General features: G+C 43.3%; 1 protein-coding gene across 1 annotated transcript; it reads right to left on the minus strand.

Annotated features, from left to right (window-relative positions):
• Nucleotides 1-581: 581 nt before the first annotated feature.
• On the minus strand, nt 582-54,259 carry LOC119646500 (nose resistant to fluoxetine protein 6-like). Its single transcript, XM_038046955.1, has 8 exons — nt 53,895-54,259; nt 34,608-34,846; nt 10,906-11,099; nt 10,471-10,842; nt 10,280-10,399; nt 10,110-10,220; nt 784-1,015; nt 582-719 (listed from the first exon to the last, which is right to left on the minus strand). The coding sequence occupies exons 1-8, from the start codon at nt 54,166-54,168 to the stop codon at nt 714-716; spliced, it is 1,548 nt and encodes a 515-aa protein (XP_037902883.1). The 5' UTR covers nt 54,169-54,259; the 3' UTR covers nt 582-713.
• Nucleotides 54,260-72,089: the final 17,830 nt, after the last annotated feature.

The raw sequence follows: 72,089 nt of genomic DNA on the forward strand, positions 1-72,089 counted from the left end.
TAAACAAATATTGAACAAATTTTAATAAGGTATTGTTTGACACAAACCTGTGACTATAAAATTTAGTTGTTCTCCTGAAACCTAACAATTGGTCTGCGTTAATACTAGGACTTAAATAATCTTAAATTCATCAGTTAAGCTCAATTATTATCACATCTTCTTCAAGATATACTGGCTGGACAACCTTTGGAATGGAATCTCAACAAAAAGAGTTGTTAACATCGCGAAGATATGAGATATAAACATAACTGGAAATATGTCTGATATTGCAGACAATACACCTGAAAGTTGATGGCTCATTTCGCAAGCCAGATAATAGTGTTATTACAATTGGAGCGACCATGTACGTACTATATACAAACTTGTCTAGATATAAAAACAATCTAGCACCCATAATTTTGGCAAATGCACCACCGTAGCCTAATTGGCAGATGCTTATCAAACTACCAATGAAGATTCCGAATAAACCTCTTCCAAAAGACATAATTGTTGCGACTATCCACACGGGCGTTTCCCTCCAGTAAGTCATGAAAATAACCACTAAGTGAATCATTGTGGCTACTACCCAAAAAGCTGTTCTTGTGAACTCGCTTAGTTTTATAGTTGAGGTTCTGGTCCGATATAAAAACCAACCCGTTAAGACTCCGGCAAAGTATGGTGGTATCCTGGTCCAAGGTTTTATATAAACGTTTTCTGCTGTTACACTCATTACATCAAATCTGTAGAGTAGAAGAAAATTATTTGACTTATTGTAATCCTAAGAAACCGAATACCTATACTTACTGGAAAGTTATTCCAGTTCGAATAGTAGCAAAGGAAGCTGACCGTCATCAATACTAGCGTGCTTGTTATGAAGATCGCTTTTCCGACAGTTTCGTTTTTGATATAAATAAAAATAATGGCAAGGAAGAATATATAAAACTGCATTTCACAAGCAAGGTACCAGGACCAGGTTAAACACATTTTCCTTATAGACAAGCCATTGTTGATATATAATAAAGTGTACCACCAATTCCTGCAAAATGCATGATCACATGAATTTAAGTAATAATAACATATGTACCTTGAACAAATAAAATAATATTGAATGGCGTCATAATGCAATTGAAATCTAGGCCTAGTATTAGAGTACTTCATTTCAAGACTATAGCGACCCACTAGGAGGTCATCGTCAGCTGAGTCAACTGATATTCGACATACCCCCCCCCCAACATTCCAAGTCCCTCGGCCCTCTATGTTTGAATTTTTTAATCAAATAAGCAAATAAGATGGATAAGTTTGAATTAGTATATTATTACATATTATGGAGTAAATAAGATTACCCCTTTTAAATACTATATTAATAAATTTTATTAATCCCTCTCCTCCGGCTCGTTTTGTCGCAAACTCCGCTCCAACATAATATTCCTATTCTGAACGTATTCTTGCTTTATATTGAAAGCGTTGCTCACTTTGGAACACTCAATAGTTCTACCAAACATTACTTAAATTAAAGGTCAGATGAGGATTCATCCGCCACAACATTTCACAGCCAGCTGAAAAGGAAAGGGGGGTCTCAACGGGGAACTAGACACATGGCTCCCTCAATTCGGCTGCCGCAAGTCAAAACGGACGCAACGCGCACCTCTCACCCTTGGGGCGTTTCTTTGCTGAACGAAGGGTTTTAGTCAAGCTAAGAAAACCCGTGTAACCGTTCCCCCGGCTTTAATGATGTTGGCCTCGCTCGAAGACTTGGAAGGGGATCCTCATAAACGCCCTCCGAAGAGCTCTCGTCCCTAATTAGGAACATGCATACAGGATTAGAAATCCCTGGACAAGTCAGCCAGAGTGTTCGCGTGGTTGGGTTGCAACGGCGGATTCCACTTTGGCTTTGCGTCTTTGAGCAGGCGCAACAAACCGGTAGGGTTGAGTCCTGATCTGATGTCGAGCACCATGTCGCTGGGGAGTCTCACGGTTGTCCCAGTATACCATGCGTCCCCCGGACTTGTAGCTAATTCTTCGCTGACTGGCTATTTGGAGGCTAAAAAGAATGAGTGCCAGGACGTGCCAGAGGAATCCAAGATGACTTAGGCCATAAAAATAAACAAAATACTATTGATTGGTTGATTTGAGTTGATTATAAGGGCCTGGCGTTTTCACAGTGTAATTGAAAGAAGCCAAGTACGAAGGTCTTTATAGAAAAAACTTGTGTGTTTACATTTGAACGAATGTAATTCAATTATAAGAAATATTTCCAGTTTTTACCCAAAATTGATCTCCACCTCCAAGAAAACATGCTCTCACCAATTTTCTTGACAATCGGTCTAGCCGTTTCCGAATAAAGCGGGGGGTAACAGATAGACAGGTGCTCAAAAGGTAGTATAGGTCCCAGGGCGAAACGTGGATTGGTACCCACGATGGAGCATAAAACTTGGCAAATGCCTGCTGAACAGCTCTACTACCAAACCCTATCTCCACCTCCACGTGGTGACCACTGGGAGCTGTTTCTTAACGAAAAACTGCAGATAGAGAAGGATGAAGGCGAGTCTCCCGCGCCGAAAAACGGGACAAATTGTACCAACTGGTCCTCCAGGTTGGGGGTTGGGTAAGGTTGACAACCCTACATGGAAAACAACTTGTTGCGAAGCCACGACAGGAGCCTCGGACTGGACGGATTACACCACGACGAACCCGGCAACAACGGAATAACGATTTGCGCATTTTCTCATGGAACGTGCGCTCCCTGTACAGAGATGAAGCTGATGAGTAGCTAGCCGATACCCTGTCCCAATATAGGGCTGATGTAACAGCGTTACAGCAGATGCGTTGGACCGGTTTCCTGGAGAAGCGCCGCTACATCATATATTATCGTGGCCATCCAGTAAACCACGTGCTCGCAGTAAGTTTCTTAGTCAGCCAACAAATGAAACCTGCTGTTATCGGCTTTGAAAACATAAGCGAACGGCTATGTACTCTGCGCTTGCGCGGCAAGTTTAGAAATATAAGCCTCATTAACGTTCACGCCCCTACAGAGGAGACTGCAGAGTCGGAGAAGGATACATTCTACGAGGCAGTAGAACGAACCCTTGAAAGCCTGTCCCAGATATGATATTAAAATCATACTTGGGGATTTTAACAGTCAAGTAGGGAAGGAGCCCGTATTCAGGCGATACGCTGGCTCCCATAGCTTACACCAAAATACAGATGATAACGGACTGCGGATTATTCAATTAGCAGCGTCACATGAAATGGTTGTTGGAAGTACCTGGTTTGCGCGGAAAGCGGTGCCACAAACATACTTGGGTCCTCTCCGGACGGGACCACTTTCAACCAAATTGACCACGTGTTGATTGAACGCCGCCACCTCTCAGCCTTGATGAATGTCAGAACATATAGGGAGGCCAATATAGACTCGGATCACTATCTCGTTAGCATGGTGTTCCGAGCTCGAATAACAACACCATCAGAATCCCTCTGACGATCAGGTGAGTTAACAATGAAGCCATCCACAACGCAACCCTCCGCGACACCTATAAGAGAGAAATAGATGCTGCAATAACCACAGTCAACAGAGGACCTGGAGAGAAAGCATTAACAAATGATCTTCACAATCACCTGAAGAACGTTATCATTGATATGGCCACAAACATACTTGGCCCCAGCTGCAAAAGGAGTCGGAACGGCTGGTTTGACGATGAATGTAAGCTAGGAACGGAACGGAACAATGCCGCATACCGAGTAATGTTGCTTTCTCAAAGAACGCGGGCACGCGCAGGGACTTATCACGAACTCCATCGAGCGGAGAAGCGACTCCATAGACGGAAAAAGGAAGCCTGGGAGAACAAACAAGTCTGTGAACTAGAAAAGTACAGGGAGCAACCGCACCAGGCGCGGAAGTTTTACCAACAAGTCAGCAGGATGAAGCCTTATACAACTCGATGCTCATCCTGCCGAGACAAAGAGGGAAATCTGATTTCGGACAGAAAGGGCATATTGGAGCGATGCGTTGAGTACTTTGATGAGCTACTGAACAACCAGAACATCGACGAGTTGGTGGTCCCACCAACTGAAGACGACGGACAAATGCTGCCACCATCAAGTTTAAGAGAAACAGTCCGTGCAATTCATCGGTTAAAAAATAATAAGTCGGCTGGGGCCGATGGAATTACAGGCGAATTGGTTAAATATGGAGGCGACCAGTTACACCAAGTGGTTCATCAACTTGTGCTCAAGGTATGGGACAGCGAATCAATGCCTGACGATTGGCAACGAGAGATTATCTGTCTCACACATAAAAAGGGAGATATCACACAGTACAGCAATTATAGAGGTATCACGTTGCTGAGTACCATCTATAAGATATTCTTCGCTATCTTGCTAGGCCCGATAGCCCTATACGCCCAGAATATCATTGATCCATACTAAAGAGGCTTCACTCCAGGCAAATCAGCAACAGATCAGATTTTCTCTGTGCGGCAAGCGATGGAAAAACTGTTGGAATATGGATAACAGTTGCACATCTCTTCATCAACTTTAGAGCCGCCTATGATAGCATGGCCAGGGTAAAACTGTACACGGCCATGAGAGTGTCGCGCGGCAGGATTCACGGCATTCGAAATTTATTTCGAATGTTGCGAATGCGAGCGGACAGATGACGCCACTGGCGCTCCCCACTCAGTTTAGACCTCGCCACAGGAGTGGAGAACAGAGTGCCATGACTTGACGGCAGGACGTAGAAAAAAAAGAAAAACATAGAGAGTCTTCCGTCAGCCGTCAGATGAAATAAATATAATCAGATTTATTAATTATGTAATATAACTGTAATTTGACCAAAAAGAAACGACTAACAACAATAATTAATTTGTAATTATATCAAGGAATTATTAAATATATATATAACTATAATATATGTAATACATTATAAGAGAATTCGGTATCCCGACGAAACTTATAAGACTAGGCTGACCCTGACCAATGTGCGAGGCCAGATAAAAGCAGCAGGATCACTCTCAAGACCATTCGACATCAACAACAGTCTACGACAAAGGGATGCTCTATCATGGGTCCTCTTTAACCTGGTCCTCGAGAAAGTGATCCGTGATGCTGATGTAAATGCAAGAGGTACGATCCTCTTTAACTCCACCCAACTACTGGCCTATGCTGACTATATCGACATCATGGGAAGAACAACTCGAGACGTACAAATTGCCTTCATACAGATCGAGCAGGCGGCGCGAGATCTTGGGCTGCACATCAATGAAGGCAAGACAAAATATATGGTGGCAACGTCAGCACCGAAGACAAACCAACCAGCAACATCAAACTGCACTGGTCAAACGGGAAGAATAAAGATGGGAGAATACAACTATGAGACCGTTGATAATTCCTCCTATCTAGGGTCGAAAATCACAACCGATAACAGCTACTATGATGAAATCCGCGCACGGTTGTTGTCAGCCAACAGAGCCTATTTCAGCTTACAAAAACTGTTCCGCTCGAAACGTCTCACCATAGGGTCAAAGCTCTTACTGTACAAGACAATGATCTTGCCAGTCCTCATGTATTCCTCGGAAACTTGGGTTCTTAGCAAGAAAAATTGCGAACACTTGGCCGCGTTCGAGAGAAGAATCCACCGAAGAATTTTTGGGCCCCTACATGAGGATGGGCGATGCCGTAGCCTACACAATGACGAAATCTATGAGCGATACCATGACCGTCCGGTTGTGGATAAAATCCGGCTCAATAGGTTACGGTGGGCCGGTCACTTAATCCGTATAGATGAGGATGATCCCACTCGGAAAGTCTATAAGGGCGATATCTATGGTAGAAAAAGAAAACGAGGCAGACCCTGCCTAAGATAGAGCGATGGCGTAGGCCAGGAAGCCAGACAGCTTTTAGGGATATCGAATTGGTGGACCTCGGCGCAAAACCGGTATGCCTGGAGTTCCTTATTAAAGCAGACCTAGACCGGATACCGGTTATTGCGCCATTGATGATGATGATGATGATGAACGGACGGGTCCCGGTCCTGCCCAACAATGGGCAAGAGTTCTTGATGCATGGACAGCTTCAGGACATAAGCAAGTTAGTCTGAACAAAACAAATAGGTGCCTGCACGCTAAACGTTGACATCCTAACTAGGAAGACCGAGCAACTCGCAAGAGTCCTTCAGAAAAGGCGCATTGCTATCTACGCTCTGCAAGAAACTCGATAGTCTGGTGCCAAAAGTTGCGACATTGAACGCGAACGCGGTAAAAATGGCGCATCAAATGGTGGTGATTTCACGAGAAGAAAGAAGAAATGATCTAACTTACACGATTACCAACCACTACGAATGTGGTAGAATCCACGATCCACAAAGCGGCCTCTGCAAACCTCGGGGTCACCAAGCCAGGTAAGCGGCATATCAAGCGGGATACTTGCCTTTGGAATGACCATGGTGAAATGAAGTCCGTGCCAGAAGAACTTGTGCACTGGGTTCAATTGCTCTACCATGACCCAAAAAGTAAAGTTCCAAGTATGGCGGATGTATCAAAACCGCTTCGTGTCTCTGTTCGTGTTCATGAAAGAAGCGCCCTCTCTCTCACCACCACTTTGTTCTTGTTATGGACACCGTCACACGGGACATCCAACGTCCAGCGCTTTATACACTACGTTGTGCAAGTGATGTTTTCCTATCATCTAATAGAAAAAATGATCTCGAGCAACTTGTCCAAACATGGAATGATCGCCTCATGCAACACGGTCTCAGATTGAATCTAAACAAAACTGAATTTTTGACGACCGACCCACATGAAACAGTCACAATCACTGTCAGCGACAGTGATCTGCCCAGAACTGAGCGATTTAAATATCTCTGGTGAACGCTATCGGCCAATGGAGAACTGGGTTATGAAATTGCTTCACGCATTAACGCAACCTGGATCAAGTGGCGTTCCACAGCTGGTGTTCTTTGTGATCGACGTATCAACCCACGTCGCAAATCTAAAATTTACCGCAATGTCGTCCGTCCTGTCGCCCTGTACGATTCTGAGTGTTGGCCGACTGTAAATGCGAGCTCCAGTAATTGAAGCAAAATGCAAGGGAAATGAAAATGGTGACTGCGCTAAGCTCGTAAACAGCAAAAAAAAACGAAGAGGTAAGCAAAGGTGAGAATTCACCTAGGGGCGGTTATTATTTCTAACAAAGATAATCTGTCATACGCGGAGATTTTGAAAGAGACCAAAGCTGACCGGCCTAAAAAGGTCCAGGCGGAAATGTCAGTAAAATCTGAAGGACCCAGAAACGCAAAGTCATGTTTGAACTGGCGGCTCCCGAATCCAAACTAAGAACATATTTGGGGAGAATGTCACAGTATGGATACATACATACAGTGCAAGAATCTCGACGAAATGACATCTAAAGTAGAAATGTGCATTACTTTAAAGAGACAGTTCAAGTTTGAAGAACTTGTCGAGAAGTCTATTGTTGGTTTGAGCAAAATTTATTGTAGTAGCGACCATTTTGCGACTGCAAGTAGGGGCTGTATTAATTATTATCAGCCGGAAAGTTAGAATCTAGGGAAGAGCAGTCCTCACTAAGGAAGTGCTTCAACTGCTTCATATTTGGACACTTCCCGAGGGCATGTACTAGCGGGGTTAGTCATTCCGATCAATTTAGAAGATACGGTAAGAAAGGTCATATTGGTAAAGAGTGCAATATGGGCCCCAAATGCCTATTGAGCGAAGAAAAGGAGGAACGGGATAGCTGGCATATTGTCGAAAGCTGTAAGTGCCCTGAATTGAAAATGACTGTTGACTGCAATGAAAAAATAAAAGTCGCTCAGGATTTGCTTGAGCAGACCACTTATGAAATTGAGATGGAAATTGCCACCATAAGTGAACCATACAGAAAACTTGACGGTGGCGTATTGGTCTCAGAGTCGATTAGTTGCGCAGCGCTGTGGGCTTGCGGTAGACAAACTATGCAATGCACCATAAACCAGTCGCTCAGTAACTTTGTATGGGCGCAAGCGCGAATCGCGGTGACCATGACATCGAAGACCAAATTTTGACAATGAAAATTATTTTTCGGTGTCAGTACAGGATAGCGTAAAGAATGAGTTGGAGAGAAGTTGTAAACGTAAAAGTAAGATCGTTATTTTCAACTTAAACAATAGTTTAATCTTCTTTCCAAAATTACATAATTTACTTCTAACAGACTCCATCATGATTGTTGGATCTTATGTTCCTGGTGCCGTAATCTTAAGCAAAATTTGTGTCATCTTAATTTACGAAATAATTACGTTAGTCATAATAAGAGAATAGTTTATGCTAATAAGTTAAATTATAATTCTAATAAAGTGTTTTAACTGAACTACTATGCCCCATCCAGTCTCACATTGTCCAAATTTAAAAACTAGACAACGACGCGAGGGAACAAAGAAGTGATATGTGGACCTCCAGTGGGGAAGCAGAGAGAATAACACAAACGACCAAAATTTTTTAGAGGCATATGCCCAGTTAGATAGAGTTCTATTCAACGAACATAACGTCAATTCTTTCCAGAAAGTAGGGTCGAGCTCAGTTGTAAACTCGGCCTTTGAGAGCCCTACGCTAGCGTTAGCGAGGACAAAACATACAGTGATCACAAGACAATTTCCTTTATGCCATGGAGAGAGCTATACGGCAAGCGGAAAAAGACATCAGACTGGTCTATAAACGCATGGGATGAGCAAACCCTGTGGCAAGGTCAACCTACTTAGAATGGCGACCCCACGAAAAGAGCTCTCCATCTCTAAGGCATGTGCCCAGTCCAAGCCTAAAAGATGCATATTCCTTTAGAAAAACCAACTTCTGGTGGAATAGTAAACTGCCCAAACTTCGATCGCCGCCTAGCCAGTTGAACGACTCAGAGGACAGTAGGTAGGATCGATTAGGTGCAAAAAGAGCACACTACAAGAAAACCCGGAAAACCCTCAAGCTCGTTATCCACTGCACCAAGAAGGAATGATTTAAAGGAGCTCTGCTCGGAGGCGAATGTAAACCCGTGGGGAACCGCACATAGAATTATCATGGAGCGATTCAGAGGTTAGTAATTTTTACAGACCAGGTGCCCTACTCTCTTCTTGACAATAAACCAAGGGTTATTTCTTCAGCAAAAAGGGATGCTGAGACCTTTCAAAGATCTCTTAATGTGGCGGCCAGATCATCAGAATCATCATCAGAATGGGCTCTATAAAGCCAAATTAACTGTTGATGCCATCAATCAAAGCCATGATGCTTGGCCGAGAGAGCTATTCACGGAAAGGATAGTAAATATTGAATGGTGGTGACCCGGGACCTGAAGACCAACTCAGTCAATTAAACCCATATACCGAAATCCCTGGCGACGATTGGTGTCCCCGCATATCTCCTTACTATGGTCAATACCAACTTGCAAGAACGGAGGCTCAAGTTTGACCCCGATGACGGACCCCAGGTGTACGTAGCCTCCCCGGTTGTTCCACGGGCTCGGTAATGGGACCACTACTGTGGAACATCATGTACAATGGTGTATTTAATCTTCCGGTTCCAGAGGAGGCCACGGTGGTGAATTACGAAGATGCTGAGTTGTACTCATTAGAAGTAATCAGCGCTGTTAAGACCTGACTGGAGAGTGCCGGACTGGCAATTGCAGCGAATAGGCAACAGTATTGCTCGTCGTCAAGCTCGTAAGGGCATGATAGTAAACTGGTCAAATCAAGGGGAAAATTGGTTTTTAGTCTCCAGCGCAGTTGTGAAGATACAAAATGAGTTGCTAAGAAACGCTGAAAAATGTTCGGAAAATTCCAAGAGTTCAGAATTGTTAAATTTATAGCTAATGCAGAAGTTTCAGCTCCCAGTTGATATTTAGTATTATTTCGACGTTTCCCTGTTTATCGCAGTGTCACTCTTGATTTTTCAAAGCGCATTCCATTGCAAATTTCATAAGGAATACAGAAACACGTGACGTTTTCGTTCGCAACGTCACTAACAAAAGCCAAATCGGACTGTTCCACGAACTCAGGTCCATTACATGTTCTTTCCTTCCATAACATTCGTGTTAAACACAATTTTTAAATGTAAATCCATTATTCACTTACCACCTCCACATAAAGAAAAGGTACTTACTTTTTACAATATAAGTCGTGGTCTTCATTCAAATAGAAAGGGGAGCTCATGTCGACAATGTCATAAACGAAATCGCTGGCAACTAAAGTCAATACCAACACAGGTGTCAACCTGAAACGCCGCTAACGCTGTTAAATTAATTTGATATTTAAAAGCCAAGAAAAAATTACCTGAAGATTCGATGAATGACAAATTTCATATACAATTTCAAGTTCTGAAACCATTTGTTCGACTTTATCTCACAAACACGCTGCTTATTCGATAAAAGATTGTATGTCATCAGAAACGCACTAAAAGACGTTAAAATTACAGATAAATTAACGAACACAACACTCCAGAATATAAATTATGAGCAGCGCACCTAACGGTAAAAAATACATCTACATAGTAGCAGGCTTGAAAAACTGGCTGCTGGATGAAAGTTTCCCCTGTCGCATATAGGAATAGGATGTTATCCATGGTAAACATTGAAAAGTAAAAGATGTGCAGTAAAGTAACCCAGAGGCAAACAATTGTCCTTAATCCGGCCAAAATAGATACGAATTCCTTGGGTGCTGTCGCCTGTAGTACACGTGGGACATTTTCTCGCAAAGAAAAGCACCTCAGAAACTTTTCACCTCGAAAAGTTTCCGTTGCGACTGTATCCTTATCGTGCGTTTCCGAGCGCCTCTGCTTCAAGATGCACATAATCTCAGCCAAGCCTGCTAGTGATGATACTGTGACAACAATTAACCTAGAAATATAAATAAATTTGTTAAATGGCAGGCCAGGACCTGAGTAGGAAAGGTTAACTTACGTAAATAGAATAAATCCAGTGCTAGAGAAAATTTCTGACTTAAATTCTGGCACTTTGCTATCGACAGTGGTCATATTGATATCATATATGCGTTGAGGAATAAACCGATTATCCTCAAAATACTTTTGTGCCCAATTTGTGATGGCCTCTTTGGGACATTGTACTGGAACACATAGTCCAATCTCTATGTGCGGCTGAAAAAAAATTAAACAAAATCAGGCAGCAAATTCTATCGGAAATTTTCATCGGTAACAAATTCAGTACCTTCCGTAGCTCATCATTACCCCAGTATTATTTCTCATTTGTCAGTACTTGTCAAAAAAAAACGTGGAACGAAAGTAACATTTACTAATATTGCATTTACTAAGAGGCAAAATATTGACCTGGTCTGGGGTCACCTCGATCAAAATTTCCGTAGAATTGCCAAAAAGGTAACAGTCTCGGTACAGTCCACTGTATCACAAAAGGTATAAATCATAATACTAATAGGCCCTAACGTCTAGCAGAATCTACCTGTGGTTAAGTTCCTATGATGTGTGCGGATAAGTTTCCCCCAATACATTCGCAAATCCTGTACTGTGGTATAAACTAAGCCACAAAGGTGGCTTTAAAGTCCCAAGTAGCCACCCCTAAGAAACCGAGAATTCCCCCGATAACTGGGTACAGACTAAATGTACCGCAGTTCCTACGACTAATTAAAGAGAAAGGGTTGAAAGCAACCCTGAAGAACACGAGGACTGACAAGACCCTCATCTTCGCCGAGACGGTTGAAGACCATGCCGCGATTTTCGCTCTCATAAGAGAGAAAGGGCTTCACGCCACCACCAACACCCCACCGACCCTAAGAACCAAGTCGCTGGTTATTCGCGGTCTCCACAGGGAGACAGACCCAGCGGACATATTGCGGGAGCTAAACGAAGATTACCCGCAATTAAAATTGAAAACCGTGGCCAACTTAGTCACGCGTGCAGATAAGCTTCTGCACAGCCAGAACCCGGCACTCCCGATGAGGTCACAATCGGGACTTTTCATAGCCACCTTCGAGCCCTCCCAAGAGCTCAGTGAAGTTCTAAAAATTAAATATATACTTCACCAGAAGATTTCGCTTGAGAAAGTCAAGCCAATTGAAGAAGTGCAGTGCTACAACTGCCAGAATTTCGGCCACATTGCCCCTAACTGTTCAATTGTGCACGGGTGCGTGAAGTGCGCAAAAAAACACGTCCGCGGGGAATGCCCCACACCATCGACGGAGGCGCCGCATTGCTGCAATTGCGATCAGACCGAACATCCTGCCAACTACCGCGGATGCCCGGCATATAAAAATATGGTTGCCAGAAGGGAAGCTGGCATGGCGAGAAAAAATGCAGAAACGGCGAGAACCAAGCAAACGGTGACACAGATGTCACAAAGCTTGTCCCGGCCAGGTGTATCGTACCCCCAAGCAGGTAGGAATACTCTTCCTAGAGCTGCACCACAAGCTCCACAAGGCAACAAACTGGCCTTCGAGAACTTGGTCGAAAGCCTCGCTTCCGCCCAAACAAATGAGCAGCGGCAGATTACCGCAATCCAACTACTGATTAACTTATGGAGTTAAATAGAGTCACATTTAACTCCACGTCCCTGGTCTCACACGCCCAACGTCCCACCGCCCAAGCGTTGGTTGATACTCTGAAAGCAGACATATTTTGCTTTCGGAGGCCCACCTAAACCACAGACATAATGTCAATTTCACCGGATATACCACTATTCGGCATAACAGCAACACGGGCGCTGCCCTTCTAGTCAAAAAAGACTACCATTTTGAGGAAGTCGTCATCGAAGGTTTACTAGTCCGTTCCGCTGCAGCGGCAGTAGTTAAAACTATCGATAATAAACGGAGTTTGGTAGTTTCCGTTTATTTCAAATACAATTCCCCAAGTGAGCAACTGGGCCATGACTTAAAAGTCTTGGGCGATCTCCAGTTAAAATCAAAATATCTTATCTTCGGTGGCGACTTTAACTCACGGCACAAATCCTGGGGCGATAAGGCAGAAAATTTAAATGGGAAAACCCTGTATAATTGGATCCACGACCCTTTCACGCCAGCCAACCTTGAGGTGGTCTCGCCCGATTCGCCGACAAGACCCGCTAGTCAATCCATCATTGACTTTTTCCTGCTGTCTGATGAAACCAAGCAAAGTTTTCAGGTAACTTCCTGTAAAACCTTGCCAGGCATGTCCGACCATTCTGCAGTTGAACTCAAAATGGCCTCAACTTCACAACTGCAGAAACGAGTTAAGCTAACCATCAGGTCATTTGCCCACACTGATTGATACAAATTCAAGTCAGATTTAGCACCAAGGCTGAACTTGAAGAAACTCGCTACAGATCACAATCTGTCGGACAAAGAAATCGACGAAGCAATCATTTTGGCCACGGACGCCATCAATACTGCTACACGCAGAAATACCAGGCTGATCAAAGTCGATTAGTTTGTATACAACAAACTCCCGCATGACATCATGCTATATATGAGGGTCAGACAGATTTGGCGCAGGAACCTCAAGCGCAATTATCCGGGAAATGGTGGCGCAATTCCGCAATAAAGAATTAACCCGTAATTTCGCAGATATTAAGCCCGGGCCAGATATGTTTCAACATATAAATAGGCTAGCGAAGAAAAATAGGTCCCGTAATTTCGTTCTTACCAGGAACAAGGAACCAATCTGCGGAGACGCCAGAAAGGCGCAAGTCCTTGCGGAATCATTTGAGTCTCAGCTCAATACCCCTCCGCCTACTGTGTCTCTAGGCATTCAAACTGATTAGTCACATTCTCCCAAACGAACTCCTCGGTAAAACCAACGGATTCGCAACAATTCCTGAGTTTATCACAACTCACCGCCTTGACCTCAAACCTAAACGGTAAAAAATCAGCCGGACCTGACGAAATTCCTAATTACGTAATTAGGCAACTTCCCCGAGTCTCCATCAAATTTTTGCTGGCAGTATTTAATAACTGCATAAATAATGGCTACTTTCCCACCACCTGGAAAGTAGCTAAAATAATTGCGATCCGAAAAAAAGGCGGCTCTACTGAGCCTAAAAACTTTAGACCCGTTTCATTATTATCCAATTTAACCAAACTCTTTGAGAGAGCGTGGACAATCGGGCTAGTCCAATATTACAACCTCAAAGAGATTATACCGAACCATCAGTTCGGGTTCCGCAGCAAGCACGGAACTCAACATGCACTTAGCTACCTTCACGACACCGTCGTAGCAAGACTTAACGTCAATAATAAACCGACCGTAGCATGTGCATTAGACTTAGAAAAGGCCTTTGACTCCGTATGGGTAAACGGACTAATCTACAAACTGATAGATCTTGAGTTCCCAATTCCGATCATTAGAATTGCTCTAAGCTTCTTCGAAGATAGGTATTTCTATGCGAGTGTGGGGAATGAATTCTCCGATCTCTTGTCCCGCAAGGATCCATTTCTGGACCCACCTTTTATAATATCTTCACGGCTGACGTCCCAACTCCCGAGACCGGCACCGAACTCATTCAATATGCCGATGATACTCTCATCTTCGCTTCAAGCCTCCACTCCAACAGGGCAGCCAAAGCGGTCGAGAGATATTTGAAAGACCTTGGCAAATATTACCTGGCATGGGGCATTAAGATTAATGAGGCCAAAACGCAATTCTGAACCTTCCGGAGGAAAGCTAGATACCTAGGTTCTAGAGGAATCCATAGAAAAGCTAAACGCTTGAAAATGAAGATCGGAAACACTATAGTGAGCAATTCCCAGAGCATTAAGTACTTAGGAGTTAAACTTCACGAACTCCTTAAGTTCAAGCTACATCTTGAGCTCGCGACCGGTAAGGCACGCGGTGCATTCAGTAGGATCTACTTCCTTCTTCGAAAGAAGGTAGGACTCAGCACCAAGGCCAAACTGACTCTCTACAAGACCCTGATCAGACACATTATCTGCTATGGAGCGCCCACGTGGATCACTTGCTCCACCCGAACCATGTCCAAATGTGAGGCATTCGAACGCCGGATATTAAGGTACTGCACTGGTCCTTTCCTATAATTGGAAAACCAAGAAGGTTGGAAAAAACGCCGAGGTATATCGGCGCGCCAAGGTACAACCTCTTCGAGAATTCGTTCTCAACTTGGTGGAACGGTTCTTCGCAAGAACGGAGAATCATCCAAATCCACTAATCCGGCAACTCTACCAACAGGGCAGCACCTTCCCATTGGCCAACTTCCTAAGGCCCTGCCAAATAGTGAGCGAAGCTCTTAAACCCGCCATCCTTTCTCTACATGATTCTCCCTGCCTGGTAGGGGTACATCGAGGCTAAGCACAAGACATGTAATGTGCTATTGTATATAGTAGGTTAAGTAGGTTAAGTATTTATTGTTAGAATAAGTTAGATTAAGTTAGACTTAGTTAGTTTTAAGTATTTTAAGTAAGTAAGTGATGCCTTCTGGCGCTTTTAGTGCAAGCGCAGTTGCATACAAAATAATTGTGAAGATTTATGTATTAAAATTAATACAATTAAAGTAAAAATTTACACAGAAGGTCGGGTAGGCCAAACAATTGTAATAGCCACCCATTGAAATAAAGTTAAGTTAGTTAAGCTTAATATTTAAGCTAGAATGTAATTAATCATGTATTAGAAAGTAAGCCACTATGGAAAATAAAAAACTTAAAACTTAAACTGGCTTTAAAGTGGAACAACGATAACTTCTTCCTTTTCTTTAGCTTTTGCCGCGTTCAAAAGCAGGGTCGGCTCATCGTGATCGGTTACGCCCTTTTATTTTATCAAAGACCTGATCTTGATGTAGTCACGAGGGCTTCAAATCACCATCTAGCGTATCAAGCCACCGTTGTTTCCGACTGTTCTTGACAAATCCGGCTTGATTCACGGTTATTTCAAGATTTCGATCATTCGCCAATAATTCGTTCAAAGGGATTTATGGTACGGATCGAACGGTAATTTGAAGATTCTGCTGGACTACCTTTCTTTTTCCATATTGGAATTGTGGTACTTTCTTGCTAATCAGATGGTGTTCTACCTTCCTCAATAACCCGAATGAAGAATTCACTCAGCCACAGTGTTTGCGCCCAGCTTTTCAATTTCCAGGGCTCACATTTGATGTGTCAGGTCCTATTGCTTTCCCCAATTTGTTTTATTGTTTCTTCAACTTCAAGGGCGCGGACAATTGGAATTGGTTCAAATGTCGGCAACGCTTGTGGTAGTGTTAAAATCAGCCCGAAATATTCTGGCATTTCGAAAACAATAGAGCCTCATGGTCATTTCTCAGAAAAATCCATTCAAAACATCGTGGTATTGGAGGAAGATGTCACAACATACATGCGTAAAGAAGTTCACTCTTAAACCGTACGCAGAGCATAATTTGTTGTGCCTTAAATTATTGCAGAAGGCCATCTTATGCATAGAAAGAACGTTTGTTTTGGTCTTTTGATCGTATCGTCCCATACGTGTATAGATGTACATTCTTCAACCTCCTCTCTCCTAGAACATTTCTTACAGTGCGTACCAACAATATTGGCATGCACGAACAATTTTAACTGAAAGTGGTTAGGTTGAAGCAACATGAGGAGACTAATGCCTGGACGAGCCAAATTTTGCTCAGAAACAAATAACGCTTGCACGGCTGAATTTTTGCATATATATGTATACAGTGAAGACCCACAAACACAGGACAAATGTTGCCAGAAGGCTAACACTAGACAAACACTAGACAGTTGCATATTAAAAAGTACTTTGACCATTCGCATTTATGTCTTTCCCGTTAACAGGGTGTTCCAAAATTACCAGACAAACTGTATGTCAGCCGATTCCTATTAATTATTAAATATTAAATAATTTTTTTCGATTTATTATCCCTCTTGCCGCCACTGGCATTTTGATTTCTAAATCACCGCCTTTACACCACTAAAATCATAACAACTTGGAAATTACCATAGCTAGAACATTTAAATAGTCTACTCTACTCTAGAATAGGAAAGTTTGTATGTGAAAATAGAGTAAGCTGTGCAGAAATTATAGCTTCCCAAATGCAAAAATTGTATTTTTCTCCCCCCAAATTTTGCTGTTTGCCTCTATCTTCCTCGAGTTTTAACTCACATAATGTACCAATTTCCTACCAAAAAGTCAATCTCCATTTTACCATAATAAAATCTTGTTAACATTATTTCATTCTAATTATACAATTAGCGCCAACTGGAAATGTGTACCATAAAAACGCAAAAAAAAAAATTGCAATATCGGCGCTTCGGGTATAACGGTTTTGTGTTCATCTTGCACGTTTATTTAAAGGGATATCGGTATGGAAGGTATTTCGGTATTCGGTATTTAGCCACCATATAGTAGCAGCCTCCTGTTTTTTTTTTAAATTTTTCGGTTAAGCAGTTTCTGAGAACGGCCCCGTTAAATAAATGATCACTTTCGACTCCCCGCCTTTCCAACAAATGTCAAAAATAAGGCCCAAATTTCGAAAGTACTAACCGAGACTTTTCATTTGATATCCGAGATGACTATATTTGGCGAAAAAAAAAATTTACACCCCCCTTTTGCTCGTATGGGAATCCCCCATTAAATTCGATGCAAAAGGATGTAGCTCACTGTATGCGTGAGCGTTCACAGTTCCCACGTTTCCACCGAATTTGGTGTCAATCCCTCTAGCGGTCTCCGAGGAAAAAAGCGTGTGACAGACAGATAGACAGACGGAAAGACGGAGAGATGGAGAGACGGTGAGACGGAAAGGCGGAGAGACGGACAGACGGGCAGACGGACGGACAGAGAGAGAACCTGTGAGGAGTGGCCAGATCTCCCATCAGGCGCGACCCTAGCTGGCGGATTGGGGCATACCTTTTGATGTATGTGCATGAACATATGTGTTCATGCACTTTTCTTTTCTGACTGTGCATAGGCTAATGTTTGCTCATCTCTGATGCGTGGACCAAAATGGCTATGGGAAGGATACCCAGAACATAAAACCATCATAGAAGACGAGAGAAGGAGGAAACTTACGGTGCAGGGGCTCGGAACCCCAGTACCGGCGGCTTTTAGGAGTGAGCAAGCGGGCTCCCGGTCGTCGATATCCCACGATCGCAGTGCCTCGGTGGTGGACAACTTGGCCACCTTGGCATATAATATTACATGTGATTTGGATCTGGAGAAGGAAGTATTCAAGCGAAGTACGACCTCACCGAGAACACCAATAACAAGACCAAACAAAGATGAACTGAAGGCAGATTCTTGGACGATAAAAACCGTGACAACACCCACCGCATATGTTCAAGATGCTCGACAGCAGGAGGTGCTCCAGGAACAAGGAAGAGACCCATTCAAAAGAAGCTCATCAACTTTGAGATCTCCACCAATGCCAAAGACGATGAAAGACAAAGTACAGGCAAGGTCAATAAACGCTGAAAGTGAAGGACCGTGTAAAAGGGGTAACCCTGCCGGGACTTATAGGGAACAGAGTCCCGATCTGGAGGAGTTACCCTTCACCCAGCTTGGGACAAAAATAGTTGAACTGTCCGAGTTTACCAAGGACAAGCACAACGTGCACCAAGCCATAAAAAATATGGTGAGGGTTATTAGAGTGCTCTACAATAGATCACAGACGGAGGAAAAGAATAATAAGGACACGCCGAACCCCGCCGTGCCAACAGTATCACAAGCGACCCAAGTGACGCCTAACCGTACTACCATCGAATTCCAGCGAAATGAGCGAGTACGTGAAAAAGAGGGGATCCTGTAAATAATCAGCAGGCGTCTAAGAGAAAAAAAGGCGGACAGGACATCCTTAAAACCAACACCAACAGGCCAGAAGGAGGAAACCGTACAGCGAATCTAGGAAACTCGACCAGCGTTGCGAAGCCCAAGACCAGCGAAAACGATGGATGGATTAAAGTTACCAACAAAAAAGCGGAACGAAAAGCAAAAGTGCGAACTCGTCCAGATGTAATTGTTATCTCCAGTAAGGGCAATCTGTTTCTACGCGGAGATACTCAAAAAGGTCAAAGCGGATCCCGACCTAAAAGATCTGAGCGGAAATGTAAACCGAATCCGAAGAACCCAGAAAGGGGATCTCATGTTCGAGCTGAAAAATTCCAGCGTGGGCAAAACTGATGACTTTCGCACTCAAGTAAAAACTCACTTGGGGAGAATGCCGCAGTGCGTGCCCAAAAACATGAGATCTATATACAATGTAAGGATCTCGATGAAGTAACATCGAAAGAAGAAATTTGTACTGCTCTGAAGGAGCAATTCAAGTTGAAAGAACTCACCGAGGAGTCAGTTGTGGGCTTGCGAAAAGCCTATGGTGGTACTCAAACGGCCACAATTCGAGTACCAGCGGAGACAGCTCAGATGTTGTTGGCTGCCGGAAGGGTTCGGATTGGATGGGTTGTCTGCCGTTTAAGGGAACAAATTCCACTGAAGAGGTGCTTCAAATGCCTTATGTTTGGGCACTTCGCAAAGGCATGCACCAGCAGCATTGATCAATCCGATCGATGCAGAAGGTGTGGGAAGAAGGGCCATATTGCCAGAGAGTGCAATAGGGACCCCAAATGCCTATTCTGCGAAGTAAAAGAGGGACAGGATAACCGGCATTTTGCCTGAAGTGGTAAATGTCCGGAATTTAGGAAGGCGCTCACTGCAATGAGAAAATGAGGTTTATCCAAATAAACCTCAATCATTGCAGGGTCGGTCAGGATTTACTTGAGCAGACCATGTTGGAATCTGAGATGGAAATCGCCATCATAAGCGAACCGTATAGACACCGTCACGGTGGCATATGGGTCAAAGATTCGACTGGTGGAGCGGCGATATGGGCTTGCGGTCGACAGGTCATACAATGTACTGCAAGTCAAGCAGGCAGTGGCTTCGTGTAGGCGAAAATAAGTGGCGTATATGTATAAAGCTGCTACGCCTCGCCAAGTTTGACACTATCTGAATTCGAGCAAATGCTTGGTAATCTTGTTCTCGACGCGAGGGAACGTAGTCCAAAAGTGATTGCTGGTGATTTCAATGCTTGGGCCCTAGAGTGGGGTAATAGGGAATCAAATGCTAGGGGGCGCAGTTTATTAGAAGCTTTTGCGCAGATGGGCATAGTTTTGGCCAACGAAGGTGCTGTAAACACCTTCCAGAAAGGGGGGTCAGGCTCGGTTGTAGACATGACCTTTGTCAGCCCTTCGCTGGCGAGTGGCATGTCCTGGTGCGTCAGCGAACGCTACACCCACAGCGATCACCAGGCAATCTTCTTTGAGACATGTGTCGAGCCTCAGGCCAAAGAGCTATCATGCCCGAAACTGAGAAAGATTTCAGGCTGGTCTGCAAAATCTTTGGATGAGCAGACCTTCATAGAGGTGTCGTTAGATCAGCCTGATAAAGCAGACACCTCTACGGGAAGAGCCGCCCATCTGGCTCAATGCATTGCCAAAACGTGTGACGCGTCCATGCCTAGAAGGTGTTCATTCCCCAGTAGAAGACCAAACTACTGGTGGAATGATGAACTGACCGGTCTTCGATCAGCCTACCACCGAGCCAGAAGAGTGGCTCAGAGGGCGGTAGGTAGAGTCGAACAGGGACAAAAAGAGCGCGCCTATAAGGCAGCCCGCAAAAACCTCAAGCTCGCCATCCAGCGCAGCAAGAGGGAGTGCTTTAAGGAGCTCTGCTCAGAAGCGAGCATAAACCCGTGGGGGAATGCCTACAGAATCGTGATGGGACGATTCAGAGGCCGTTCATCTCCGCAGACCATGCGTCCTACCCTCTTGCTGAAAATCATCCAGGGGTTATTCCCCCCGCAACAGGAAAGCACCGACACATTCCGACCACCTCTGAATGTGACGACAATTCCGCCAATCACAAGAAACGAGCTGCTGAAGATCTGCTGTAGAATAGGAAACAATAAAGCGCCGGGCCTGGACGGAGTACCGAATAAGGCCCTTAAGCTTGCCGCGAAATCCAGGCCGGACATGTTCGCTGAGTTGTTCGAAGCGTGCATGTCCGAGGGAATATTTCCAGCGGCATGGAAGCAACAGAAGTTGGTACTTCTGCCTAAGCCTGGTAAGCTTCCAGGTGAACCATCCTCAAACCGAGCCATATGTCTTTTGGACACGGTGGGGAAAATGTTAGAGCGGGTAATCTATAATAGATTACTCCCGGTTGTTGAGAGCCAAGGCGGCCTTTCAGATCGGCAGTATAGGTTCCGAAAAGCCAGATCAACCATCGATGTCATTAAATTGGTTACGGGCTTGGCCGAAGATGCAATCCACGGAAAGTACCAGCAAATATTGCGTGGTAGTAACCCTGGACATGGAAAATGCATTCAATTCGGCCAGTTGGTTGAAATCTAATACGCAAATCCGTAGCGAAGATTGGTATTCCCGCCTATCTCGCTGCTATCGTCGATAGTTACTTAACTGAAAGGAGGCTCTGGTATGACACCGATGACGGCCCAGTTTGGAGCGAGGCATTGCGGATGTCAGTTAACACTAGCAAACTGTATGCAGTCTACAGGAGGACAGCTTTGAAGGTATGCTCCGCCTTCAGGACTGTCTCAGATGACGCAGCATTCGTCATCTCTGGAATGATGCCGATTGACATCTTGGCAGATGAGATGGCGAATATATACCATGCGAAATCAATCTCTCCCTTATCGCAGACGAAGAACGCTGAGGGGGGGAGATCCATAAATGGATGGCAAGAGCGGTGGGAACGCTCGGGAAAGGGTCGGTGGACTCACAGGCTCATTCCTGCCATCAAGGAGTGGTTGGAGTGACGAAAGAGGGTATGGGGAGACCTCACCCGACTGTTCAAATTGTGAGGGAGTCGCAGAGGAGCCAGAGCATGTATTCTTCCACTGTCTGAGATTTGTGGAAGAAAGGAGGAATCTAAAGGAGACTCTAGGAGAGGTGCTGGTACCAGAAAATCTGGTGCCGAAAATGCTAGCACATCAAGAGAATTGGGATGCGGTCAACTCCATGATCGCATCTATTCAAGATAAATTGCGAAAGGCAGAGGAAAGGAGAAAAGCGCGGTCACGTGCGCCGCGTATAGAAGAATGTAATACCTTATGGTGGTTCCGCGGGGCAGGGAGGGAGACGGGGGTGGTTTTAGTGGGTTAAAATCGCCCACGCTGGTGTGTCCAGACCAGTGTCTTTTGAAGGTTTCCACCTCCTCAAAAAAAAAAGACAGTAAATTGATGTTAATGGGGTTTTGTTTTACACAAAACCTTGCAAATGTACACCTCCTTTCGCATCAGCCCCCCTCAAACTCAACACAAAATGATACCACTCGCTCCGTGACAATCGGCTTAGTTGATTCCGAGTAAATTTAGTGTGACAGACAGACAGAAGGACAAAGAGACATTGAATCGATTTAAATAAGATTTTGTTTCTCACAAAACCTTAAAAACACTGAATTTCGTAAAATAAAAAAGGATTTTTTTTTTCAACGGAAAAAATGACATAACGGACACTTTGATGAATGAACATTAAAAGATTGTATTCTAAGTGTTTCCATTTAATTTTTTTATGAAAATGCTGGAGTAATTACCCTGCATTGTTAAACAGTGGGAGAGTTGTTTACTGAAGTGACATATTGCTTTCAAGGCCATTCTGATTGATACTTTTGCAGCAGCATATTAGTTACAAAACACAACAAGGGTGTGAATTATCATCATCATCATCAACGGCGCAACAACCAGTACCGGTCTAGGCCTGCCTTAATAAGGAACTCCAGACATCCCGGTTTTGCGCCGAGGTCCACCAACTTGATATCCCTAAAAGCTGCCTGGCGTTCTGACCTACACCATCGCTCCATCTTAGGCAGGGTCTGCCTCGTGTTTTTTTTCTACCATAGATATTGCCCTTATAATCTTTCCGGGTGGGATCATTCTCATCCATACGGATTAAGTGACCCGCCCACCGTAATCTGTTGAGCCGGATTTTATCCACAACCTGACGGTCATGGTATCGCTCATAGATTGCGTCATTGTGTAGGCTACGGAATTGTCCATCCTCATGTAGGGGGTCAAAAATTCTTCGGAGGATTCTTCCCTCGAACGTGGCCAAGAGTTCGCAATTATATCCAGCGTAAATCCGCCCATAGTTTGAACCAAAGCTTGGCCGGAGCTAGTTTCGTTTTGTTTAAGAATCGTGTTTTGCGAATTACAAAAGGGAGCGTATATCACCTGCGTTTTGCTTGGGTCACGCTATTCCCAGGGTAAAGGTGACACAGCGTCTGATGAACGGAACCATAGCCGTCTTCGCGCCTCTTTTCATTTTTGAACGTTGGGTGTTAAACCCAAAAATTGAGTCCGTGGACCATAAAAAGTGGGAGCGAGTTGCTCTCCATTAGGTCCCGCCCGACCATCAACGCATCGAATTTGTTTTGAAAAATATAGCACAGCAATCTGATAGGTTTTTACTGGCAGCTACTTCAACATGAAAGAAGTGATTAGATGATACCCTAAAGCCTGCAGGTGAGAATTTTAATTCTTTTTTTCAGATAAGCTTCAAGTAGATTGCCTTCTTCCTCGTTGCTTTTAACCTAATTTTCGGCGATAGTTTTTATCGCGATATGAACATGTCGATCAGCATCATTCCAGCTACCGGGTAGGCCACTTAATCTGAGATGGTTCTAAAACCGCACTGTTAAGGCATTACATGTGGTGCAGTTCCCCAAACTGGTGCTGCATAGAGTAGTATAGGAATAATGGTTGGTTCCCTTATTCCGCTTCATGATAAGTACCGCCACTTCCTTATTGCAGCGATTGCTTCGGATGGATACAATACCACATCCACATTAGCATAACCAACTATGGTGGCCTTGCAAATAACCGGAGCATTAAGGACATCATCATATATGATATTGCACAATTGTGATGTCAGCCCAGCCTTGTGTAACAACCGCGCACACTAAACCGTCTTTGATAATAATAATAGCAATAATCGTTGTGCTCTAACCACATCCGGACACTTAAACCGTCTTTACAGTGAGTAAAGCAACTGGGTATACCAATCGTTGTGTAGGCCTCCCTATGGGCCTTTAATTGATCGAGTTGAGGGCATTTTGCATATAATGCCTTTCCACGTATTGCATTTCCAGCTAAGCTAGTTACCAGTTTGGGGCTATCGACGGTATTGTAAGTCACCCCGACTGTCTACAGCCGAAAGCAGGCATTTTCCCGATAGTGTCCAAAAGACAGAACTCCTACAGAACTCCAGACACCCCGATTTTACGCCGAGGTCCACCAATTCGATATCTCTAAAAGCTGTCTGGCGTCTGACCTACGCATTCGCTCCAGCTCGGGCACGGTCTGCCTTGTCTTCTTTTTCTACCATAGATATTTCCCTTATAGACTTCCCGGGCTGGATCATCCTCATCCATACCGATGAAGTGACCTGCCCACCGTAACCTATTGAGCCAGATTTTACCCACAACCAGACAGTCGTGGTGTCGCTCACAGATTGCGTTGTTATGTAGACGATGGAATCGTCCATCCTCATGTAGGGGCCAAAAATTCTTCGGAGGATTCTTCTCTCGAACGTGGCCAAGAGTTCGGGATTCTTCTTGCTAAGAACCCAAGTCTCCGAGGAATACATGAGGACTGGCAAGATCATTGTCTTGTACAGTAAGAGCTTTGACCCTATGGTGAGACGTTTCGACCGGAACAGTTTTTGTAAGCTGAAATAGGCTCTATTGGCAGCCAACAACCGTGCGCGAATTTCATCGTCATAGCCGTTATCGGTTGTGATTTTCGACCCTAGATAGGAGAAATTTTCAACAGTTACAAATTTCCCATTTTCATTGTTTTCGTTTGACCAGTGCGATTCGATGTTGTTCCTTCTTTCGTTGTTGGTTTTGGCGCTGACGTTGCTACCATATACTTCGTTTCGCCTTCATTAATGTGCAGTCCGATATCTAGCGCCTCCTGCTCTATCTGGATGAAGGTGGGCTGTAGATCTCGGGCTGTTGTTCCCATGATATCAATATCGTCAATGTAGGCCAATAGTTAGGTAGACTTGAAGCGAATGGTGCCTCTCGCAGTTACACCCGCATCACGAATCACTTCCACCAGGGCCAGGTTAAAGAGGACCCATGATAGGGCATCCCCTTGTCGAAGACCGTTGTTGATGTTGGATGGTCTCTAAAGTGATCCTGCTGCTTTTATCTGGTCTCGCACATTGGTCAGGGCCAACCTAGTCAGTTTTATCAATTTCGTTGGGATAGAGAATTCTCTCATGGCCGTGTACAGTTTTACCCTGGCTATGCTGTGGTGAAACCGATGTCCATATTCCAAAAGTTTTTCCATCGCTTGCCGCACAGAGAAAATCTGATCTGTTGCTGATTAGTGTCCAGTGAAGCCTCTTTGGTATGGGGCACTGATGTTCTGGGCGTATGGGGCTATCCGGGCTAGCAAGATAGAGGAGAATATCTTATAGATGGTATTCAGTAACGTGATACCTCTATAATTGCTGCATTGCGTGGTATCCCCCTTTTTTTGTATGAAACAGATAATGTCTCGTTGCCAGTCGTCAAGCACTGATTCGCTGTCCTACACCTTCAGCATCAGTTGATGTAGTTGGTCGCCTTTATATTTAACCAATTCGGCTGTAATACCGTTGGTTCCTAGCGACTTACGGCTTTTAAGCCGGTGGATTATACGGACTGCTTCTTCCATACTTGATGGTGGCAACATTTGTCCGTCGTTTTCAGTTGGCGGGACCACCAACTCAGCAATATTTGGGTTGATGAGCAGTTCATCAAAACACTCAACCCATCGCTCCAATGTGTCCATTCTGTCCGAAATCAGATTTCCCTCTTTGTCTCGGCAGGATGAGCATCGAGGTATATACGGCTTCATCCTGCTGACTTGTTGCTAAAACTTCCGCGCCTAGTGCGGTAGTTCCCTGTACTTTTCTAGTTCACAGACTTGTTGGTTCTCCCCGGCTTCCTTTTCCGTCTGAGAAGTCGCTTCTCCGCTCAACGGAGTTCGTGATAAGTCTCTTCGCGTGCCCGCGTTCTTTGAGAATGCAACATTACTCGATATGGAGAATTCTTCCGTTCCGTTGCTAGCTTACATTCATCGTCAAACCAGCCGTTCTGACTTTTTTTGCAACTAGGGCCAAGTATCTATGTGGCCGCATCAATGATAACGTTCTTCAGGTGATTGTGAAGATCATTTCTTGATGCTTCATCTCCAGGACCTCTGCTGGCTGCGGTTATTGCGGCATCCATTTCGCCCTTATAGGTGTTGCGGAGGGTTGTGCTGTGAATGGCTTCAGTATTCACTCTCACGTAATTGGTAGGGGGGGATTGGAGTTGGTGTCGTAATTCGAGCTAGGAGCACTATGCCAACGAGATAGTAATCCGAGTCTATATTGGCCCCCTATATGTTCTTACATTCATCAAGGCTGAGAAGTGGCGGTTCAATCAGCACGTGGTCAAATTTGGTTGAAAGTGGTCCCGCCTGGAGAGACCCATGTATGTTTGTGGACCGCTTTCCGTGCAAACCAGGTACTCCCAACAACCTTTTCGTGTGATACTGCTACCTGAATAATCCGCAGCCCGTTATTATTAGCATCCCCATGTAAGCTATGGAAGCCAATCTATCGCCTGAAAACGAGCTCCGTCTCTACTTGACATGTTGAAATCTCCAAGTATGATTTTGATATCATACTTGAGGCAGGCTTCGAGGGTCCGTTCTACTGCCTCGTAGAAGGTATCTTTCTTCGAATCTGCAGTCTCCTCTGTAGGGGCGTAAACGTTTATGAGGCTTATATTTCTAAACTTGCCTCGCAAACGCAGAGTGCCTAGCCATTCGCTTATATTTTCAAAGCCGATAACAGCAGGTTTCATTTTTTGGCTGACTAAGAAACCTACTCCAAGCACATGGTTACTTGATGGCCACTATAATGAAGCGTTACTGCACTTATATTTTTATTAACATTATTTGTATTTTATCACAATCGCCTGTAAGTTATTAACAAAAGTAACTAAAAATTCTCTAACTTGTAACGAATTAAATGAATCAGTCCTTCTTAGTGACGTTACGTGTGTATCGCGCCGCGGTTTGGAACAGAAGAGACCGACTTATTTCCATGCGGTCCTTACTGTCCCAACCAACGGCATTTTTTTACTGCTGGTTCTCCACTCCCCTGGTGCGTTCAGAAAACGAGTGAGTGGAGAGTTTCGGAGTTCAGCGCCATCTACCCGTCCGCATCCGCAACATCCGAAATAAATTTCGAATGCTGCAGATCCTGCCGCGCCACATCACTCCGCCCCCAGACGAAACCTAGGGGGTTTCGGCGACGGATCCCCGAACTTCGTTCGCCGTTAATCCACAAAGCGGACACGACGTTGCCTCGGGGCGCACACGGGTTTCAGCCTGGACAAAGAGACCGCCTTTTTGTGACCACCGATCTCGAGCTGGAAGAAATGTTCTCCCCGCTCGAGAACGCGGTACGGGCCCTCATATGGAGGCTGCAGCGGCTTCCGGACGGCATCCGTCCTGATCAGCACGTGCGTGCATGTGTCCAGTTCCTTGGGCGAACTAGCAGGTATGGACGAGTGTCGAGTGGGTGGTGGCGCTTTGATGCGTCGGAGATTGTCCCTCAGCAGACGCACCAACCCCGACTCCGTGAGACCCGATCTCTTGTCGAAGACCGGATCGCTTGGGAGTCTTGGGTTCTCCCCGTAAACCAGCTCCGCGGGGCTGGCAGCAAATTCCTCTCGGCGGGTTGTACGAAGGCCGAGTAGGACGAGAGGCAAGACTTGAGTCCAGGACGGGTCGTCGCGTGCCATAATGGCGGCTTTCAGCGTCCGATGCCAACGTTCTAGCATCCCATTGGATTGCGGGTGGTATGCAGTAGTCCGCTGGCGTTTAAAACCTAGGAGTTTGCTAACTCGGAGAAAAGGGTGGACTCAAATTGCATTCCCTGGTCAGTGATGATCACTGCAGGGACGCCAAAGCGAGGTATCCACTCTCGGCAGAGGGCTTCGGCACAAGATTGCGCCGTAATGTCCTTCAGAGGTATTGCCTCAGGCCACCGCGTGAACCTGTCGATGATTGTGAGGCAATACTTGTAACCGTGCGAGTCTCGCAAAGGCCCTATTATGTCGAGGTGTATGGTGTGGAAACGCTTGGTAGTGCGGGGGAATGAGCCCACTTCTTTCCTTACATGCCTGGAGACTTTACACTTCTGGCATGCGATGCACTCTCTGGCCCAGGAATTGATATCCTTGTTCATGGAGGGCCAGAAGTATGATATTTTCCGGTGACTAACCGGTTTGTTGTCCTGATGCCGGGGTGCGCCAAGTCGTGAACTGCGTGGAACACTTCCTTGCGAAATGTGGCCGGAATGTACGGCCGAGGTCCCTTTTCCGAGTCTTCGCAGCAGAGCGAGAGGTTTGAGCCGAAGATGGGCAACTCCCGAAATTTGTATTTGGGGTTGGACTTGAGGCTCTGAAGTGCTGCGTCATCCACTTGCGCCTTGGCAATAGCCGAGAAATCGAGTGAGGCGGGGATGTTAACTTCGGAGACACGAGACAAAGCGTCAGCAACAATGTTGTCCTTCCCGGACACGTGCTGGATGTCTGACGTGAACTGGCTTATGAAGCTCAGGTGTCGAAGCTGACGAGGGGACGCTTTGTCGGGCTTCTGTTTCAAAGCGAACGTGAGAGGCTTATGGTCCGTGAACACTGTGAACGGCCTGCCTTCTAGGGAGAAACGGAAGTATTTGATGGACAGGTATGCGGCGAGCAGTTCGCGATCGTAGGTGCTGTAGTTCCGTTGAGCGGGATTCAACTGCTTCGAGAAGAAGCTCAACGGCTGCCAAACTTGGTCCACCTTTTGGTGAAGGGCAGCACCTACTGCGATGTCAGAGGCATCAACAAAAACGGCTAGGGGTGCATCTTGTAGAGGAAATGCCAAGAGTGTAGCGTCAGCCAGTTGCTGTCTGGATTTATTGAACGCGCAGACAGCCTCTTCAGACCACACAATCTTTCGTGTGTCTTTTGTTTTGGGGCCAGACAAGTACGCGTTCAAAATGGACTGGTGATGGGCGGCCTTGGGCAGGAAACGACGATAAAAGTTTAGCATGCCCAAGAACCTCCTCAACTCCCTCACTGTTTTTGGACGCGGGAAGCTTGTGATTGCTTGCACCTTGTCTGGGTCGGGCTGTATTCCTTCAGAGGAAATGGAGTGGCCGAGGAATCTCACCTGTTTTTGAAGGAATTTGCACTTCTCAACGTTTAAGACTAAACCGGCCTCAAGGAGACTTTGAAAAATGCACTCGAGATGGGCTAAGTGCTCTGACTCAGTAGAAGAAGCGACCAAAACATCATCCAAATAGACGAAACAGAAATCGAGGTTTCGCAGGACTGAGTGAATGAACCTTTGAAAGGTTTGCGCCGCATTGCACAATCCGAAAGTCATTCGGGTGAACTCGAAGAGTCCAAAGGGTGTGCATATTGCCGTCTTTGGAATGTCTTCAGGAGCTACTGGGATTTGGTGGTATGCCTTGGCTAAGTCCAAGGTCGAAAAGATGCGGCAATTCGCGAGGTGATGCGCAAAGTCGTGGATGAGTGGAATCGGATATCGGTCAGGAACAGTCTGTGCGTTTAGCCTTCTGTAATCCCCACAAGGACGCCATTCGCCATTTGGCTTAGGGACCATATGTAAAGGGGAAGACCAACAGCTGTTTGAGGGCCTGCAGATACCCTGTTGAACAAGTTGTTCAAATTCTTTCCGCGCGATAGCCAGTTTCTGGGGTGGTAGAGGACGCACCTTTGAGAAAATCGGGGAACCAGTAGTATTTATGTGGTGCTGCACATTGTGCTTTACTGGTTTCGAGAGACTACACTCGGTAGTTATCTGGCTGAACTTTTGGAGGAGTGTCCGAACACGAGAGTCGGAGATGTCTTCCAAAAGAACGGAAAGGTTATTGTCAGCGTGAGATACAATTTGGCCCGACGAATTTAGTTTGGTTGTGGGGTCTATAAGGGACTTATTTTGCAAGTCCACCAGCAACCCATAGTGACACAAGAAGTCTGCGCCTAATATGGGGAAGCTGACATCCGCCAGGATGAAACGCCACGGAAACGTCCTACGCAAGCCAAGACTCACGTCCACTTGCCTGTACCCGTATGTATTGATGCGGGAGGAATTTGCTGCCGCCAGTTTGAGGGGTTGTGGAAATAGTCGATGATGCTGGGGTACGGGAAGAACCGAAACCTCCGCACCCGTGTCGACGAGGTAGTTGCGCCTGCTGAGGGGGTCGAAAATAGTTAGGCGACGTGGCGCTGCGCTCTGGGTGGCCGTCGCCAAGACCCCCCGCGGACCTAGTTTTTTGCGGTAGGCGCGAATTTGCAAGGTAGCGTACATCTTGTCGCTTTATCTCCGAACTTACGATGATACCAGCAAATACCTTGGTCCGCCGGCTGTCTTGACGACCTGCTACCCGAACGCCCTTTTCGTGTGGCAGACCGTGAGCGAGCTCGCGACCTGGCACTCGAACGCTGAGCGCCCAACGTCGCCCGCATCTCGGCCACGCTGGCAGTTAAGGCCGCGATCTCGCGCCGTAAGTCGCTGACCTCATCCGACGGTGGTTGCACGGCCGCTATGGTTGGGCGAACGTACACCTCCTGTACCTGGTCGGCCGTCGCTGCTAGTTCCTCCAAGGAACCGGAGACGCAGGCTAGGATCGCCTGGGTGCCCTCCGGGAGCCGACGCAGCCAGAGCGACTTGATCAGATCGTCGCCGATCTTGCTCCCACCCAATTGCCTCATTTCACGAAGAAATTGGCTGGGAGTTCGATCACCCAACGTTAAACCCGCCAGCAAGTGGTCTAATTTTGCCGACTCGCTTGCCGACAGGCGCCTGATCAACTCGCTCTTGAGCTGCGAGTACGATGCCGACTTCACTACGTCGGACACCAGAAGTATGGACTCTTCGTCCAGGCCGACCACCGCGTAGTTGAAACGGGTCGCGTCCGATGTGATGCCGGACATTTGGAACTGTGCTTCCAAATGCACGAACCACAGCTCGGGGTTCCGCCGCCAAAACGGAGGAACGCGTACGGCGAAGGCGGTCACTTGTGGGTCCGATGGGCCTGCCGCGTCTTTATTGTCAAACGACATTTTTCTTACCGAGAAGTACGAGATTGAGATGCAAACGCGGTGAGTTTATACTGAAACGCGGTGAACTTTACACCGACACGGCAGGCCGCACCCACAAATGCACGCACGAAACGAGAAAAACAACAACCGAAGCGGACGCTCTCCAGCGCAGACCAAAAACACCAAGGAAATGTAGAACCCGCGATGCGAAACACTTCAACGCCGTCTCTTGCAGCGATTTTACTTTTGTTATCACTTTTTTTTTAAATAATATTTCAGCAAACAATTATTTTGACAGAGATGGATGAATTGAAAATGAACATTGTTGGAATATAAATTTAATTTGAGTTCCTAAAACACGTAGCTGCTGTTTGGCTTTGCTCTATCACCAGAATTTTTAAATCGGCAAGCAACTGTTCATCGGGCGGGGTGGGCCACTGGCCGGGGCTCGGCGCAGCGTATCCGTAGGCGCTTCGTCGGCTGCTAGGAAGCAAGAGTTCCGGAATGCGTTGGCTCAGCTGCTGCTGCTGCTTTTCGGCCGGCCCGTTGCGACGGGTACAAAAAGACGATCCCTGCCGCTGCCTAAGTTGGGCGGATGTCGGCCGGACAGCTCCTCCGATCTGTTGATTCCCGGCTCGGGCTGGCGTGAATGCGATCAGCAGTCGCGGGTGATTCCTTTCACCGGGGCGGAGGTTTGAACTTGAGATTCTTGGGCTGTTGCTGATCGATGCCGCGACTACAACCCGCGGCTGTTTACAGCAATCAACAAACGATTTTGTGTGCTCAAACGGCACATCTAACGATCATCAATTGAATAATCACGAAACGGCCGCTCCATTAAGTGAGTTCTGGTCGGAAAATCCACCGAGTAGTGCGTCGTCGGGTTTTAGTGATGACGACAGTCTGGCTGGGGCCGAAGGTGATCCAAAAACAATCGAACAAATCGTCCAAATGGCGAAGGAACGTGGCCGTCAAGGTTTAATTAATGAATATGCAGATATCAGAAGTCGAGCACCGGATGGTACATTTGTTAATGCTAAGCTGAGGAATAATTTAATTAAAAACCGTTATACAGATGTTTTATGTTACGATCATAATCACGTCGGGGTCACCACTGAAGCGTTACTGCACTTATATTTTTATTAACATTATTTGTATTTTATCACAATCGCCTTAAAAAAAAGTTATTAACAAAAGTAACTATCATAAAAATTCTCTAACTTGTAACGAATTAAATGAATCAGTCCTTCTTAGTGACGTTACGTGTGTATCGCGCCGCGGTTTGGAACAGAAGAGACCGACTTATTTCCATGCGGTCCTTACAGTCCCAACCAACGGCATTTTTTTACTGCTGGTTCTCCACTCCCCTGGTGCGTTCAGAAAACGAGTGAGTGGAGAGTTTCGGAGTTCAGCGCCATCTACCCGTCCGCATCCGCAACATCCGAAATAAATTTCGAATGCTGCAGATCCTGCCGCGCCACAATAATATATGGTGTAGCGGCTCTTCTCCAGGAAACCGGTCCCTGTCCATCACATCTCTTGCAACGCTGTTAAATTAGCCCTATATTCGGACAGAGTATCGGCTAGCTGCTCGGCTGCATTCGGTCTGCATAAGGAGCGCACGTTCTATGAGAAAATGCGCAAATCGTTAATCCGTTGTCGTTACCGGGTTTATCGCTTTCAAGTCCATCCTATCCGAGGCTGCTTCCGTGCCTTCGTAACATTGGTTCTCCATGTAGGGTTGTCAGCCCTACCCAACCCCCAACCTGGAGGACCCGGTGGTACATTTTGTCTCGTTTTTAGGTGGGGAAGACTCGCCTTCATCTTTCTCCGCCTGCAGTTTTTCATAAAGAAAGAACTCCTAGCGATCACCAGGTGGAGGTGGAGATAGGGTTTGGTAGTAGAGCTGTTGGTGTTAGTTCAGCGGGCGTTTCCCAGGTTTTATGCTCCACCGTGGGTAGCACTCCACGTTTCGCCTTGAGTCCTATACTACCCTTTAACCGCCGGGTCAACATACTGTTCTCTTTATTCATGGACGTGCCATACCTACAGCGCCTGGCTTGTCCTTCAGGCAATTGTCTGGTGTTCGCAGTGACGATAATGTTAACTATTGTTCAAGAACATATCGGGAGTTAGGGAAGGACTAAAAAGTCAGGTCCACAACCGAACCCTACCCCTTTTTCCAGTAAGTATTAACATGACTATCGTTAGCCAATATGATAGCATAGATAGATCTGAGCAAGAGCCTCCAAGAGGCAATATCTTGTTACATTCTTTAGTGAACTTGCCCACTCTTTGGGCCATGTATTAAAGTCATCGACAATAACTTTTGGCCTCCATCCTCACGCGTCGAAGAGCAATCTCTACAACATGTCCTCGTATTCAGTCAACAATAAGCTTGGATGAGTCTAGCAACAATAGACGTATCTGCCATCTATTTTTGCCAATTGTAGGCTGCCTCATGCAGGCCTGTACGGCTTGATCACCGCAAGCCCACAAAGCGTTCCCCACTCCCCCCGCCCATGTATGTTTGATTACCCATACAGTATTGTTAAGGTGTTTATTGGATTCGCTTCTTATAGCCACTTGAAGCTCCGATTCGTAGTTGGTCTGCGAGAACAGGTCTTGAACGACGCTACAATTATTGGAATTGATTCAGATCAACCTTATCTTCTCAAATCAGATCGTACTGTTTGAATTCAGGACACTTAGATCCTCTTTTTCATCGCAGTGCATTCGGGATCCTTGTCATCTTCCTCAACGCGGCGCTTTTCTCCACACCCATGAACGCCACTTGCACATGCCCTCAACAGACGTCCTATCACCTCTACAAAGTTAATGCACTGTGTTGCAATTTCATGTTTTTGAACACGCGCGGGAGCAAATAAATTTTTGAATTAGCTGACTTTTCAAACCTTTTCAAACCAATTTCCTCCAGATTCTGCTGACATTTTCCCCTAAGCCTTTAGAATAAGAGTCAATGTTCACATTTCTTAGCATGACTGCGTAGGACATACTACCAATGGCGGAACCTCATTTTCTCCCTTTTCTTTTTACACTTTTTTCTGCTCAACTCTAGTCCAGCCGTCACCTGCTTTTTGAATGGATATCAGCTCCCTTGGCAACGCTTCCGTATCATTTTATGGATCTAACTGCTAACTCTTTGTAATAAATTGTAAAATTCTTGATTGTTTTAAATAAGAATTAACGACACTAGTTTGAACACTGATTTGACAACCCGATTTCAACGCCCTTCGACCAAGAACCATTTTGTTTTTAAGAGTAAAAATGAAACAAATGAAATAAGACCGTATACCTTAAATGTAAAGTCACTTTAAAAAACGCTATGATAAAGAATTGGTTTGAGTTTAACTAACTACCCTTATACTCGAAAAAAATTATTGAAAAGAATTGAGAATACTGCATGCATTAACTTTCCTCTATATCCTGCGAAAGGAAGCAGTGATTAGAAGACAATATACCTATTAACCAAAGAACATCTAAAGATTAAATGGTAAGTTATACAGTACGTAAATAAATATGTAGGTTTACCTCATGTTGTTGTTTCAAGTCTGCCTGCATCGGAGTGGTATAGTTAAAGTAGACCATTTGAAAATGAACTTTGAAAGGGCTCGTCATATTCATCAAATTCTTATTAGTTATGCGCGGAATACTCGGTGATAATGAGATGTATAATGGTTCATTAATATCTGAGCAGAGTTCAGGCGAGGAGAACCAAAAATTATTCCCCCAAATAAATGACCGGGGCATATTACCAAACGCATCGATCACTGAAAATTTGAAAATAAATGAAATTATATTTTGGCCCATATATCCTGAAAACACCTAATCTTAAAATTACAGTCGGTGCCCAAATTATTAGAGCCGACTTTGAAAAAATAATTTCAGTTTCTATGCAATAAACATGTCCAATTTTGAAAATTATTTACGTTGTCAAACAGTACTGAGTAGGCATTTGAAATATACTTAAAATGACCCCATAATATTAAAAATAAAATAAAAATTTTATATATAGTCAAGCCGTTTTTGCTGGGATTATACCTCTCAGTTTTCGTGGCATACTTTCAACATATTTAATGCAGTTTATTTTTATTTCATCGCTTGAACCATAAGAGATTTCTTATTCATAAAATTTTTCTTGAAAATTCTGTGCTTTTTATTGATTTCCAAAGGCTTTCAGTTGGCCGAACAAAATCTTTTGTTTGGCTTTTTTCTAAAAAATCGTTCTAAAAAGTCGTTCACAAATATAAAGTTGCTGTTTGGGCGATTTCCTTCATAATTAAATTAGTAGATACATCAATATTATCTGTTCCGATGAAGTATTAGCATTCCAATTGCATTGACAAACAAGCTAGACGCTTCAGGTATGAAAGGTTTTGTGTATTTCTTTTATAAAGAGATTTAAGTGCGCATTTGTCCCATTAGTATGTAGCACTTAATATATGCAAATATATATTTTGTGAGAATATCCATTTTCAAGTGATATTGACCTTCAAAGTCTTGAATTTGCACAGAAGCGACAGCTTTCAACTATTATAATTTTGTTAGTAATGGTGCGATTTTCACCAAATTTGGTAGGATTATGTCCTATACTGTAGCCTACATTGCTGCATTTCGCGATTCTAGGACGAACTTAAGGGGGATATTCCTGCCAATTACTAAAAATTATAGTAATGTACTATTATTAACTTTATTTGAACAAGTATCGGTATAAAGAGTATTTTGGGGCCTAGACACCATATAGTGGCAACCCCTTAACTTTTTTCACATTTTGCGGTTAAGCAGTTTCTGAGAATGGGGCCGTTAAAGAAATGATCACTTTCAACCCCCTGCACTTCCCACCTTTCCAACAAATGTGAAAACCAAGACCTGCTTCGAAAAGTACTAACCGAGACCTTTAATTTGATACCTCTGACTGACATGACTATATTTGATGAAAAAAAATGTACACCCCCCTTTTGCTTGTATGAGGACACCCCCTTAAATTCGACGTAAAAGAATGTAACTCACTATATGCGTGAGCGTTCACACCCACCTTTCTATCAAATTTGGTTGGTTTCGTGTTTACACAAACTCAGTTATCAGCCTTTTTATATCAAAAATCAACGTTGTTGTCTCCGAAATTTTACGCGGGAAAGAACTTATTTTTCTCTACATTATAAAACTATAAAGTAAAATATGTATATATAATCGCGTTATGTATAAATTATCTAAAAAAAATGACTAACATATCACGACGTAAAAATCACTAAACTTGATTAAAATCAACCTAAATAATCTCAAAATCAATGTTGATACGTGTACCTCAAAACAATTATTATATCACAAAATAGCAGTGATCATTACAAACTACTTTCAAAAATGCATTGTCACCAGAACATTGGACAAAATATAACAAAGTACAGTAGAAGCACATATCTTTCGAAAACAATAATAATAACAACTAAATAATACATACATTAAGTATGTGAATGAAAAACTTTCTTAAAATTAGATGAAAAATGTTAATGGCTCTAATAATTTGGCCATTTCTAAAACATATTTTTAGTATTTAACACTTATTATTAAGTCAAAATGGGGTCTGATACCCGTGATTAGCGGTAAATGTGTCAAAGAATGTGTAACTAGTTTTGCATGTATATGAACCATAAATTTGAGAATAGGCAAACCGGCCATTTTCGGACGTTATAATTCACACCCATGTCGGATTTTTGAATTTATATATTCGGAGCCAACATCTGTTGGATAGAGATGAGGCAGCGTCTGGTTAGTTCGTCTCTGCCTTGACGAAAGAAAGCGTCACCAAACATACTACATATTACCGAAAAAAGGAGCATCATTTTCTTGTGAAACTTGATGTGAACTTGTGGAAGAAGCTTACAACACACGTAAGAAGCGGAAGCGATCCCTCCGAAGTCAATGTCAATGCCCCTTCATGCTACTCATTCAAAAGAATACAGCGTTCCTTAGAAAGTTATTGGAATAATTCTCTCTTGAGAAAACGTTACATCAAATCTATAATGATTAGCGATTAGTAATTCAATGGAGAAAAATCAGAAAACTAGCTCAGACATTAAATCTTAGGATGAGGCAGCAAGATGTTATGAAGGGGGCGGGGGGGGTTGAGGTCGTCGACCGCAATATAGTGCCTCACTCTTTAAATAATCGCTGGTCACCAAAGTCAGGCTTTGCTAGTCCAGATAAGCTTTCAAATAGCTTTATTAGAATGAAAGTTTACACCATATTTTAGGCTTAGACCTTTTGTGATCTTTCGAATTGAGGTTGATTTGTAATTTCGTGACTTCGATGAGTCTCTTCCATGTCAGACATTGATAAAAATGCATCCTGAAGTATTTAGCATGATTGACGTCATGGGGTAGCTTCATTCAATGTTACGGGTGGATACTTTCCTCTTTTAAGGAGCTAGGCCACGAGAAAATTAAGCATATTTTTTTAATTTCTTTTTTACAGCGCAACAATGAAGTGAATCGAAATTCTTAACAAATACGTTTTATGTTCATCTTATGTGAGGAAGTTTCTATGCACGGTTTTCATTTCATCGATAGTTAAAAATTCTAAATATCCCTTCATATATTTCCAAACTTCCAGATACATATATTGAAGGCGTAAATACTCTGCTCATCCTGAACAAACAAACATTGTTTATTACTCCACACTGATGCGTTCATAAATATGCACATATGCAAATTGATCGCAAATATCTGAATACTTTCACTTTACTCCACGCGCCCAATCATATATTCATATATATGTATGTAAATTGAATACAATTGATAGTAATGCAGATATAAATATATCTATATGGATTGGATACTACACGCATTAACATATGCATATACATATGCTTATTTCGAGTAATTGATATTGACATGTGTATATGTAAATAACTAAGGGAGGTCAAAAAATGAAAACTAAAATACGCCCAACGTTTATTATATTCAATTTAATTATTATTATTATATCATATACGCCTTAAGGTGCGATAAATGTGAAATACAAAACTTTAGCTTTCCATAATTTTTCAATAACAGACAGATTAACTTAAAAATTCCCACTTCTAAGATGAACTTAAGGCGGTCCTCCACTGAATGCTGTGTGCTTCCCCGAATGAAACCATTATTTTTCAGGTCTACTTCTATGGATAAGATTGTCTGGTGAAATTTTGAAGTTGCACCTCCTCAAATGTTTCCCCAATTGCTACGTTGTTGGTGAAAATGTTACCAAGTGTAGGTAGCTCAAGGACAAGCCGTCGGCTCCTTATCTCGAGAGTTTCTACTTCCATCTTGCTCCATACAGCTGATTTCTGCACTCCGCTATTGAAGTAAAAAGCAAATAGGAGAACAATTGCAGCCCAATAGCAACTGAGTACCTCGTAAACATCGTGCAATTACTGTACAACGTCATACGAAGCAGCATCTTGCCAAATAAATGCCGGCGTCTCTATGACCTAACATATTAACATATGCAATCGGCGAACCCTGCTCTTATCGTGGGCAGCTAGCACAAAATGAACTATTTTAGAGGTGCAAAAACGATGGGACAATTGCAGATGTCACTGGATCAAACAAAGGCACAGTGAAGTTAGCTTCCGCCTCACCCAATTGCTAAGCGGACACGAAGTTTATCGTTTATAATTCTATCATTTCAGCGTGACTATTCCCCAGTAATACCCGACATTCAAAATTATTCCAGGATGATATGGAACATATTGTTTTTAGTTGCTCGATATTCGCCACACCCAGAACGTAGGTAGAAATTTTCGCCGAAGCGCGATTGTCACCCGAGAATATCGTGGACCACATGCTAGCCTCTGAAATTACTTAGAAGGCGATGGAAAAATTAATGAAGGCAATTTACAATATGCTGAGGAAGGACAGCCTTCGGAGGAAAATAGGAGCTGCAGTCCCTGATACAACTCCGCCACGCGTATTAACGAAGTTGCATTCGCAGCGGAGTAAGCGAAGGAAGAAGAGGTTGTATTTGTGAGTAAAAGTCCAACATAACTGAACGGTAGGTTTTGCATTTTGCCACCTTCAATGACAAAAGAAAAACTCAAACAGACAGACGGTGGTGGCATGATGCTTCAGAATAAAGCCTGTATTGCTGCAAAATTTTATGGATCTGGAATGAACCTATGGGGGTACAATAAATTTTAAAAACAATGTAAATTTAATTATGTTGTTCGCTTTATTTTGACAAATATTGCAATGGAGAGGATTTTGAAGCCTAGAAAACATGTGCATGTACACCATAATTTTTTCAGATGTTGGGATTGGGTGGTTTCTGATAACGGGTGCTTGATGTAATTAAGCCTTTTCGGTCCCCCGAATTCCTCCCCTTTGCAACCAATGCCAAAACTATCATTTCGTTTAAAAAATACTAATTCAAACCCTTTATATGGCTATCAAACAAATCATTTACCCATCTTTAACGTGGATAAGAACCCTCCTGAAGTTTAAACCAACCTCTCTAGTAAGAAGGACTTCCTTCAATATTGTATTATTATTCAAGTGATGAATATATAAATATCAAACAGCAATTTAATGATAAAAAGAGATAAATGATTTGACAGAAACCCTAATAAAGAAATGATCAGAGTCCACGTGGCTGGGTCAAACAGATTGATAGGATATATAATAGGAGAAGTAGCAAATCTGATTCTTTTCGACGAATAAATTACCACCCCGTCGATTATATGGTCATGGATAACAGAGGATTTTTTTTCAAGTTGGTTAATCGGTGAAAACAGGAATATGATGGGTCAAATTCAATTAAAAAGTCATGGGAATCAATAGAACATCTAAATGCATTGCCAGCAATGTAGGTTAAAGAAAGCTCTGTAACCGGGGGGCTACCCTAATTGCAAATTGTTTTAAAGATTTCGAGAAACTTGAGTGTGATGACGACGACTATTTGCACTACGTTTCTTCCAACTGATGGCAGGAAAACAAAGAAAATAAAGCAGGAGAAATTTGGTAGTCTACGACAACCTGAATATAATATCGATTGTTCTCAGTTACTGGACTATGTCCAGGTTGATACCCTGGTAACTGATATTCTTGATGAACAAGAAGAGGTTGCCAAATTGCGAAAACCCTGAGCGGAAGTAAGTATGATGAAGACAGTGTTTCTAAAGTACAATAAAAATGCCTGATAGAGAAGAAACTAAGGAGAGAAACCACATTAGGATGTTTTCAGAATCGATTTTTTTTTATTGCATAAATCAACAGCTTAACTATCCCAGAATACGCTGCAAAAACTGGAATCGCCGCACGCTCCGCAGTTTGAGAACTCTAGTTACGGCTTTCATTAGATTAATGCCTCGTAACTTTTTTACTTTTTTCTTAAATTATTCAAAAAAATATGAATAATATGCTGTCCTAATTCATTTCATTTCTCCTTAACCAATCAATCGTTAATTTGCAATTAATTTTATCAATATCTAATGTACCGGGTAGAGTACAATATTCTTTATACAGCAAAGAAAATTTGTTCGACAAAAAATAAGACGGATACCGGAAGTCGGCCCGTTGGGGTGTAAAAGTTTTGTGTTCACCTTATGCAAGAAACTCACTATAAACGATTTTTCATTCGTACATTGCTAAGAATACAAACAAGTCGGAATACCGGAAGCTCGTGCTTCGGGTATAAAGGTTTTGTGTTCATCTTATCTAAGAAATTTCAACGCACATTTTTCTACCCCTATACAGCTACAAAACTACGAGACTTACGTACATATTACAGCCGTAGATGTTACGCTCACCCTAAACAAACAAACTGCCTATTTCCGAATACTGTACACATATAGGCACATATATAAATTGATCCTACTCATATTTCCGATTTACTTCTTATATCTATTTAAATTAGGCTCTACCCGCAAAGTTCATTAGCACGCATATACTATATACCTACATACACACATGTCTCGTTGGAATAATTGATATTTATATACAAATGATTAAAGAACTAAAACAAAATAATTCTTTTCCACCCAATTTATACGAACTTACTTCGTTGTGGTATGGATGAATTGATATGTGATGATAACGTCGTGCAGGTTGTAGAGTGCACGAAATTCACAAAAAATTGTAAAGTTTTACCCTCTATAACTTTGTTAATAATAGTAGGATTTTCTTCAAACTTAACCAAATTGTGCATTATGTTCTTCATGACACGCATGCCAAATTTTGTACTTCTGGGATGAACATAAGGGTGGTGCTGGGTAAATCTCTAAAATATGGAAATATACTATTATTAACTTTATTTGTGCAGATATCGGAACCGGATATATTTTGAGGCCTAGATTTCGTAGAGATGCACTATTGAGATTTTTTTCAAATTTTTCGGTTGGATAGGTTCTGAGAATGAGACCTGTTACACTTTTTGGGGGTCATATTTTGAGCCCTCACTCCCCTATATTTCACCCAATATCAAATATTGAACCAGTTTCGAAAAGTACTAATTGAGACCTTTCATTTGATACCCCACATGGCCACATTTTATGAAAAAAAATTTTGCACCCTCCTTTTACATGTATGGGGAGCCCCCCCTTAAACTTAACGCAAAATGGCGTCAGTTACTGCATGTAAAGGGAACGGCAGATCACATACGCCTACTAATTTTCGTGACAATCGCTTCAGCCGTTTCCGAATAAATCGGCTGTGACAGACAGACAGACAGACAGACAGACAGACGGACAGACAGACGGACAGACAGACATCGAATCGATTCTAATAAGGTTTTGTTTCACACAAAACCTTAAAAAAAAACCGCCATATTTTGGCAAACCCACAGAAACACATATTTACATACAAATCAACGATATAAATACTGTGCCCACCCTAAATAAACAAACATTGTCTATTACCGCATGACTAGTGGCGTGACACGTTTTGACCACATCCGAAATGAGAATATCCGCGATTGTTATGGGGTTGCACCGATCGTGGAAAAATTGCGAAAGACGCGTCTTCGATGGTATGGGCACGCAATTCGTGCTAACGAGAATTCACTTGCCAAGATTGGTCTGAACATCGAAGTCGATGGCAAACGACCAACAAGTCGGGAAACCGGAAGCTGGACGCTTCAGGTACGAAAGGTTTTGTGTATTTCTTAGTACGTAGCACGTAATATATCCATATATTATATGAGAGTATCCACTTTCGGGTGATATTGACATTCATAGTCTTCAATTTTCAAAGAAGCAACAAATTTGAGGTATTATAACTTTGTTAGTAATAGTGTGATTTCCACCAAACTTGGTAAGATCATGCTGTATATTATAGCCTATATCACTGCAAAATTTAATGTTACTAGGATGAACTTAAGGGGGGTTTCTAACCAATTACAAAAAATTTTAGTAATATACTATTATTAACTTTATTTAAACAGATATCGGCATGGAAGGTATTTCGGAGCCCAGGCACCATATAGTGGCAGCCTCCTGATTTTTTTCAGATTTTTTTGTTTGGTAGTTTCTGAGAATGACCCCCTTAAAGAAGTGATCACTTTCAACCCCCCGCGCTCCCCAACGTTCCAACGAATGTCAAAACTAAAATCGGATTTGAAAAGTACTAATCGAGACCTTTAATTTGATACCCCACATGACTATATTTAATGAAAAAAAATTTTACACCCCCCTTTTGCATGTATGGGGACCCCCCCTTAAATTCAACGTAAAAGGATGTAATTCACTGTATGCGTGAGCGTTCACAGTTCCCACTTTTCTACCAAATTTGGTGTCAATCGCTATAACCGTCTCCGAGAAAAATGCGTGTGACGGACAGACAGACAGACAGACAGACAGACAGACGGACAGACAGACAGACAGACAGACGGTAAACCGATTTTAATAAGGTTTTGTGTTTACACAAAACCTTAAAAAGCAGGCCGAAACAATGGTGGCTTGATACGCTGGATGGGGATTTAAAAGCCTCGATATCGCACCCAGATCAGGCATTCGATAGAGCCAAATGGCGAAACCGATCACGACGAGCCAACCCCGCTTGTAAACGGGACAAAGGGTGAGGAAAAAGAAGAAGATACATTCATATATATGTGCGCATCTAAATTGAGGTAAAGCATCTTCTCGCATTTACACTTTACTCCGTGCAGAAAAACATACATATATATGTTAGGTACATAAATTAAAAACCGCTCGTAATAATAACACACATGTCTATTATATTGGTTACTACCCGTAGCAACTCTACCAACAGTAATTGACACTGAAATGCAAATAACTAAAAAAAAAAGTCAAAAAAAGAAAACTAAGTCATTCCCATATATAGATTTCAAATCGAAGGCAGTGTCAAACAAGACTGGAGCCCACTAGAACAGACTGTCACCCGGATAGGACTCTTCGGGCTATAGTACAGGTTGCAAGGATGACCGCGTTTTGCATCTCCATGTACAGTCTAGCCTTAAGATCGAGCGTTTTCAGCGCTTTATGCAAATTTTGCAGGACTAATCCCGTCGCTGAAATCAAGACTGGCACTTCGATCATTTCGTAGTCTCCAAGTCTGCTTCATATCGTCTGCCAAGGGGCCGTAATTCCGGATTTTTTCGTGCTGTTTTTCAACAATATTCCGGTCCAACGGTACGGCTACATTGATTATGAAGCACGGTCTTTCTTCCTTCAGAAGCAGAACTAGATCGGATCTGTTATGATTAACACTATGGTCGGTGGCAATAGTATGATCCCACAGTGGTTTGACCCGGTCATTTTCCAAGATTCTCGACGAAGTATACTTATAATAAGGATGGTAGGTTGCCACTCAGTTATACTTCAACGCAAAGTTTTTGATGGAGAATCTTGCAGACGGAGTTATGACGATTGGTGTACTCGATACTGCTCAACATCCTACACGTAGATGTTATGTGCTGGATGTTCTCCTCATCACAGTTGCATAGCCTACAACTGGAGTTGGTGATTGAGGAGTCGTGAAGAATGTACCGTTTATAATTTTTTGTTGGGAGCAAAGCATCCTGAATTGAAGATGGGAATGCTTCGGTCTCATAGAAAAGTACACCATTTGTCAACCATTTGTTGGAGGCTTCGATGTGATATGGCCTCTGTGCATGGGTTTCTCTTCCAAAGTTCAAAGGAGATAATTTATTATCTGCCGGTAGCCTGATGTATTTGGCTAGAGGATTGTTTCTCGAAGAACTATTCACGAACAGAATGCACTTGATTATAGTGCAATGTTTTCAAATCAAGTAACTCCCTTCTTCCATGCTAACGTGGGATGATGATCCTCAATTTCTCGGCAGCTGTATTGTGCATATTGTTGGTTGCTCGAACTACCCTTTCCTGTCTATTGATAGATTCTAAATCAGTGTTACTCCACTGTATCACAACGAAAGTATAAAGAAGGACGGGAATGGTGAAGGTGTTGATTGCCATGATTTTATTTTTCCCGAACAGCTCAATTCCAGACGCCGCTCAAATTTCCCCAGTAACTTAGATTTAATAATTGCCACAGTAGTTGTTGTTGCTCGCAATATGCCGCGATATTTGTAGACGTCGTCCTAATCCATACCCTCCATTTGTATGTTATTTTGACTGTTTCGTTCGTTGTCGGTGTGTTGTGAATCTTATCAACTCCTGGCGCCTTCCAATTACCTGCCTTATCAAGGGTTGCTTCTAGGTCAACTTCAGTTATATCAGGCATGGTCATTTCGGGGATGACCTCGCATGAACGCATAAGGTGTGGGAGCCACGCTGCTTCTAAAGTGCAACGGCTGGGTTAGCTCCAAACACTTCTCCAGAAGTCTTCTGTCTGATCTAGATCGAGATTTCTTTGCCGACCTGAGTTATTGAGATCTTTATAAATCCCCTTTGGTTCTGAAAGAACAAGGTTTTGTCTGTCCTTCGTTGAAAGCTCTTTTAATACCTACGGATACGATTTGGGCAGTTTCAGTACCTCGATGATTCCTTCGATTATCATATCATTGGACATTCCAATGATGTTCACTACTCATCTGTGCACTCTTGGTGATGGATTTTCAAGAAGTGCTTGTGTGACACGGCCAATTTCCTTTCTCAACTTTTCGATTTTTTTGTTGAGGCGAAGTCCTCCTGTGCAAGCCTCTATTGTTCACTCCAAGATATGATAACATAGTGAGTTATGAACGAGTCATGGAATCAGTGTCTGTACCCTACTGGATTCCATTCCAAAACCGTTACACGGTAACAGGCGCAAACGATAAATTTGTTCAGTTGATTCATCCAAACCATACGACGCCTAGGTGGTTAACGTCATAAAGACCAAAATATCTAAGGGCGAAGAGCCGCTCCGATATTGTTGAGCGATTCTGAAAACATAAGCGAAAGGCTGTACACTCCACGTTTGCGAGGCAAATTTAGAAATATAAGTCTGCAGAGTCGGAGAAGGATACCTTCTACGAGGCAGTTGAACGAGCCCTCAGAGCCTGTCCCAGATATGATATAAAAATAGTACTTGGGCATTTTAACAGCCAAGTAGCGACGGAGCCCGTATTCAGGTGATACGTTGGCTCCCATAGCTTACAGAGAAGTAAAAATGATAACGGAAATGCGGATTATTCAATTAGTAGCGTAACACGAAATGGTAGTTGAAGACCTGTTTGCGATGGAAAGCGGCCCCACAAGCAAACCTGGGCCTCTTCAGGCGGGATCACTTTCAACCAAATGGACTACGTGCTAGCCGAACGCCGCCACCTCTCAGCCTTGATGAATGTCAGAACATATAGGGGAGCCAATATAGACTCGGGTGACTATCTTTTTGGCATGGTGCTCCGAGCTCGAATAACAACACCACTCTGAATCCCCTCTGACAATCAGGTGTGAATTAACACTGAAACCATCCACTGCACAGCCCTCCGCAACACCTATAAGCGAAAAATCGATGCCGCAATAACCGCAGTCAAAAGAGATCCTGGAGATGAAGAATGAACAAATTATCTTCACAATCACCAGGCGCGCCAGTTTTACCAACAAGCCAGCAAGATGAAGCCTTTCACACTTCGATGTTCATCCTGCCGAGACAAAGACGGAAATCTGATTTCTGACAAAGTGGGAATATTGAAGCGATGGGTTAAGTACTTTGGTGAACTGCTCAACAACCAGAACATCGGTGAGTTGGAGGTCCCGCCTAACTTAAGACGACGAACAAATACTGCCACCACCAAGTACAGAGGAAACAGTCCGTGTATTTCATCGGTTTAAAAACCATAAGTCGCCACGAGCCGATGGAATTAGAGCAATCCATCAACTTATGCTTAAAGGTGTGGGACAGTGAGGTAATGCCTGACGACTGGCATTAAGACATTATCTGTCCCATACCTAAAAAGGAAGATATCACACAGTGCAGCAATTATAGAGGTATCAGCGTTACTGAGTACCATCTATAAGATATTCCTCGCTGCTAGGCCGGAATAGCCCCATATGCCCAGAACTTCATTAGCCCAGACCAAAGAGACTTCACTACAGGCAAATCAGCAACAGATCAGATTTTTCTCTCTCCGACAAGCGATGGAAAAACTGTTGGAATATGAACATCAGTTGCACCATATTTTCATCACCTTTATAGTCGCCTATGATAACCAGGGTAAAACTGTACACGGCCATAAGAAAATTCTAGACTAGGTTGACCCTGACCAATGTGCGAGGACTAGATAAAAGCTGCAGGATCACTCTCGAGTCCATTCGGCATCAACAACGGTCTACGACAAGGGGATACCCTATCATGCGTCCTCTTTCAACCTGCGCTCGACAAAGTGAATCCGTGATGCTGAGGTAAATGCAAGAGGTACGATCCTCTTTAAGTCCACCCAACTTACTGGCCTATGCTGACGATATCGACATCATGGGAAGAACCACCCGAGACGTACAAACTGCCTTCATCCAGATCGAGCAGGCGGCGCGAGATCTTGGGCTGCACATCAATGAAGGCAAGACAAAATATATGGCGGCAACGAACTCGAACTCGGAAACTTGGGTTCTTAGCAAGAAGAATTGCGAACTCTTGGCCGCGTTCGAGAGAAGAATCCTCCGAAGAATTTTTGGCCCCCTACATGAGGATGGACGATTCCATAGCCTACATAACGACGAAGACGAGGCAGACCCTGTCTGAGATGGAGCGATGGCGTAGGTCAGGACGCCAGACAGCTTTTATTAATATCGCATTGGTGAACCTCGGCGCAAAACCGGGATGTCTGGAGTTCCTTATTAAGGCAGGGCTAGACCGGATACCGGTTGTTGCGCCGTTGATGATGATCACGAAGCACTTTTCCAACGGGCAAATCAAATACAGTGAATGTTTGTACATCACCTTATCTTAGATCGTTGTTGATGATGAATGCTCTCGAGGGTGATCCTACTGCTGTTATTTTTTTTTTTTTTTGTTTTGTGCGTACACGGAGGTGGAAAATCTTAGAAAGACACGTCCGCGCAGCTCCGCCACCCGAACGGCGGAACAACAGCGGGCGCGTGTGGGATTCACACCCACTAAAAACCACCCCCGGTCTCTCCAGCCCCAGCCCCGCGGGACCACCATTGAGGTATTACTTCGCGGGGTAGGTTTGCCCTTAGGCACTCATCCTTCTCCTATTTGCAGCTTTCCCCCTTCTTTGTTCTCTCAGCAACTCCTCCTGCATTTGGATGATTGCGGAGCTAACCGCAAGCCACTTCTCCTCGGACTCCAGCATCTCAGTAACCAAGCTCTCCGGGGTCACGCTCCTGCCCAGCACCTGGTTTAAGCTCCTTCTCTCCATCGCAAATCGTGGGCAGTGAAACATCACATCCTTTGGATCCTCCGGTATACCATCGCATCTGGGACAGTTCGGAAAGTCATCCAACCCAAAGCGGTGCAGATACTGCCTGTAGCAACCACCGTGTCCCGTGAGGAACTGGGTAATGTGGTAGTTGGTATCCCCATGTTTTCGCTCAAGCCACACCCTAATGTTGGGAATGAGCCTGTGCGTCCACCGACCTTTCGCAGACTCGTCCCATCTGCGTTGCCAGAGATCAAGCGACTCTGACCTTGCCGCATTTCTACGCTGTGCATGCCCCTCCATATGTCTTGCATTGTACAGGACACTCATTTCTTTGGCCAGAATGTCAACCGGGATCATGCCTGCCACCACCAATACTGCCTCATCTGATGTGGTTCTAAAAGCACTGCAAACCCTCAAAGCCATCCGCCGGTAAACCGAGTTCACCTGCTTCCGTCTCTGAGAGTTTGCAAGCGCCTCTGCCCACACAGGCGACGAGTAGAGCAGGATGGAGCGCACCACTCCGGCTAGCACCAACTTCCGGCAATGTTTCGACCCACCAATATTTCGCAACATTTTTGCAAGTGCCGTGGTGGCACTGGCTGCCTTTTGGCATGCATACTCTAGGTGCTCCCTAAAACTCAATTTGGTGTCAATTATTACCCCCAGGTATTTGATAGCCGGCTTTGATACGACCGTATGTCCACCGACCTCCACTTTTACAGTATTATTTTTCCTGCGTTTCGTTATCAAGGTCGCTTCCGTTTTCGCGTCCGCCAAGGTCAGCCCGGCCTTTTCTAGCCAGGACTTTACCCCTCTCACTGTTTCCGTTGCGTAAACCTCCACATCTTCTGGGTGTTTTGCTGCAACAACCACAGCCAGGTCATCAGCAAAGCCGACAATCGTAGTCCCCTCTGGGACGGGAAGAGCAAGCACCCCATTATACACGATATTCCACAACAGGGGACCAAGCACCGATCCCTGTGGTACCCCGGCTGTGACAATGTACTCTTTGGGGCCCTCATCCGTCCCGTACCAGAGAGTCCTCTCTGAGAGGTAGTTTTCCACCAAATTCGCTAAGTATCCGGGGACACCTATGTCAGCCAACGCCCCTTTCATTCTATTCCAGTTGGCCGAGTTGAATGCGTTTTTGACATCCAACGCCACCACGGCACAGCAGCCGCCAGAAATCAGTGCACCCCTTGCCAGGTTTACCACCATGCCAATTGCGTCCACCGTAGAGTGGGCGCGTCGGAAACCAAACTGGCGTTCCGACAAACCATTGCTGGCTTCGACGATGGGCAGAAGTCTGTTGTAGATGACTCTCTCCATCATCTTCCCCATTGTATCCAACAGGCAGATAGGACGATACGACGCTGGGTTTCCAGGTTGCTTGCCAGGCTTCGGAAGCAACACCAACTTTTGCTTTTTCCACTGGGCAGGGAATATTCCTTCTTTTAGGCACGCCTCGAAGGTGTTGGCGAAAAGGTCGGGCCTAGTCTTCACTGCCAGTTTCAAAGCACGGTTGGGGATGCCATCCAAACCTGGGGCCTTGTTGTCACCGACCCTACCACATATTTCCCGCAGCTCCTCCACAGTTACAGGCGGTATTATGCCGTCATTTGGCTGGACAAAAACTTGCCTTCCACTATTTTCGTGGTGAGGGAACAGAGTGGTAACAATCTGTTTCAGGAGGCGCGGACAGGTCACCTGGGGTGATTTCCGCAGCCTTTTCATCACCACTCTGTAAGCCTCGCCCCAAGGGTTTATGTCGGCATGGTCGCACAGCTGTTTGAAGCAGTTCTTTTTGCTCCTCCGAATGGCTTCCTTTAGGCGGCCACGCAATTGCTCGTGTGCCTCCTCTCGACCGTCGCCACCGGGTTTTCCCCTGAGCCTCTGGCAAAGCCTCCTTGCCCGAAAACATGCGGCTCGCAAACTTGCGATTTCATTGTTCCACCAGTAGTTGGGTTGCCTACTGGGGAGCAATCGCCTTCTGGGCATAGTAGCATCGCATGCTTGCGTCACCCATCGAGTGATCTGGGTGGCTTTCTCTCCAGCCGTACCATTCAGGGATATGTCGGATTTGAGCACCGCGGAAAACGTGTCCCCCTCGAACGCTTTCACTGTCCAGCCAAGCATACCACCCGGCATTTTGCGAAAACTCTTTTTCGAACTCGATCCGCCCTTGATCTCTATGCAGATTGCCTGGTGGTCGCTGTGAGTATAGTCCTCACTGACATGCCAAGCGATTCTACTGGCTAAAGTGGCACTCACGTATGTCAGGTCCACTATAGACCCCAGGCCCCTTCCCCGGAAAGTGTACGAAGACCCAACATTCGCCAGTACCACGTCCAGCTCCGCGAATGCTTCGAGGAGAATACGTCCCCTGACATTAGTTATCCGGCTGCCCCATTCAAGAGCCCACGCATTGAAATCGCCTCCTATTATGATCGGCCAACGTCCTCTTGCATCCAAAACAAGAGCAGCAAGCATCCGCTCATACTCGACGAGTGTAGCGCTGGGTGGAGCATAGCAGCTGTAGATGTGGATGCCCTTCACCTTCGCTCTGATGAAGCCCTCCTCCGGGTGCTCCATTATTTCCTGGAAGGCTTGTTCTCCACAAGTCCACAGCGCTGCTTGGCCCGTTTGGTCTTTGACCCAAACGCTACCACCGCGGTTTCGGTATGGTTCACTTAGTATGGCCACATCGATGTTTTTCTCGCGGATGGTTTGCGCGAGTAGATCCTGCGCCGCCTCGCAGTGGTTGAGGTTGATTTGTATCAACCTCATCTGCGATTTGTGCTAAGGGCTCTCCTGTATTCCGGGCACCTGCTGCTGCCTGCAATGTGCCGATGGTCCACACCCTCCTTTCCTTTGCACAGTAGACAATTTGGGTCAGCTCCGCAGTCCTTGCTGATGTGGCCTTCCACTCCGCATCTCCTGCATTGCTTTGACCTGTCATTTGGGTTAGTGTATGACTTCGCAATGTGCTGTTATCTGTCCGGGTCATCCCAGTCAGTCTTATCAGCATACAGGGTTGTTATGGAAATGAAGGCGCGAACCCCACAACTGACCAGCCCTCATTTTATTCTCGATATAATGATGGCGCTTTTTTCATCGCATAAAATAAAAGCGTATAAGTAAGCGTTGGCCGTTTTCAGCATACAGCCAGTAACTGAAGAGGAACTTGCGAACATTTGCCTGAGGAACTATTTTAATAAAGGCCTCGGTTTGAATTCTGTTCCCAATAGAACCCTTAACGTTGCTGTTAAGACCAAGCACGACTCCTGATATAGAATGTAAAGACTGCCAATCGGAGAGGACAGTTTGGTTTCTGTCACGCTCATTCAGCGATTGACGTGGTGATGAAGCTGATTCGGGACGCGATATATACTGAAGTCCTTGTTTTTTTCGAGGCCAGACAATCGGCTTCGCGCATAACCTATGTGTCGTTGTCATAATCAAACACTCTGAAAATGTTGAAGGGTACTCTAAACCATTAGCGCCATAAACGCTTGGTTTAGCTTGACCTGACGAACAAAAGACGGAGGCAGTTTTGATTAACAATCATTGGAAGAGAAATACGAATAGTAATCGTGTTAGTGACTTCGTTATCACCTTAGATCTGGTTTTCAAGTATGGAGGAATAATAATTAGCGCGAAGATCAATTCATATTACACCCATACTATGCATGTCAGAAAGCAGCAAGCGCCAGCGTATCACTAGCACGAATGAAGCCTAACATTGAAGGTCCAAAATAGAGCGGTTCGTTCTACTAGCGTATGCTAACAGCACCGGTGTAGGAAAATGCGTTAGCAGGAGGAGAGTGAACATGTTTTTCTGTTTAGTGGCGCTAAGGGTATGCAGCACCTTCAAGTCAATCCCAGGGGAGGCAGCGCGTGTTGTCCCGATGGATATTCTGGCAAGTAAGGCATACTGAACGAGAAAATGAGAGCAAATCTCCCTGGAAAGGATGCAGAATACCAAAGGACGGCACGCAAGAGTCGTTGAGAAAGCAGCAGTAATAGTAGGATGACTCGCAGAGGGATCGCTGAAACCAAACACTAATTCCCCGTATTGAGGAGTGACCTCAGCAATGCCACGGCGAACTTATCGAGATATTGAAAGTCACTTTCGGAAAGTACTAATTGAAAGCTTTCATTTGCTACTTGATAGTAGCTAAAAAATACGTCTCGTAATATATGGGGAGCCATTTCTAAACTCAACGCGGGACCCTGGTCGGCTAGTGTGCAGCTCACTCCCTTACGATGCACGATGCACTGAATGATGAATTTCCCTGAAGAAACAGAATTGTAAAACTGAGAAAATAGTAGCGGCAAAGAAAAAGCGCAATAATGAGTCGCTTGGCGTATCCTCAAACGAAGGGGGCAGAAAGGGCTTCAATAATCTGCGTGCTAGTATTTCGGTAGGAAGACAGTCGTTGAATATGAACTGCAAAAACCTAAAGGGAAGCACTCATTAGGAAATGCGCAGCAATTTCTTCTTATCCAAGAAGACTTTTGCAAAAAACATTAAAAAACGGATAATGAAGGAACTCCTGGATCCCATTTTCTACTGCTTGTGCACACGAAGAGGAACAGAAATTGCACGAAAGCGGCAGCAACCGTATTTCCCGCTGAGCACGCTGAATGCACTAAACGGGTCGCAGATAGTTCACTGCAGAGCAAACTGGGGAGAGACTTCACGGAGGTAGCCTGCAGGGCTTAAGAGAAGAAGACGAACATGGTAAGACGAAACAACAAACGTGCCGTTAGAAAATGGTCTACCCCATATCAAGGCTTACACAAATTGTGGAGCACACAAAGAAAATATGGGGAGGTAAAGGAGGACCAGATACCCACTCCTTCCGTAGTCCCCTTGTACATCGAAATCGTTTTTAGCACTAGTAGAATCGAGTATCCAATTCTTCTCCAAATTTAAGCCCCCATAACGTTTGAGGCGGGGACATGAATATAATTCCATTTTTCGGTTTAAAGGGATAATGACCGTCACAATCCTGTAACGGAACTTTCTCTGTCTTCAACATGTCGTCCCCATCCTATCTCCCACTTGGGATAGACTTGAAAATTCAAACTTAACCACTTTTTAAAGAGGGTAAGCTTTACGAGTGTTTCCACCCCCACCAGGGGTGGTTTGAAAATTGAACCTTTAACAAAAATTAGAATTCAGCCGTCAGTTGACTGGCCCTCGTAAGTCATAATATAGGCCACAATTCTGAACAGTTTTCTGCAAATCGATTCATAATTAACAAAGTTGTAATATGCCCAAATTTTGCTTTTCGCAGTGAATTGACTATGCAATTGGTTATATAGAAGGCCTAAATCACTTGAAAATGAAAAGATCGCCTCCTCGTTTCCTCGCGCAAGCAAAAAGCCCCTCCTATCAGAAGCGTCGAGCTAATGGTCCCTGATTTATTTATCACGTTTCATTTTTCAGTTTTTTGCTTTGGGTCTGTCTATTACAAAGCGTGTCAGGAACAGCAATACGAACTGGCTCTACCGTTGTTGGAAAATTGGAACTGTGGACCCCCTCACATGCAGTGGATGACATCGTTCTACGATCGTTTTCAGATTGTCATTGAGCGGACAGTGATTACCCTCCGAAAGATTAAAAAGTTAGCCACTACACAAAAAAGTAAAATGGATCCATATCTCAACTTAGATTTTGAGCAATAATCTGATTGCGTTTCAACCAACAATGTTGTCCCAGTATACAGATTAGAGAAGAACACACGATCTATCCATATAATCCAAATTTCAACGAACACATCGTACTTTAAATTCCCTAACATATCTCTAGTCCCGAGTAATGCAAACGTTACCATTTGAAGTTCAATGAATTAATTTGCGGTGCAGAATATTATTATCAGCCAAATCATTACTTAGTTTTTTAAATGGAAATAATTCACTTCGAATCTACTTTCAGGCTAGCAAAAAACATTCCACATAACTTATTTTACATGCTCCAGTCAGCATGATCTCCTTGACGTTACAATATTTAAAATAAATAAAAATTACTTTTTGTTGCCCAAGTTTCACCAGTGTCAACTGCTTCCAAAAATATCCTTAAATCCTTGGCACACTCGCGTACTTCACTACTAATCTCATTCCTGGCATTCGCGCCGCGTTCTGCGATCCCAACCAAGAAATTCACATTTCTTAAACTTTCTGCCCGCCGATCACTATCATCACAATCGTTTATTTCGGTAAAATGTTTGCTGCAATCGCCTGCTTCCAGCTCTATTATTGAAAAGATCACAAGGGTTGTTATTAACCACCGATATCTCACCATGTTAGAAAGTGAACAGTGCTCAGCAGAAAAGACTATTTCGCGGTGCAACTAGCAGACAAACTATTAGATGGATGCAAATAATCAGCATTAAATCACAATAGAATCAGGCCTGCAGTACTCCAAGGCTTCCCTTCAGTATGCGATAATGCCGTCAGCAACACTAATACATATAACTTCATGTTACGTTTGAATATACTCATTTTGTGATTATGGTAAAGTCAAAATATTAATTAAAATGCGTGCAATCAGTTCTTATCTGCAATGTGATTGACAGTTCTTTCACTTTATATGTACATATAAGCACTATAGCACATCTTTACCTCATATGTGCATCTTTGCTACTCGCATTATAATTTTGATATGAAGTTGCTTATGACGACATGCAGTCTTGCAATCTGTCCAAGTAGCGGCAGCGGGAGGAAAAACATCCCCCTGAAAGAATATGTGTCCAAGATATCAAATTTAACATATATTTAAAGTGAAAGTGAAAGTTTTCGGCTTTTCTTATATAAAGAACTTCCAATAAAGTACTATTCCATTTATAGGCGGCTTCTAACGCGCTTAAACTTCTTAAGCAAATTGTCGAAATGGTTTTAAAAATGAAAGTCCCTAAATTCCAATGCAACGGTTGGGCGCCCATAATAACCCATAACGCATCTAATTCTTAACTTTTTTGGCCCATCATACGACATTGTACAAAACACAGGATACATGTGTCTGTGTGGTGTGCGTCAGAACGGATAGGCCCTAAAACCCAACCACATTCGAATTCGAGATAAGAACTATTTAACATAGCTTAGGAATTTACAGACCCTGTGCATCTTGAAGCAACTCCGAAAATTCTATCTCAAATCATGTATGAGTTTGCGTTTCGACTTTTAGCTGAAATCACTTGTATACGACTGTCATGCTGTACTGCCAGAAAATCCTCTTTCGTATTAGTAATGTCAGTAATGGTAGAGTAGCAGCGCCCATGTTCTCATTCCTAAGAAACTTCGCCTTCTTTCGCAGTACCTTCCGTTGCCGTCGGCTGTGAGCCCTCCCAGGTTCTCGATGTCCGGGCTGCATGGAATCTGTTTCCACATACCGGAATTAGGCCAGTTGCACCCACATCACCAGCGTCCCTTTCTTCCGCTTTTCCTAGTAGAAGGCGGAGGCAGAAGGTTCTAACAGCGTGTGATCCGTTCTCCTTTGCGGCTGAAGTGTCCTTCTGATGAGCGCTCTTCTTCCTGTTTCTTGGAAGAGTTCGGCAACAGTGTCACCGACAGGCCAACGGTAAGTCAAGTTTGCAGTTCCTCTCATTAAGGGAATTGCTGTACTATCATTTCTAGCTGACCGCGCCCTAAACACCGAGTGTAGGTTTTCCACTGAAGTGGGGAGCCTGTCTTCCAGAGATTTCTCCGTGCGGAAACATAAAACTGGTAAGGCCTCCAAAATCCGTACCACGATCTTATTTCTCAAAGTCGCGGGTGGATTCGGAAGCTTGTGATTTCTTACTACTTGGAGAGTTACAATCTGTTTTTTGGAAAAACCTACTTCTATACTACAAAAATACTACTGTATGTAAATAGGTTATAATGCTGTATCAACCGAGAGTATTTTTGTCAAACGAAAGAGGCAAAAGGAGTCGGAACGACTGGTTTGACGATGAATGTAAGCTAGCAACGGAACGGAAGAATGCCGCATACCGAGTAATGTTGCATTCAATCAAAGAACGCGGGCACGCGCAGAGACTTATCACGAACTCCGTTGAGCGGAGAAGCGACTTCACAGACGGAAAAAGGAAGCCTGGGAGAACCAACAAATCTGCGAACTAGAAACATTCCGTGCAATTCATCGGCTTAAAAAAACATAAGTCGCCAGGAGCCGATGGAATTACATCCGAATTGGTTAAATATGGAGGCGACCGGTTACATCAAGTGGTTCATCAACTTGTGCTCAAGGTATGGGACATCGAATCAATGCCTGACGATTGGCAACCAAGCATTATCTGCCTCATACATAACAAGGGAGATATCACACAGTGCAGCAATTATAGAGGTATCACGTTGCTGAGTACTATCTATAAGATATTCTCCACTATCTTGCTAGGCCGGATAGCCCCATACGCCCGAGAACATCATTGGCCCATACCATAGAGGTTTCAATCCAGGCAAATCAGCAACAGATCAGATTTTCTCTCCGCGGCAAGCGATGGAAAAACTATTAGAATATGGATAACAGTTGCACCATCTGTTCATCGACTTTAAAGCCGCCTATGATAGCATAGCCAGGATAAACTGTACACGGCCATGAGAGAATTCGGTATCCCGACGAAATTAATAAGACTGACTAGGCTGACCCTGACCAATGTGCGAGGCCAGATAAAAGCAGCAGGATCACTCTCAAGACCACTCGACATCAGCAACGGTCTCGAGAAAGTGATTCGTGATGCTGAGGTAAATGCAAGAGGTACGATCCTCTTCAAGTCCACCCAACTACTGGCCTATGCTGACGATATCGACCACCCGAGATGTACAAACTGCCTTCATCCAGATCGAGCAGGCGGCGCGAGATCTTGGGCTGCACATCACTGAAGGCAAGACAAAATATATGGTGGCAACGTCAGCATCAAAGACGAATCAACTAACAACATCAAACCGCACTGGTCAAACACGAAGAAGAATAAGGATAGGAGAATACAACTTTGAGACCGTTGACAATTTCTCCTATCTAGGGTCGAAAATCACAATCGATAACAGCTACGATGAAGAAATCCGCGCACGTTTGTTGTCAGCCAACAGAGCCTATTTCAGATTACAAAGACTTTTTCCGTTCGAAACGTCTCACCATAGGGTCAAAGCTCCTACTGTACAAGACTATGATCTTGCCAGTCTTCATGTATTCCTCGGAAACTTGGGTTCTAGCAAGAAAAATTGCGAACTCTTGGCCGCGTTCGAGAGAAGAATCCTCCGAAGAATTTTTGGCCCCCTACATGAGGATAGACGATTCCAGTAGCCTACATAATGGCGAAATCTATGAGCGATACCATGACCGTCAGGTTGTGGATAAAATGCGCCTCAATAGGTTACGGTGGGCGGGTCACTTAATCCGTATGGATGAGGAATGATCCCACCCGGAAAGTCTATAAGGGCAATATCTAGGGTAGAAAAAGAAGACGAGGCAGACCCTGTCCTAAGATGGAGCGATGGCGTAGGTCAGGACGCCAGACAGCTTTTAAGGATATCGAATTGGTGGATCTCGGCGCAAAACCGGGATGTCTGGAGTTCCTTATTAAGGCAGGCCTAGACCGGATACCGGTTGTTGCACCGTTGATGATGATGAAAGAGACAAATTTAACCTACTAAAACCTTGTTAATAATGGTATGATTTCCTGGAAACTTTATATTATCTCATCCTTACTTTATGGACCTGATTTTATTATTGACTAAAAATATAAAATAAAACCGTGTCTGGTCCCTGATCTGATTAGTAACTATTCCTTATAACGCTGGACTTCGGTGTCCGCGTTATGCACTGGCTCAATCTTCACCTTTCTTTAGCTTTTAGCAATTGGTAAGGTAATAGTAATATTTTGTAAGGTAATTGGTATTGTGGAAACGCTGCATGGTGTGAGCGCCTTAGCAGGGATTTATGGCAGCCTATAGCCAGCCTTTGGATAGATAGGACAATCGATAATTGAATTGACTCACAAAAATAATTAGTTTGTATTAGTGTATTTAATTATAATTTAACTAATTATTACAATATATTTTAACCAAATTGATTAATTACATAATAGTGTCACATTAAAGTGAATAGTACGGAGTACATTATATGTAAGATAAGAGTATTTTATCTAGCTACATATGAACTACTTGACAATCCCTCTGGAACGTGGAACAAGTAGAGTTCACTCATAAAGCGAAGTCAAGAGTGCCAACAATCAATGCATTCAAAATTACTTGAAAAGGCTTAATTAGCTAATGTCGAAGACTGCCTGCGAGAGAAAAATGATACTCGCCCGATCACCAAGGCTAAGTGCGATCATTTTGCTAGTGTTTATAATAATTAACTGTAAATGAAATTGAAATGCTCGAAAATAGATAAAAGTATCTAAAATGAACAATAAATGAGGTAATTACTTTCCCCGTTTAATTGTTTGTAAATATGTACGTAATTGAAAGGTCATGTGAGATATAAAATGAAAGGGTTCGATGAGTACTTTTTGAAACAAATCTTTCTTCTGATACCGGGTAAAACCGGGTAAGTGAGAGCCCAAAATGTGTTCCCCAGAAAATGTAAAAGTTCTCGCTCTCAGGACCTATCCAGCCCAACAATCTGAAAAAGTTCACAATGGTTCATCTATAGGCCGTGACTTATATGTCCCCTGTCCACTACTTTGCAGAGTAGAAGGCATAGTCTGCTGTTATTTTGTCACAGCTACAATGAGACTACACTTGAGTTTCCTTATTATTCAACCCACCTTTCCTCCTCTAATCCCATTCTCATTCCTTCCCTTAGCATCTTTTTCTTACCTGTCCCTAATTTAAAATACTATATCGACACTAATAATTGGCAGTTTATGTTAACTTTCCTCCAAATACCCACTTGTCTGCAGGCAGCAATATAACGAAATATGATTAGGCTAAATATATATATTGTGTATTTTAGATTAAGTTTGCTGTTATGATTCCCGCACGTCTAAATATCCTTCGGGTGGTAACTCCCATACGAACTAATAAAATTGTTATTTCAGGGTTAAATGTCGTTTGAATTTCATCACACTTAATGGTGTGCAAGTAATAAGCTTGCAGCAGAAAGACAAACACAAACATCCATGACAATCGGGATTCGAACCAGGGGTAGCGAGACCGACAGGTCGGCCTTCAACTAGTTATACTTAACATGTCAGTCATATCAATAAATGGAAGTGGAAACGTGAATTGTCTCTTGCAATCGTTTGTCAAACGGATGGCTGTGCGCTGCAGTTCTCTTTGCCGAGACATAGATATTTTTGCACGCATTGAGGACACCGTGAATGCCACGAATGATTATAAATACGAAAGCATATAATAATGTGTGCTGACCAAAATCAATATTTGTGCAGCCTGGACATAAAAAGAGCAACTGACAATGAATCGCCCATATGCTTGTTACCTTCATCTAATCATGTTACCTTCATCTAATCTTGTTACCTTCATCTAAGTGAATATGCTTCACAGTTAACTAACGAAGCTAAGAATTAGCAATATACGAGTATATGTCTGCGTCCTACTATCTACTTCACGAAGGACTTCTTTTCTCTCAGTTCTACTGATTATCTTCTCTCAATATTATTCTTATTCTGTTAAGGGAAGGCCGGACCACGCCCTCAAAGAACTATTGCACCCCTTTTACTGGTTATAGTGTACCTATTAGCTATAGTAAATGAAGCAAGCATATAACCGTTAGGAATTTTAGTATATTCCATACTTCCAAGTCTTTCAGCTTTGCATGTGGTATTAAGTATTCCCCCTACTTTGCACAAATGTCGGACACTGTCCCAGAGCGTATTAAAGGATGCATATTTGTCTGCAGCGTATATTTCCGCCTGGAATTTGCTAGTATGCCGGCACCCGCTCCCGCTGCTGTGAAGGATCCTACAGTGTATCAGATAACCGGTTGCTGGTTTAAGCCATATGTCACAACCATACTCTCCCAGTTTGCCTTGTTACTCCAACGTGTTTCAAACTTCTTATCGAAACCCCGTAGTCATGTTCTCCCTTGGTATCAATAATTCGGGGTACCACCTAGAAAAGATATCCATCTTCCTTCCATATAGTTTCCTGTAGTAACTCTGCGGCTTGTGTGCCGGGTTCAGATTTTTCTGCCCAGAGTACCGCCCCATAGGTAATCATTATTATTGCCGTGTATACCCAAAGTAGCAACCCCATTTTTTTCCTATTATGGACCTGCAAGTTATCAAGGCCCTGGATCTGTATTCCAGTATTTGTTAGCTCGTCCAGAAGTTCGTCGACTATCTTACTACACATAAGCGATGATAGTACCCACCCTATGGACCTGCCAATACTTCTATTTGCCTACTCTCTAACATTTTGTCCATCCAGAAAGCCAGGGTGTTTCCCACTCTCTTGCGGATCTGTATCTCTGTGTGCGATTTGTCATCGAGTAGTCCTTCGATATGAAAAAACGCACACAGTTCTTTTCTTTTGTTTCTATGGCATCCCGTAATACATCCGTCAGCTGATACAAAGTAGTTTCGATTGACCGTCCCGCCCGTTAAGCACTTCTACACCGTTTTGAGTACGAACAATGTTAGGCAATCATTTACCCGCTTTCGGAATAAAATCCACTTTTAACCGTCTCTATTCCCTCGTCAGGAACTCCGAAAGACATAATATTTTAAATTATGTTTAATAGTGATGCAAGCTGTTAGTTTTTCGCAAGAGGAGTCCCAAATTACATCCATGCTGCCTCCTTACAGATCGCCAATCTACTAACGGGACACCTAGGGCTCCTGAGCCAGTACTATTCCAATCCTCTCCTTAGAACTTACACCCTACAATTACCGCAGATGCAGCTTTCGCATGGTGGAGGTTTATCTGGGCTATCTTAGTGCAGGCAATCGACTCCGTTATTGTTTGAAGCTAATTTCCACTCTCGGAGTATCACCCTTCTGCTCCGACACGGCGCTTTCCTGCACGTCACTGTCTCTCCTAAGGCCTAGAAGATCTAGATCTAGGTCGTCTTCTGCTCTTCATTAGGCAGCAGGTCTACTTCCCTAATTGATCCAAACCTTTCAGCCTCTATAGCCTTTGAGATTCCTTCAATAACTGTTAACATGATATAAATAAGTTATGAAGTGTAACCCCAACAACGATGGTGAGCAGCCTAATAAACAGCATGAGCATTTCACTACGTTTTTTAACATGTGGTGAAGTTCCACTTCTGGTGGACGAAATGGCTAGTCAACGTAACAGGCGAATACGAACCCTCCAAACAAAAGTGAAGTCATCTCCGCCATGAATTCACTCAAACGAGCCAAGACCGTTTGGCTTGACAGTATTGCCACGGAATCGTTCCATGCATTATCTGGATTTTCTACTCGCTTGCAGCGAAGCTCTCATCGGAAAATTCTAGGAATTTAAATTTTTCTTAGGCAATAAAAGAATGGGATGATCGTATTTCGAAAAAGGCTCATTTTGAGTGCGACACTGGAAGGATTATTTGTGTGCTTTTAGCCTTTGCAAAGATAATAGAAATTGATCAACGAATAGGCTTTTGATAGCGTGGACGGGGAGTCCGAACCTACACCGATAGTGCATAGATGTGATTGACGCCCTATGCCACGTTTAGACAAGCAGAGTGTACATATACAGATTTTAATAAGTTTTTATATTGCAAATAAAAACTAAAAGGAAATCATTGAAGATTACTAAAGTCGCTCCGAGTGTAAAAGTTTTGGGTTCATCTTACATGAATATAATATCCAAACCCCAAAATATACACAGAAGGGCATCATTACTTCAATATAGGATATTTTGGACAAATTTTAACTGCGTATCTGATTTTTTCACATTACCGTTATATTTTTCAAGTAGCTTCTATTCATATTAGTATGAAGCATGCTAGCAACGATTTTTGGTTAACAATAAAAGCAATAAGTTCCCTGGTTGGGCGCACTAGGGTCAACAATTAGATTAATGAATTTATTGATTAATAAATTAGTATTCTGTAGCCCCCTCGCTTGCTGCAATTACAGCTAGTAATCGCTCAGGCATGGACTCTCCTAATCTTTTTAGAAAACTGACTGAAAATGGGTCTCAGATAGTTTTAATTTCTTCCTTTTTTCGGCTTTCTTTCTCGAAGTATCAGCTATACATTATGGGTGACCAAACATATTCTAGATATGTAGTTTCGAGCTTTACCGACGTCAATCTAATGTTTAAACTCATTCAAATAAGTCTTGATAGTTTTTCCTATGTGTCACGGTGCATAATCCCGCTAAAGGATGACAATGATTTTTTTTTGTTTGTGATTGTTTAGTAATGAGATGTAACGATTCCGTGCCCGATTTGCCGGCAAAGATAATAACTAAACCTCCAGCTCCACGAAATACACCCGCAAACATCATCGAGCGGCTACCATGTCCTTACAGCTTTACAGCCATTTGTTTTCGCAATTTCTGATGTAGCCACATGTGCCACCTTCCATTGTCACCGTGAAATATGGAAGAACTCTCATGAAATATTCTTGCAAAAGTTGAAAGGCTTAAGAATGTGGGCATTTGCAAATAACAAACGTTTTTGTATGTCAGGTCTCAAATTTGATTCCCTACATTTTCGATGGACTGTTATGTTCCTCACCTCCACATCCACTAGGCTTTTTCTACTGGCAACAGTTTTTATGGAAATAGTTAGGTTTTCCCTGCTGCAATTAGAAATAATTTGATCCTGCCTTGCTGATGACAGTTGAGTCTGATCAGATCTGACTCTTTTTCCACCGTCCCACATTTTTTTCTCTCTAACAATCATACATATGTGCCTTATTTCGTGAATTTCCATATCCTTGCGCTAGTTCCAAGGGACAAATCTCCATTTTGAACTTTGTTGCAATAGCAGAATAGATTTCAATGTTTGGTTCTTTCAATTTCACAATTTTTAATTCACCCTGCAACAAATTATTCATAAACTCTTATCGAATGAATTCCCCAATTAGCATGCGCCGCTAGATTTGCGGCGGCACTCCTGCAATACCCTCGTCACGTTTAATAATTATAATTATGGCCGCTGTGGAAATACTTTTTTCACTCCGTATCGGCCCTGTCTTCACTTTATATGATGGTAACATGAAATGCACAAATTTGGACTTTCTATGAACTTGCTATGCCGAATTTTGTACTTCTGAGTGAGGGGTTTCGCATAAATTTGTAAAATATGGTAGTATACCATTATTAGCCTTATTTGAGCAGATATCAGGATGGAGTACATTTTCGAGCGTAGGTTTCATGTAGATGCCTAGGTCCTGACAACGAGACCTGTTTGACGTTATCAGCAATCAGCATCTTTAAACAGTTAAACGGAGTAAATCGGGTGTGACAGACAGACAGATGTTGAATCTATTTGGATAAGGTTGTGTTTCCTACAAAAAATTAAAAACGATTTAGGTGCAAAATAGCCATGGGAATCCGAGAGCACCACTCTGATTGAATACAAATAATTAAAATATTTTTCATTATCCCCAATCACACAATAGATATGTAAATATATAATTTCATTCTTGACAACGTAAAGCTTGTGCTAGAATATCTGTTTACGCGAATAAAGAGAATGAATCCTTGACAATAAACTCTCATTAGAAATTTAAAGGTGATTCTACATAAATTTAGTTGGCCAATTAAAGTAAATGAAATTATAATTACTGAAATGAATTGCAAACATTATTAAAATTCAATAATAAAACTGCAAACATTAATTATGATTATGAGAATTATGTAAATACTCAAGAAGCTTATGGCAATAATTATATGAAATGCTCACGATTGAAGGTAAATTCAAAACAACTTTATCAAACCTAAAAGCAATGGAATTTTCCTCTGGACTTTGTACTGTCTCAGGGGTAGAAGTTATTGAATACAACTCCTAAAAACAATCTATTAGAACTACCCAATCAAACATTGAATATTTTATCATACAATCTCTCATCATACCTTAATGCTAGGGTTGCACCGATCTCAACATCCACCTCCATTCGCCTTCATTAAATTATTACCACATTCATTAACCTTTATTAAAAGTTTTGTTTTAAACGTTTCCTTGAAAACAAAACCTTATTAAAACCCATTCTCTGTCTCACATTTTTCTCAGAAACAGAACACAAAATTGTTTCTCCCAAATTTTGTGGTGGAACTATGAACCCCTCCCACGTTGAGCTTAAGGCGGAGACGGTCGCAATATTCCTAAAACAAGTCGGGAAACCGGAAGCTGGACGCTTCAGGTGCGAAAGGTTTTGTGTATTTCATAGTACGTAGCACGTAACATATGCATATATTATGTGAGACTATCCACTTTCGGGTGATAATAACATTCATAGTCTTCAATTTTCAAAGCGGCAACTATTTTGACGTTGTATAACTTTGTTAGTAATAGTGCGATTCCCACCAAACTTAGTAGGATCATGCTCTACATTATAGCCTACATCACTGCAATTTCGTGGTGCTAGGATGAACTTAAGCGAGAGTTTCCAGCCAATTATAAAAAATATAGTAATATACCATTATTAATTTTATTTGAACAGATATCGGTATGGAAGCCCAGGAGCCCAGGCATCATATAGTGGCAGCCTCCTGTTTTTTTTCAAATTTTTCGATTGGGTAGTTTCTGAGAATGACCCCCTTAAGGAAATAATCAATTTCAACCCCCGCACTCCCCACCTTACTAACAATCGTCAAAACTAAGACCGGCTTCGAAAAGTACTAACCAACACCTTTAATTTGATACCCTACATGACGATATTTGATGAAAAAAAATGGTGCACCCCCCTTTTGCATGTATGGGGACCCCTCCTTAAATTCAACGTAAAAGAATGTAACTCACTGTATGTGTGAGCGTTCACAGTTCCCACCTTTCTACCAAATTTGGTGTCAATCGCTATATCCGTCTCCGAAAAAATGCTTGTGACGGACAGACTGACAGACGGGCAGACAGACAGACAGACAGACAGACAGACAGACCTGTGAGGAGTGGCCAGATCTCCCATCAGGCGCGACCCCAGCAGCCGAATTGGAGCATACCTATTGATGTGTCAATATGTCTTCATGCACTTTTCTTTTCTAAATATGCATGGGCTAGTGTTTGCTCATCTCTGGTACGCGGACAAAAATGACTATGGGAAGGATACTCAGAACATAAAACCACTATGGAAGACGTGAGAAGGAGAAAACTTACCGTGCAGGGGCTCGGAACCCCAGTACCGGCGGCTTTTGGGAATGAGCAAGCGGGCTCCCGATCGTCGATATCCCCCGACCGCAGTGCCTTGGTGGTGGACAACTTGGCCACCATGGCATCTAATACTACAAGTGTTTTAGTTTTGGAAAAGGAAGTGTTCAAGCGAAGTACCACTCTACCAAGGACACCAGTAACAAAACCGAAGAAGGATGAATTGAAAGCAGATCGCGGGACAACAAAAACAGCAACAAGAGCGACCGCACATATTCAAGAGGAGCAGCAGCAGAAGGTTCTCCAGGACCAGAAAAAGGACCCATTCAGAAGAAGTTCGTCAACTTTGAGATCTCTGCCAATGCCAAACATCAAATAAAACGGAGAGAAGGTCAATGAATGCCAAATGTAAAGGACTATTTAAAAGTAGTAATCTGGTTAGGAATCATGGAGAGCAGAGCCCTGAAGCAAAGGAGTTGCCCTTCACACAGCTTGGTGCAAAAATAGTGGAGCTGTCTGAGTTCAAACCGCAATCATTGTAGGGTCCCTCAAGATTTACTCGAGCAGACCATCTACGAATCCGAGGTGGAAATTACCATCATTAGCGAACCCTATAGAAACCGTCACGGTGGCGTGTGAGTTACAGATTCGACTGGTAGAGCAGCGATATGGGCTCGCGATCGACAAGCCATACAATGCACTGGGAATCAGACATACAGCGGCTTTGTGTGGGCGAAAATAAACGGGGTATATGTGTACAGCTGTTACGCCCCACCAAGCCTCACACTGCCCGAATTCGAGAAAATGCTTGACATTATTGTTCTCGACGCAAGGGGTCGCAAAGAGCGCGCCTATAAGGAAGCCCGCAAAACCCTCAAGCTCGCCATCCAACGAAGCAAGAGGGAGTGCTTTAAGGAGCTCTGTTTGGAAGCGGACGTAAACCCGTGGGAGAGCGCCTATAGAATCATGATGGGGCGATTCAGAGGCCGATCATCTCCGCAGATCATGTGCCCTTCACTCTTGTTAACGATTATCCAGGGGTTATTCCCTCAACCAGAAAAGGGCATAGACAGCTTCCAGCGGCCTCTGAACGACACGGCAATACCGCCAGTGACCAGTGACGAACTGCTGGTTATCTGCGCCAGGATAGGAGATAACAAAGCTCCGGGTCTGGACGGCGTGCTGAATAAGGCCCTTAAGCTCGCCGTGAAATACACACCGGACATTTTCGTTGAGTTGTTCGAAACGTGCATGTCCGAGGGGATATTTCCTGCATCATGGAAACGACAGAAGCTGGTGCTACTGCCTAAGGCTAGCAAACCTCCTACAGACCTATTTGTCTTTTGGACACTGTATGCAAAATGCTAGAGCGAGTAATCTATAATAGATTACTCCCGGTTGTTGAGAGCCTGGAAGGTCTCTCAGATAGGCAGTATGGGTTCCGTAAAGCCAGATCAACCATTGATGCCATCAAAATGGTTACTGGCTTGGCCGAAGATGCAATCCACGGAAAGGGCAGTACTAGAAAATATTGCATAGTAGTGACCCTGAATGTGAGAAATGCATTCAATTAGGCCAATCGGAACCTAATACGGGAATCTCTGGCGAAGATTGACATTCCCGCTTATCTTGCAGCTATTGTCAACAGCTATTTACAAGAACGGAGGCTTTGGTATGACACAGATGACGGACCCCAGGAGAACATTGTCTCCGCGGGTGTCCCACAGAGCTCCGTACTTGGCCCACTGCTGTGGAACATCATGTACAACGATGTTCTTAATCTTCTCCTTCCGGAGGAAGCCACCGTGGTGGGCTACGCCGATAATATAACGCTGGTTGTGGTCGCAAGGCACCTCGACGATGCTGAATTATAATCATGCGAAGCGATCAGTGCTGTTAAGGGTGGGGCTGGAGAGTTCCGATCTGACACTTGCGGAAGAAAAAAACGGAAGCGGTCCTCATCACCAAACACCGCAAAAGAAAATTTGCCCGTATTCAAATTGGGAATCATATCAGGATAGTGGGGGCTAGGCGGGAAGTTTAGCTATAAGCAACATGTCCAGTATGTTTAAGACATAGCATCCATTGCAAGTGTGGCCCTGACGAACGTGGGAGGGCCAGGGTAGCGAGTTCGATCCTGCTCTATGCAGCTCCAGTTTGGGGAAAGGCATTGCAGGTTACATTTAACGCTAACAAACTGAATTCAGTCTACAGAAGAACAGCCCTAAGGGTGTGCTCGGCATTCAGGACTGTCTCAGATGATGCAGCATTCGTCATTTCTGGAATGATGCCCATTGACATCTTGGCAGATGAGATGACGAATATATATGATCCGAAGTCTATCTCTCTTTTATCGCAGACGAAGAATGCCGGGAGAGGGAAAGATCTCTAAATAGATGGCAAGAGTGTTGGGAACGCTCGAGGAAGGGTCGGTGGACACACAGGCTCATTCCTGCCATCACAGAGTGGTTGGAGAGACGGCACGGTGAGATTAATTATAATCTCACGGGGCATGGAAGATATCGTCAGTACCTGTTCAGGTTTAAACTAGATACCCCACCCGATTGCCCAAACTGCGATGAAGTCCCAGAGGACCCAGAGCATGTATTCTTCCACTGTCCAAGGTTTGTGGAAGAAAGGAAGAACCTTGAGGAGACTCTAGGAGAGGTGCTCGTACCAGAGAATCTGGTGCGAAGAATGTTAGCATGTCAGGAAGACTGTGATGCGATCAACTCCATAATCGTATCTATCCAGAGCAAACTGCGAAAGGCAGAGGAGACTAGAAAAGCGCGGTTACGTACGCTGCGCAGAGACGACAGGAGGCCAAGCTTAAATGAGTTGACTCCGCCCCGTAATGTAATACCGTACGGTGGTTCCATGGGGCTTGGGGGGAGTCAGGGGTGGTTTTATTGGGTAAGAATCGCAGGCGTGTCCAGGCCAGTGTCGTCTGAAGATTTCCACCTCCTCAACAAAAGAAATAAAGAAGACAAACAGACAGTAAACCCATTTTAATAAGGTTTTGTTTTTATACAAATACACTAATACTTACGCCTCAAAACACTGTCTGTTAAGCTCGTTGGACATATTCGGTTTTGCGTCGTTTGTTGACGGCAACTGTGAAGCGGTGTTTCTATTTCAATTCTGTGTCTATTCAGTAGTAATCGAAACGACAACTCCCATTACACAAATGGATTTTATCAGTATTGAATACGATTCGAACCTGTGTGACGCTCCTTCCGTGGCTTCGTAACTCTGGTTTTCTGTCTAGGATTGTCAGCCCTACCCAACCCCCAAACTGGAGAACCAATTGGTACAATTTCTCCCGTTTTTAGGCGCAAAAGACTCGCCCTCATCCTTCTCCGTCTGCAGTTTTTCATTAAGAAAGAACTCCCAGTGATTACCACGTGAATGTGGGGATAAGGTTTGATGGAAGAGCTGTTGGTTTTGATTCAGCAGGCGTTTCCCAGGTTCTATGCTCCATCGTGTGTATCAATCCACATTTCGCCCTGGGGCCTATACTATCCTCTGGCCGCCGAGGGTCGGGTTTTATTTGGGTAAAATGAGTGGTTTACCTAATAGGATCCGTGTAGAACCATATATGTGTGAAAGGGTTTCATTTGGTTCGGTTTGTTTTCGGTTGCAGCTGAAACCGAATGGAACAGTATAGGTGTGAAACGAGCCCTACGATATTTGCTCAAATAATTAACTTTATTGTAACAGTATATTATTACATTTTGAAAATTTACCCTAGATCCGTAAAATATTACCGAATTTTTTTTTAATTTTTATTATCAGGCATCATACTGGCAAGTTCTGAGGTAATGATACTATTATTAACAAACTTGTGGTAGGTCAAAGATATCTCTTTCGCGTCGAATGATTACGCCCTCAGGGATAAAGCCACACCGAATTGAATAATGTGTATATTCAGTGTATATGTAGATATGCATGTATACAGCGAGTTATGCATGAAACTTATTTCCAATTCCACAAAATTTTGTGAAATATTTCTCAACAAATGATGAAATACACAATAAGTCAAAAATTTTACTTTCGTAATGGTATTTTCTAAAAGATGATAGCTCTTTTCAGAGCCTTATACAGAATCCGTTTGGATTTGAATTTTCTCAATCTTACTAACTGCGCCACATGCCTTACAATAGTCATCTCCAGTACATGGATTGTCTGTTTGAGGTTCCTCCCCCCTATTTCTGTGATTTTCATGTGTAACACGATATCATTGGGGTAGGGATATATTCAAGCTCATTGGATTTTATCAGTTTGGTAGCATGAATCAAAGAAAAAACAGATTGCGACACGCGCATGTGTCGAAATTCTGTGACGTCACTAAGAGCGTTCAGTCTCCATTTTGAATTTAATTGCCGACACGAATGTCAGTTAAAGAGGTGTTAATTGAGTAAAAGTTGAATTGTTTTTGCCGTTTTTCGTAACGTTTTCAAAAATTAGCAGTAAATAAAAATGCGGTGCGCAGTATTTGGGTGTAATAGTGACAATGAAAAGAAAAATCGAAGTGAAGAAGAAAAGAAAATACGGTTTTATACGTTTCCGAAAGACAAAAACAAAGTGATTTGTGGAAAATTAAGTGCTGCTGAAAATACAATTTGAATGCGGCTACGTCAAGAGTCTGTAGCAGGCACATTACACCAGAAGATTATAAAAGGAATCTACAACACGAGCTTTTAGGTGAATTATAAGAAACTTTTGTTAACTTCTTTATTTATATCGGCTTTTCATATTCAGGTTATTCGAACAAAAAAACCTTGCTTTTGAAAAACGACGCTTTTCCATCGTTATTTCTTCCAAAAGAGAAGACTACTGATTCAGAGGAGCAGGAAGAAAGGACGAAACGGCTGCAGAAAAGAATTAATAAGGCAGTCGTTAACGAAATATTAGAAGGGTATACAAATCATATATATTTTTAAACCAGAAAGTATTTTGAAAATTTACAATTTTAGGATTAGAGAGCCTCTCGAAGAAGACGTTTTAGATGAGCGTACTACGTGCCAACGTGCGCTCTAAAGGATGAATTGGAACAAACCCAAGCATTATTGTAAGTGCGTTTTTGTTGTTGTATGTAATTTATTATTTGAAACAAAAATTTAGATTATTTCCACATCCTGAATTTTATATTTAACGGATACAAGTTTCATAAATTATTACGTGTCATAATCAATAGGCAAGAAATTTTAACAATTTTCAGCTGAGTCATTACTACTTTTTTTTACTTCTTTTTCTAAATGATAAAAGGAATCAATAAAGAAAAGCTGTTTATATTTAATATTTGACAGAAATCAAGTAAAAGAAAAATTTGCGAGGACAGAACATGAAAACACATGTCTTAAAGAGGAAAATGCGAAGCTTAAAGATGAACTAAAGAAAACAAATATAGAGAAAAATGATTTGGAGACCAAGATAAGAAATATATTTACCGATGGACAGATTAAAAAATTGAAAAATCCAGAAAAAGAAGTTAAATGGTGTGAAGAGGACATAGCGAAGTCAATTACGGTTTACGCAACAGGAGCAAGAAGTTATAAGTTGCTTCTCAAGAAAAATTTTCCGTTTCCATCTGTCCGAACCCTACAAAGATAGAGTCAAAAAATCGATATTCAACCGGGCATACTTAAACCTGTTTTAAAAATTATGCGAAATGCTGATTTGGCCGCTTTAGCAAAAATTTGTGTTCTCTCTTTCGACGAAATGAAAATTAAAGAGACATTCTGCTACGATCAGTCAGTCGATACCACATTAAGTCCAGCTGCTTATGTTCAAGTCGCGATGCTGAGAGGTCTTTTTGGTAATTGGAAGCAGCCTATTTTTTATGATTTCAACTGTAAAATGACAAAAGACCTACTTTTTACCATAATAAAATCGGTTGAAGAAAACGGATATCCCATTCAAGCCATTGTTAGCGACTTAGGAGGAACCAATCGCGCGCTTCACAAGGAACTGGGAGTTACATTAGAAAACCCTTCGTAAGTTGAAATTTATATTTATGCATACACTTTATTTATTATAAATTTCTCTTCCAGCATAGCTAACCCAGTACACCCGGACCGAAAAATTTTTGTATTCGCTGACGTGCCACATTTAATTAAGCTTCTTCGCAACCACTTTATCGATCAGGGCTTCGAATTGCAAGGCAATACCATCACGAAGGATTTGGTGCAAAAATTGTTGTGCCTTACGTCAGAAGAGCTAAGCATCACCCACAAAATATCATCCGGAGATTTGAATTTAAGAGGAGCAGAGCGACAAAAAGTTAAACTGGCCACCAAACTATTTTCGCACACTGTTTCGATGGCTCTTTCCAGAGCTGGTATCCTTGGTTTCTTGGAAGATGAACCATGGATGCAAGGATCAGAATTTTTCAAATTGGTATTTCTAACAACGATACTTTACTTGAAAAAAATAGTTAATGGAAACATATTTAGGTGAACGACTGGTTTGATGTGCTGAACGTAAGAGTTCCAAGCGCAGACTACAGAAAGAACGAAGGCGTTTGGACTTGCTATCGACAGGCAGATTCAAATATTAACGGACATGACGCAAACTATGAGGAAATTAAGAGTTAGAGGAAAAACAGCACTGCTTGCTTTTCAAAAAGGTTTTACTTATTATAATTTGTTTAAACATGACAATAAATTTTTTTTTCTTTTTTTTTGTAGGCATCATTCAGACGAATAATGCACTAATTCAACTCTTCGACCAGCTTCAACAGAATTGTGGCACTAAATACATTCTGACACACCGGTTGAACCAGGATGTATTGGAAAATTTCTTCTCGATTATTCGAAGCAAGGGTGGTTTACACGACCATCCGGACCAGTTGGAATTTAAGTACAGGCTTCGACTCCATATTATGGGTCACAATGAAGGAGCGGTGTCCACTGCAACAAACACCGATGTCGACGACACTCCCGATCTAGATCCGATATTTACGGGTAAATATCCTAATTCTATCAATTGTTCGGCAATCAA

The sequence above is a fragment of the Hermetia illucens genome, chromosome 1, assembly GCF_905115235.1.
Source record: "Hermetia illucens chromosome 1, iHerIll2.2.curated.20191125, whole genome shotgun sequence".
In the NCBI taxonomy this organism is placed as follows: Eukaryota; Metazoa; Arthropoda; class Insecta; order Diptera; family Stratiomyidae; genus Hermetia; species Hermetia illucens.

What these genes read in the sequence shown, in the direction of transcription:
- LOC119646500 (XM_038046955.1), bottom strand. Translation starts at nt 54,168, where the DNA reads ATGGTGAGATATCGGTGGTTAATAACAACCCTTGTGATCTTTTCAATA. An exon ending in ACTTGAAACAACAACATGAG is followed by an intron (nt 11,100 to 34,607) that starts GTAAACCTACAT and finishes ATTTTTTTTCAG; the next exon opens with CCGCACATAGAGATTGGACT. An exon ending in ACTGGATTTATTCTATTTAC is followed by an intron (nt 10,843 to 10,905) that starts GTAAGTTAACCT and finishes TTATATTTCTAG; the next exon opens with GTTAATTGTTGTCACAGTAT.